We start from the raw sequence: 72,089 nt of genomic DNA on the forward strand, positions 1-72,089 counted from the left end.
TTCATAACAAAAAAATGCCCTGGCCATCCTGATAACAATGCTCTGGAGAGGCCCACAGAGGAGACCTGGAATCTTCTTCAACCTGCAAGTACCTGTGCCCCCAAAGAGACACGAGGAGGCTGTGTCGGGGGAGGAGTGGAAGAGACGGGTTCCCGGCTGCTCCATTTTCTGGGGCACCTATGGAGTCAGGCTCCAGAAGAAAACGACATGGAAGAGTCAGAGGAGCTGCTCTCACAGGACGGGGACTGATGAGGAAACTCACCTCTTGAGAGCTGATACTGATGATGGCTAGTGAACACTGTGAGGAACTGTGCCAGATGGCTTCGTTCCTGAGAGGAGAGACAGGAGGGAAAGGACAGAAAGAAAATGTGTGACCTGCAGACTGAAAATGCTGGAGCTAGACTAAGGTTCAAGACGCTACCGCCTCTCAGCCCACATTCCTCCTCCTCAACAGAATCGTCGTGTGGCTGAGGGACTCTCTGGGTAACATCCAAAGCACACCAGAAAAGCACCGTCTGGGCCCTGCTAAAACATAGAAGAGGAAAACAAACATTCCAGTGTTCATATGACAGACCCTAAACCTAGCCCTCCAGTACTTGTTCCCTCATCTAACTCTCCCTTCAACCCTAGAAATAGTCTGCATCTTTATCTTTTACGTGTGAAGCTTGGAGAGTTGGTCGCTTGACCAAAGTCAAAAAGTTGGGAAATTGGACAGAGCTGAAATTTGAACTCATTGTTTGTCTGGCTCCAGATTCTATAGTCACTGAGATAATTAGCCAGATGGATTTTTAAGGCCCTGAATCATTCGCCTATGTTTACTACCAGAATATGTGTTTCTATGTGTTCTTTTCATTTGAGGCCCAAAAGAAAATAGGTAGCGAAGAGAAGACTGTTTTAGAAGATGAGATGCAAGGCTTTTTAACACAGACGGAACTTCTCGAAAGTGCTCAGATTTTTTAAGTTAGCTCTCTTGGGTGTTCTTTTTAATATGCATGTCACAGTTGATAAGGTGTCAGCAGGAAGGAATCATGTAATACTTACGGCAGACATCTGAAGAACATAATTGCTCCAGCTGACATGTGTGACTGCTCTTTCATTATCATGTCAAGAGGACAGTTCTGCTTATAAATTGTTTGCGGTGAAAATAAAATAGGAAGCCCTTGCTTAAAGTTTATTATAGCCTTTTAGAGAACATAATTATAATTACAAAGTGTTCTTCCTTGGTGTGAATATTTTATTTGTTCTTCAGAGGACTTCTTTTAAGATCAGAAAAGACAATGTTTTTTCAGCAGAAGATGTTAAGGGTAAAAGTTCCATTCATGGAAACTTTACTTGAGTGTTCAACCAGATTTTCTGAAAGGCCTAAGTATACAGGGCTTGCTGTGTACCCTTGCAGAGATTAAGAATATCCTAGCATGTTGCCTTGCTGAAGTTCCCCTGGGATATCAAGGCCTCAAACTAATCTTCAGGACTGGCAACAATCTACAGTAGAAATTAAAGTAGGGCCGGGCACGGTGGCTCACGCCTGTAATCCCAGCACTTTGGGAGGTTGAGGCGGGAGGATCACCAGGTCAGGAGATCAAGACCATCCTGGCTAACACAGTGAGACCCCATCTCTACTAAAAATATAAAAAATTAGCTGGGCGTGGTGGCGGGCGCCTGTAGTCCCAGCTACTCAGGAGGCTGAGGCAGGAGAATGGAGTGAACCCGGGAGGAGGAGCTTGCTGTGAGCCGAGATTGCGCTACTGCACTCCAGCCTGGACGACAGAGCGAGACTCCGTCTTAAAAAAAAAAAAAGAAAGAAAGAAAGAAAGAAAAGAAATTAAAGTTAAAAAAATTATATTTATTATAGTCAGGACAAGGACGGCTCCAACTCCGCAGAAATAAAACAGTCAAGCCAGGGAGAGACTTTCACACCTGTTAGTGATCCCCAGAATAGTTAACCCCAAAGATCAGATGTTGAGTCCTCAGTGTGAATCAATTTCAGATTATACTCAGTATTTATACAATCTTAGGAATTAGAAAGGGCTTGGAGGCTACCTTTTTCAATGCATCATCTTGTAGATGAAGTGACTAAGTTCTAAGAGATCATGTGCCTTGCCTGCAGTTAAACTGCCTACGAGGGACAGAACCAGGAAGCAGACCCAGGGCTCCTAACTCTAGCTCCAATCATCTTTCATCTAAAGATCATGAAGCACTGGATATCTGGGAGAAGACAAAGGGGGAAACAGGAATCAGGAAAAATATGAAATATGTCTCTGAGACCCCTCACCTTTCTATTCTGTTCTCTGTGTTCAATAAAATGAGAAGATGGAAATGCATGTGGAGGATTTCTGTGGAACCAGCATTGTAGTGGTGTATATCATACTGTTTGCATTATGGTAGGAAAGACCAAGTAGAAGCCTCTAAAACTGCCCCTGTCTTAGCCAAAACAGCAAGTCAGAAACAAACAATATTGTATCCCAAGAGGAATTTCAAAGATTCATATTACCCTGAAAGACTTAAATGAAATAGTGGCACTTTCCATCAAATCTCCTCTCAATGTTTTGGCACTAGAGAAAACCAGATGAAATGTAGCAGAGGAGACTACCATAAGCCTAATCAGGTGTGAGCCCCAAGTGCAGATGCTGTTTCCGGGTATGGTGCCTTTATTAGAGCAAAACAATATGGCCTGAGGCGCTTGCTATGTCACTATTATTCTCGTAAATATACTTTTCTCTATCTCCATCAATGGAAAGGATAAAAAGTAACTTGACTTCACATGGTAGGAACAGATTTATACTTTAACTGTCCTGCCCAAGGGCCAACCTAACTCTTCTGCTCTCTGTCAAAACATTATCTACAGGAAACTTGATCATCTTGACATTACACAGAACGTATTAGTGTTCCTCCACATCAATAACAACACACTTAATAGATTAATGTAGCAAATACTTTGGATGCCCTGGAAAGATACATTATGGTGGACAGTGCAAGGAAAACCCTAGGAAGATACCACAGCTTGCCATATTAGTGAGGTTTTAAGGAGTGCAGTGGCCTGGGGTATACCATTACAAGCTGGGGGTAGTATATATCACATTCAAAAATATTATCAGTGTATTTCACAGCTGCCCCATGCATCAGGTGACTTGGAGACTGACAGTTTTGTGTCGGATGCAGACTGTGGTGCAAGTTACCTTACCACTCAGGTTGTATGACTAAGGTGCTAATGTTACTAAAGATAACCACAGCAAGATATCACGGATGTCTAAAGTCTTTGGCAAGCCCAAATTGGAAAGGCAATGTACAAATTCCAAGTATTTCTGAGCTCAGTCATACCTTCTGCAGCAGAAAACTACTTATCATTTGAAAAATAGTTCTTGGTATGCTGCTGGGCCTTGGTAGAGATAGACAAGTCATGATAAAACAAGTTGAACAGAGTGCTTCCAAAATCCAAAGAGACCATCAGCTGTTTAGTATATGAGGTAAGCATTGAACAGAGTGCCTAGACTTGTATCGTTTTACTACAGTTTCTATTCCCTTCAAACTTTATATTCTATAAAAATTGAACTTGTCCATAATGAGAAGATATGTTTCCAGGTGCTCCCGCCCCCTCTTGCACTGCAGGGTAGTGGGAAGACCTCCTAGAAGTGGCAAAAGAAAGTCGCTGGGAACCCTAATGGGTTGGCCAAAATCTTCAAACTATTATATACCTTGCTAATATCCTTCCCTTCAGAACTCATGCACCACTAATTGTCTAAATCAAACAAGATTACTTTTTATTTTATGGTATTCCATGATATTTTACTTATTTATACGGACACAAATATACACACCCCCACAAATATGTTTTGTCTTCCTGTCTAGACTGAAGGACCTACTCAAATGCCCCTTGTAGGGTCCTGATTCAGGCTGAGCAGATACCGGTGTATGATAAAAGTATGTTGCTTGACTGCTGGGCAGGTGAACCTTCTCATTGTTCCTTCTTGCCACACTCAGCTTGTTCATTTCACACAGCGAAGCATGAACTACTTGTCTCCAGTACTTTTTTTTCCCCCACAGTTTCATGGACGCTTCTCTAATCGAATCAGACTTTTCTTAGGTAGAGAAAACTACTGTTTTGTGAGGAAAAATGCAAAAGAGCCCCAGGTTCTCATGACTTCATGAGATACTCTCCTCTGCCCTGCAGCTGTCTTATCCACTCTGGCTAGCCTGGGCACCCTGCCTTCCTCATAGATCTTTGTGTTATACACCTTGGGAGGAATCTGTGGTTGTGTGGGGTCAGGGAGGAAAACTATCAAAGTTGAGAAAAATGGTCAAAAAAAAAACCCATACATATTCAATCCAAATACTCTATGTTCCACACCTAGCAACTGGGGTAAGCGTCGATAGTTTACAAGTAAATGATATGGGGTAGGGGGAAAGTTTCTTCCACATTACTCCACATCTTCCTGTAATCAATATTCCTGGTCTATTTCAGCAGTGTTCATGTCACAGACTTCCTGCCTCCAAGAGTGGCTCTTGCTCTTGCTATATTTGCTCTCACCATTTTCAAAATTAAAGGGCTCTATTTTTATTCTAGACCTGCCTTCCTCCCCCTCTCACCAGATTGCTTGGAATATAATCTGTCAAGAGGGGAAAAAAAAACCTGCTTTCTCCACCCTCAGTATCACTAAGCCTCGCATCATTGTTAACCCAAGTGGACAACAGGCTTGCTTTGCATATATTGAACTCTAGGCAGGATGAGGTCCCTGGGGCTCAGCATGTGTGGTACAGTTCCTTGCCAACTTTCTGGCTAACTTAGGTTTCCCTTTAGTAAAGGATTCACCACCTAAATAGCCTCATCTTTGAGGACCTACAAAAAAACAATCACTCTCATGGGTTTCTTTTAATACCAGGTATTTTTAATCCTTGGAGAAAAAAATTTAAGAACTTCAGCTCTACTACTCTCAAAGCAATGGTAATTCTCAGAAATACTGTTTCAATAATTAGATAATAGGTACAATTAGAGCTGTATTATTAAGTGTTAAAGGCACAATGTACAAAAATGCTCCCTACTCAACTAAAGAAAGTTCTGACTTTTGGCCAAAACCCAATACACCTACCTTTTTGTATGTGAGGACAATCAGCATCCACTGAAAAGGTGCCTTGTTGTGGATGAATGGCAATAAATCTTGGATTCACTGGAACTCCAAATATGCCAGAATTTTGGGAGGCCAGAAACTTTTTCAGAAGAAAAGAAAATCACAGTGAAACATGTCTCAGTTAGACCCTCTACATAAGTCAAACACATTTTTTCTCTAACTGTGGTAGCAGGAAATAGAAACTCCCTCAAATTGCCTCAAGTAATACTGGACTCATGGAAAGAATAAACAAGCACAGGACCCCCAGCTGTGATGTGTTCACAAAACAGTAGACCTCTCCCTCTCTGTGCTCAGGATGCCACTAGATGCAGAGAGATGATTTTGACTTGCTCTATCTCAGAGTTTCTAGACCAATGAAATCCTGGAGTTGAGGGGAAAAAAAAAAAAAACACCTATATTTAACTATATTTTAGAACTGAGACAAGATAGTGCTCAGCAGTTAAGTACTTGGGTTTAGGAGTTATTCAGAACTAGACTCAAGTTTAGCTCTACTACTTACTAGCTGGTGGTTGTGGGCAATTAATTAAAATTCGTATTATTTCAATAGGTTTTTGGGAAACAGGCAGTGTTTGGTTACATGAATAAGTTGTTTAGTGGTGATTTCTGAGATTTTGGTGCACCCATCACCCGAGCAGTGTACACTGTACCCAATGTGTAGTCTTTTATCCCTCACCACCCCCAACCCTTTCACCTGAGTCCTCAAAGTCCAATGTATCATTCTTATGCCTTTGTGTCCTCATAGCTTACTTCCCACATATAAGTGAGAACATACGATGTTTAGTTTTTCCATTCTTCAGTAACTTCACTTAGAACAATAGTCTCCAATTCCATCAAGGGTGCTGCAAATGCCATTATTTAGTTCCTTTTCTTGACTGAGTAGTATTCCATGGTATATATGTACCACGTTGTCTTTATCCACTGATTGATGGGCATTTGGGCTGGTTCTGTATTTTTGTAGTTGCAAATTGTGCTGCTATAAACATGCGTGTGCAAGTATCTTTTTCATACAATGACTTCTTTTCCTCTGGGTAGATACCTAGTAGTGGGATTGATGGATCAAATGGCAGATCTACTTTTTTAGTTCTTTAAGGAATCTCCACACTCTTTTCCATAGTGGTTGTACTAGTTTACATTCCCACCAACAGTGTAAAAGTGTTCCCTTTTCATTATATCCATGCTAACATCTATTATCTTTTAATTTTTTAATTATGGCCATTCTTGCAGGAGTAAGGTGGTATCACATTATGGTTTTGATTTGCATTTTCCTGCTAATTAGCAATGTTGAGCATTTTTCCATACGCTTGTTGGCCATTTATATATCTTCTTTTGAGAATTGCCTATTCATGTCCTTAGCCTACTTTTTGATGGGATTATTTGTTTTTTTTCTTGCTGATTTGTTTGAGTTCTTTGTAGAATCTGGATAAGAGTCCTTTGTCAGATGTATAAATTGTGAAAATTTTTCTCCCACTCTGTGGGTTGTCTGTTAACTCTTTTGATTATTTCTTTTGATATGCAGAAGCTTTTTAGTTTAATTAAGTCCCACCTATTTATCTTCGATTTTGTTGCACATGTTTTTGGGTTCTTGGTCATAAGGCCTTTGCCTAAGCCAGCGTCTAGAAGGGTTTTCCTGATGTTATATTCTAGAATCTTTATGGTTTCAAGTCCTATGTTTAAGTCTTTGATTCACCTTGAGTTGATTTTTGTATAAGGTGAGATATGAGGATTCAGTTTCATTCTCCTACATGTGGCTTGCCAGTTATCCCAGCACCACTTGTTGAATAGGGCGTCCTTTCCCTACTTTATGTTTTTGTTTGCTTTGTTGATGATCAGTTGGCTGTAAGTATTTGGCTTTATCTCTGTGTTCTCTATTTAGTTCCATTGGTCTACATGCCTATTTTTATACCAGTACCACGGTGTTTTGGCGACTATGGCCTTATAGCATAGTTTTAGGTTGGGTAATGTAATGCCTCCAGATTTCTTTTGCTTAGTCTAGATTTGACTACGTGGGCTCTTTTTTCATATGAATGTTAGGATTGCTTTTTCTAGTTCTGTGAAGAATGATGGTGGTATTTTGATGGGAATTGCAATGAATTTGTAGATTGCTTTTGGCAGTATGGTCATTTTCACAACATTCATTCCACCCATCCATGAGCGTGGGATATGTTTCCATTTGTTTGTGTCATCCATCATTTCTCTCAGCAGTGTTTTGTAGTTTCCCTTGTAGAGGTCTTTCATGTCCTTGGTTAGCTATAGTCCTAAGGTTTGGGGTTTTTTGGCAGCTATTTTAAAAGGGGTTGAGTTCTTTATTTGAGTCTCAGCTTGGTCTCTGTTGGTGTATAACAGGACTACTGATTTGTGAACATTAACTTTGTATCCTGAAACTTTGCTGAATTCATTTACCAGTTCTAGGACTTTTTTGGAGGAGTCTTTAGGGTTTTTGAGGTATATGATCATGTCATCAGCAAGTAGTGAGAGTTTAACTTCCTCTTTACTGATTTGGATGCCCTTTCTTTCTTTCTCTTGTCTGGTTGCTCTGGCTAGGACTTCCAGTACTGTATTGAAGTAGTGAAAATGGGCATCTTTGTCTTGTTCTAGTTCTCAGGGGAAAATGCTTTCAACTATTCCCTGTTCAGTATAATGTTGGCTGTGGGTTTGTCATAGATGGTTTTTATTACCTAAACATATGTCCCTTCTATGCCAATTTTGTTGAGGGTTTTCATCATAAAGGGATGCTGAATTTTGTCAAATGCTTTTTCTGCCTCTATTGAGATGATCATGTGATTTTTAACTCTATTTATGTGGTGTATCACATTTATTGACTTGTGGATGTTAAACCATCCCTGCATCCCTCGTATGAAACCCACCTGATCATGGTGGATTGTCCTTTCAATATGCTGTTGGATTTAGTTTGCTAGTATTTCGTTGAGGATTTTTGCATCCATGTTCAGCAGGGATATTGGTCTGTAGTTTTCTTTTCATGTTGTGTCCTTTCCTGGTTTTGGTGTTAGGGTGATACAGGCTTCATAGAATTATTTAGAAAGATTCTCTCTTTATCTTTGGAATAGTGTCAATAGAATTGGTACCAATTCTTCTTTGAACGTTTGATAGTATTCAGCTATGAATTCATGTGGTCCTGGACTTTTTTTTTTTTTTTTTTTTGGTAACTTTTAAATTACCATTTCAATCTTGCTGTTTGTTGTTGGTCTGTTCAGAATTTCTATATCATCCTGGTTTAATCTAAAAGGGTTGTATATTTCCAGGCATTTATCCATCTCCAACTTTTCTAGTTTATGTCCATAAAGGTTTTCATAGTAGTCTTGAATAATCTTTTGTATTTCTGTGGTATTGGTTGTAACATCTCCCATTTTGTTTCTAATTGAGCTTATTTGGATCTTCTATCTTCTTTTCTTGGTTAACCTCACTAATGGTCTATGAATTTTATTTAATTTTTCAAAGAAGCACCTTTTTGTTTTGTTTTATTTATCTTTTGTATTTTTTTGTTTGTTTGATTGTTTCCATTTCATTTAGTTCTGCTCTGATCTTTGTTATTTCTTTTCTTCTGCTGTGTTTGAGTTTGGTTTGTTCTTGTTTCTCTAGCTCCTTAAGGTGTGACTTTAGATTGTCTATTTGTGCTCTTTCAGACTCTTTGATGTAGGCATTTAAGGTATAACTTTTCCTTTTAGCACCATTTTTGCTGTATCATGGAGGTTTTGATAGGTTGTGTCATTCAGCTCAAATAACTTTTTAATTTCCATCTTGATTTCATTGTCGACCCAATGATCATTCAGGAGGTTATTTAATTTCCATGTATTTGCAAGGTTTTGAGGGTTCCTTTTGAAGTTGATTTCCAATTTTATTCCACTGTGGTCTGACAGAGTACTTGATATAATTTTGATTTTCTCAAATTTACTGAGACTTGTTTTGTGGCCTATCACATGGTCTATCTTAGAGAGTGTTTCATGTACTGATGAATATAATGTATATTCTGCATTTGTTGGGGAGAATGTTCTGTAAATTTCTGTTAAGTCCATTTGTTCTAGGGTATTGTTTAAGTCCATTGTTTCTTTGTTGACTTGCTGTCTTGATGACTTGTTAGTGCTGTCAGTGGAGTATTGAAGTCCCCTACTATTATTGTGGTATCGTCTTTCTCATTTCTTAGGTCTAATAGTACATTTGGGAGCTTCAGTGTTAGGTGCATATATATTTAGAATTGTGGATATTTTCCTGTTGGACTAGTCCCTTTATCATTATATAATGTCCCTCTTTGACTTTTTTACCTGCTGTTGCTTTAAAGTTTGTTTTGTCTGATATAAAAATAGCTACTCCTGCTCACTTTTAGTGTCTATTTGCATAGAATACATTTTTCCACCCCTTTCCTTAAGTGTGTGTGAGTCCTATGTGTTAGGTGAGTCTCTTGAAGACAGTAGAAAGTTGGTTGGTGAATTAGTATCCATTCTGCATCTTTTAAGTGGAGCATTTAGGCCATTTACATTCAACATTAGTATTGAGATGTGATGTACTATTCTATTCATCATGCTATTTGTTGCCTGAATACCTTCATTTTCTTTTTCAGTGTGCTGCTGTTTTATAGGTCCTGTGAGATTTATGCTTCAAGGAGGTTCTATTTTGGTGTTCAAGGATTTGTTTCAAGATTTAGAGCTTCTTTTAGCAATTCCTGTACTGATGGCTTGGTAGTGGCGAATTCTCTCAGCATTTGTCTGAAAAAGACTGTCTCTTTCATTCATTTATGAAGCTTAGTTTCACTGGATATAAACTTTTTGGCTGATAATTGTTTTGTTTAACGAGGCTAAAAATAGGACTCCAATCCCTTCTAGCTTGTAGGGTTTCAGCTGAGAAATTTGCTGTTAACCTGATATGTTTTCCTCTATAGGTTACCTGATGCTTTTGCCTCACATATCTCAATATTTTTTCCTTCATCTTGACTTTAGATAACCTGATGACTATGAGCCTAGGTGATAATCTTTTTGCAATGAATTTCCCGGGTGTTTTTTGAACTTCTTGCATTTGGATGTTGTTATGGTTTGCTGTGTCCACACCCAAATCTCATATTGAATTGCAGCCATAATCCCCACATGTAATGGAAGGGACCCAGTGGGAGGTAATTGAAGCATGGGGTAGTTTCCCCCATGCTATTTTTGTGATAGTAAGTTCTCATGAAATCTGTTGGTTTTATAAGGGTCTTCCCCCTTTGTTCAGTTCTCATTCTTCTCCTTCCTGCCACCATGTGAAGAAGGATGTGTTTGCTTCCCCTTCTGTCATAGTTATAAGTTTCCTGAGGCCTCCCCAGCCCTGCAGAACTGTGAGTCAATTAAACCTCTTTTCCTTATAAATTACCCAGTCTCAGACAGTCCTTTATAGCAGTGTGAGAATGGACTAATACAGTAAATTGATATCAGTAGAGTGGGGTGTTGCTTTAAGGATACCTCAAAATGCGCAAGTGACTTTGGAACTGAGTAACAGGCAGAAGTTGGAACAGTTTGGAGTGCTCAGAATAAGATGGGAAAATGTGGGAAAGTTTGGAATGTCCTAGAGACTTGGAGGGTTCAGAAGACAGGTGTGGGAAAGTTTGGAACTTCCTAGAGACTTGTTGAATGGCTTTAACCAAAATGCTTATAGTGATATGGACAATGAAGTCCAGGCTGAGGTCATCTCAGATGGAGATGAGGAACTTCTTGGGAACTGGAGTAAAGGTGACTTGCTATGCAAAGAGACTGGCAGCATTTTGCACTTGCCCTAGAGATCTGTGGAACTTTGAGAGAGATGATTTAGGGTATCTGGCAAGGAATTTTCTAAGTAGCAAAGTGTTCAAGAGGAAGCAGAGCATAAAAGTTTGAAAAATTTGCAGCCTGATGATGCAATAGAAAAGAAAAACACATTTTCTGGGAAGAAATTCAAGCCTGCTGGAGAAATTTGCGTAAGTAATGAGGAAAATGTCTCCAAGACACGTCAGAGACCTTCACAGCAGGTGTTGAGTGCCTGTGGCTTTTTCAGCCACATGGTGCAAGCTGTCAGTGAACCTACCATAATAGGGTCTGGAGGAATGTGGCCCAGAGGCCTCGGAGGGAAAAATAATTTTGTGGGCCAGGCCCAGGGCCCCGTGCTGTGTGCAACCTCAGGACTTGGTGCCCTGCTATCCAGTCGCTCCAGCCATGGCTAAAAGGGGCCAAAGTACAGCTCAGGCCATTGCTTCAGAGGGTACAAGCCCCAAGCCTTGGCAGCTTCCATATGGTGTTGAGCCTGCAGTACACAAAAGTCAAGAATTAGGTATGGGAACCTCCACCTAGATTTCAGAGGATGTATGCAAACACTGGATGTCCAGGCAGAAGTTTGCCGCAGGGGCAGAGTCCTCATAGACAGCCTCTGCTAGGGCAGTGTGGAAGAGAAAAATAGAGTTGGAGACCCCACAGAAAGTCCCCACTGGGGTACTGCCTAGTGGAGCTGTGAGAAGAGGGCCACCATTCTCCAGACCCCAGAATGGTAGATCCACCAACAGCTTGCACTATGCATCTGGAAAAACCACAGGCACTCTAGGCTAGCCTGTGAAAGCAGCTGAAAAGGGGGCTGTATCCTGCAAAGCCACAGAGACAGAGCTGCCCAAGGCTGTGGGAGCCCACCTCTTGCATCAGCATGACCTAGATATGAGGCATGGAGTCAAAGGAGATCACTTTGGGTTTAATGACTGCCCTATTGAATTTTGGACTTGCATGGGGCCTGTAGCCCCTTTAGTTTTGGCCATTTTCTCCCATTTGAAATGGGTATATTTACCCAATGCCTGTGTCCCCATTGTATCAAAGAAGTAACTAATTTGCTTTTGATTTTACAGGCTCATAGGTGGAAGCAACTTGCCTTGTCTCAGATGAGACTTTGAACTTGGACTTCTGGGTTAATGCTGGAATGAGCTAAGATGTTGGGGGACTATTGGAAAGGCATGATTGTGTTTTAAAATGTGAGGACATGAGATTTTGGAGGGGCCAGGGGCAAAATGATATGGTTTGGCTGTGTTCTCACCCATATTTCATTTTGAATTATAGTTCCCATAATCCCCACATGTCATGAGAAGGACCTGGTGGAAGGTAATTGAAGCATGGGGGCAGTTTCCCCCAAGCTATTCTCATGATAGTAAGTTCTCATGAGATCTGATGGTTTTATAAGGGTCTTCCCCCTTCACTTGGCACTCATACTTCTCCTTCCTGCCAGCATGTGAAGAAGGATGTGCTTGTTTCCCCTTCTATCATGATCATAAGTTCCCTGAGGCCTCCCCAGCCCTGTGGAACTATGAGCCAATTAAACTTCTTTTCCTTATAAATTACCCAGTCTCAGGCAGTTCTTTATAGCAGCATGAGAATGGACTAACACAGATTTTATAGATCTCTAGCAAGGCTGGGGAAGTTTTCCTCAATTATTCCCTCAAATATGTTTTCTAAATTTTAGATTTCTCTTCCCCCTCAGGAACACCAATTATTCTTAGGTTTGATTGTCTCACGTAATTCCAAACTTCTTGGAGGCTTTGTTCTTTTTTATTATTATTATTCTTTCTTTTTTGTCTTTGTGGGATTGGTTTAATTCAAAAGCCTCATTTTCAAGCTCTGAAGTTCTTTCTTCTACTTGTTTGATTCTATTGCCAAGACTTTCCAGTGAATTTTGCAATTCTGTAAGTGTGTCCTTCATTTCCAGAAGTTGTGATTGTTTTTTTATTTATGCTATCTGTTTTACTGACAAGTTCTCCATTCATATCCAGTATTTTTTTTTTTATTTCTTTAAGTTAGACTTCACATTTCTCTGATGCCTCCTTGATCAGCTTAATAGCCAACTTTCTGAAGTCTTTCTCTGGCAATTCAGAGATTTTTGTCTTGGTTTGTATCCATTGCTGGTTAGCTAGTATGATCCTTTGGGAGTGTTAAAGAACTTTGTTTTGTCATATTACCAGAATTATTTTTCTTTTTCCTTCTCATTTGGGTAGACTGTGTCAGGATGAAGACCTGAGACTCAAGGGCTGCTGTTTAGATTCTTTTGTCCCACGAGGTGTTCCCTTGATGTGGTGCTCTCCCCTTTCTTCTAGGGATGGGGCTGTCTGAGAGCCAAACTGCAGTGATTGTTATTTATCTTCTGGATCTAGCCACCCAGTGGAGCTACTGGGCTCCAGGCTGGTACTGGGGAATGTCTACAAAGAGTCCTGTGATATGATCTGTCTTCAAGTTCCTCAGCTGTGAATACCAGCACCTGCTCCAGTGGAGGTAGCAGGGGACTGAAGTGGACTCTGTGAGGGTCCGTGGTTCTATTTTTGTTAAGTTATGCTGGTTTTGTGTTTGTTGGCCTCCAGCCAAGAAGTAGTGCTTTCAGGAGCATATCAGCTGCGGTTGTACAGGGAGATACAAGCTTGCCCTAGGGTCAGGCAGTAGGTGGGGCCATATAGCTCCCAGGAGATTATGTCCCTTGTCTTTGGCTACCAGGGCAGGTAGAGAAAGACTAATCAGGTGGGGCAGGGTTAGGTGTGTCTGAGCTCAGACTCTCCTTGGGCAGGGCTTGCTGTGGCTATTGTGAGGGATGGGAGTGTGGTTTTCAGGCCAATGGACTTCTGTTCTCTGGGGATTATGACTGCTTCTGCTGCAACACACAGGTCACCAGGGAAGTGGGAGAAAGCCAGCAGTCACAGGCCTCACCTAGCTCCCACATAGCCCACAGCCTGAAAGGCCAGTCTCACTCCCACCGTGCCCACCCAGTAGCACCAAGTTGATTTTCAGGCAGCCTGTGAGCAGAGCTGAGAACATGCCCGAGGCTACAAGCCTCCAAGCTGAGAAAGCAAGCTGACTCACAGTTCCTCAGCTGTCCCACGGAGCCCGCAGCAGCCATCCACCTCCCTCAAAGGGTCTGTGGATTCTCTTGGTTTTCCTGGTACGTTTCTGTGGTAGTTCTTGGAGCAAAAGTTCATCATGTGAGTCTCCATATGTTGTTCTGTCCATCCAAGTGGGAGCTGCAAGTTAGGCTTGCCTCCTAGCTGCCGTTTTTCCTTGGTCCTCTTGCAACTAAAATTCTTTAAACCAATGCATCCTCTTCTAGAAAAAATGAGAATTGAATAAAATTATTTAACCAAATGGCTCGGTCATAATAAGTATTCAGTAAATGTTAGCTAATTTTGATTATAAAATCTAGTTTCCTAAATTTATGAATGAGAAATATAAGGCCAGAGAGGTAAAGTGAACCAGCTGAGGGTATATTACCTGCATACTTACATAGATAAGTCTTGAACTGTGAACAGTGAAACACAATAATTGAGTAAAGTCTTTCCTTTAAAAGATAAAACTCATTCCTTGTCTATGTTATAGGCAAATAAATAGATGTTCCAAACAAGAAAAAGTAAACCACATCTATTGAGTGTTTTCTGTTTCCCAGACCCTGATCAGAGACAAAGTGACAAGCAAACATATGAATGAACCATAGACCTGTCTTAAAGCACTTAAAATTTACCTGGACAGACAAGGGATAATCTTAATTAACTAATAAAGCATTTTCTAAGCAAATGCCAGATATGTGGAGCAGGTCAAAGGGTTGTCTAAAAATGAGGGAGTGAAACATCTAATTCCCCGGAACAGTCAGAGAAAGCTTCTTGACAAGACTGTTTCTGTTTTGGTTTTTTGTATTTTTTTTCTTTTTTTTAGATGGAGTTTCACTCCTGTTGCCCAGGCTGGAGTGCAATGGCACAATCTCAGCTCACCACAACCTCTGCCTCCCGGGTTCAAGTGATTTTCCTGCCATGGAGTTTCTGAGTGGGCAGCCAAGGAAAGAAGGAAGGAAAAAATATGAGCAAAGGCCTAGAAGCAGGAATGCATTTAGTTACTAGAGAGGAAGTCATCAAAGTCTTCATTTTCCATCTAATTCTAGGATTTCACAGACATGTCATCTTTGTATTGTAAAATCAACTTACAGGAGAAATTTTATTGAGAAATAAAATTTTGTTTCATTCAAGGATATTTTAAGTCCTTTCCCATTACTTTTGGAACATTAAACACTCTCTTAAGTGAATGCAAAATGTAAATTATAAGTAACCCAGGGATAAAAAGTATATATGCAAATGTAGCAGTCTAGTGGTATCAGAAATATATTGTCCTTTATTGTCATTAAACATTCCCTTTTTAATGATTAATTTGTTTAATACACCTCCTCCTTTTGCAATAGATCAATTATAAAAATACATTTTAATCCATCTTCCTAAATTCCAAATCAATAGAAGTTGGCTCCACTGGGAAGATGGTACGGAGACAGAGGTGAAAAATGGGTTATTGGGGAACACCACATGTGAAAAGAAAAGAGTAAAAGTGGAATTGGTCTAGCGGAGGGGCCAGACAATGATATCTGTCAAAGTCTCTGCCAGCCTCATGGGAGCCCTAGCATCATGCATTGGGTAGAAATGGCAAGACCCTTGTGGCACAGTCTTGCTCTGTCACCCCCAGGGCCACATTGAGAAGAGCATGACCTCAGCTCAAAAGCTGAGGTGAACTGGAAATAGTCAAGAGCTGGACACTTCAGAGAATCCATTTCCCCCAGTTGGGATGTACACCCTTACTTGAAGAGAAGTAGAACTGGCTCATTTCTATATCTGCCACTCTTCACCCCTTGTGTTGCATGGTTCCATTTCTCCAAACAAGTTGGAGAGGAAGTTCCTCCTGGGTTCTTGTAGGCCTCTTTACCCGAGGAGAAACGAAAAGGGATGTTAATGGGACAAACCACAACCTTGTTGCTGCAGTCAGACATAGGCCACAGCTGATAATTACTTCCTCCTCCACTGTGCGTTCCAAACTCCCTTCACCCTCAGCGACCAACATTGCTGGTCTTTGTGGCTTACCTGCTGGTGTGACCCAAACCCTCATTCCTATGAGTAGATGTGGCATGGACCCCATGTGACAGTATCTTTCTCAGATCAGGTTTGCTGCACTTGTCTGTTTATAGACTACAATTGGGCAAGGGAGAACCAAGAGGCACCCAAGTGGATCACCTGCCCCTACTGTTTAACAACAGCCCCACCTCCTGTTATTCAGATTCAGTTACCCTGCCAAGACAGTGGCTATTCTCACCTGTTTCTCCCTGAATATGAGGGTCCAATGGTCTCAGCAGTTAGCCATAGCTTACAGTTGAATGGGACGTTGTGTTTCTCCTGGCAAGTATGCCTTTTTTAAAAACAAGAGTTCCTTCTCTAATGTTTCAGAGCCTGGAGTTGCAGGGACAAGAAGCAAAAAGTCCCCTCATGGGTCACTTGGAATGGTGGCAAATGGGGCAAATTTTGCTCCCACCCCTTAGTTTCTGGACCCATGCATTCTTTCTTTTGGTAACACAGCACCATATAGAAGCCCCTAATAATGTGTGTGTACTGCATCCCGGAGAATAGCACCACATCCTCAGAGTATTGCTCCAACACTTCAGCAACTGTTCCAACACTCTACTAGGCCAGATGCTTCTGGATGATGCAATACATTAAATACCATAAGTTTACACTAAGAAAATGCTGCTTTCCTCAGTACAACGATGCTGAGTCTGGGCTATTTGCTCATGAAGGCTTTTTGTGCCCCCTGGTCTTCCTTGTTCTAAATTCTAGATGTACCGCTTCCAGCTTACAACAGGATGCTGCTGGGTACACCTGATTTTATAAGTTGATGGTTCACCAAGACCTTATCCATCATAGGGAATTCTGAACTCATGGTCATTTAGTGCCCCATGACCAAGTATTCTGTCTTTACAAGGAACTATTCAGGTGCCAGGAGTTGTTTTTCAAATGGTATTATGGCCTCGCTGCATAAACTCAAGTATCTGCATTTTTTTCTCATACTAATAGGGTTTGCTGGATCAAATAACCCAGCTTGCATTGCTACCTGGACATATCACAGATACATTTCTTGTTTGGGGCCCAAACTCCATTTCTAGAATGGAAATACTGTACCTTCAAAACCCCACTGCTATCAACAAATTAAGTTGTGTGATAGCCCCTACCATCATCAGACCTGGTCTGCAAAGGACAGCCAACACTGAAATTTTTAATGATGCTGGTATGCCTTTCACCAGTGCCTTCCTGGTGGCTTTGGTAAATGTTATGTGTCTTCTGGCCCTCTCACGGAACATAAACCTCTGGTGGATTTTCTGGCCTCACATAGGCCATTCCAGCATGCCTGCTTCCCTGACACTTCCATTCTCTCCCACAGTATCTACAATGACAATTCTGGTATTACCACTTCACTCAGTATGGATTTTCATTTTTCTCTTGCTTCCTGAAGCCTCACTAGTCAGTTTGCCCTGTGCCCTGGAGTCTTTGCCAAGACATCAAATCCTTCATTCTAAGAGTGCCTCCAAGCCAGTAAACTCATCCTTACCCAGTCTTATGTTCAAGAACCCTCAAACTCTAGTACCTTGGGTGCTGTTGGTACATATTGGTACACGCTGACTAGGTCATGTAACTTTTTTGGAGTATAATACCTTTCTCCCCTTATCAGACCCAGGACATCCCAAACTGGGTCATGCTGTGACTTAACACTAATATAGGCCTGGCAGCCAAGAGAATAGGTGAGGCCTTATCTTGATGGGAATGCAGTAGGGCTATTACCTTGCAGAAGATGGGCTCCATATACATTACCTAGCCTACAATGGCTTCTCACATAACAGAGGAATGTATTACCTCTCTTTTTATTTTATTTTTTTCTTTTTGAGACGGAGTCTCACTCTGTCACCAGGCTGGAGTTCAGTGGCACCATCTCAGTTCACTGCAACCTCTGCCTCCTGGGTTCAAGCAATTCTCTTACCTCAGCCGCCCGAGTAGCTGGAATTAGAGGCACGTGCCACCACACCCAGCTAATTTTTGTATTTTTAGTAGAGATGGGGTTTGACCATGTTGGCCAGGATGGTCTCGATCTCTTGACCTGGTGATCCACCCACCTCGGCCTCCCAAAGTGCTGGAATTACAGGGGTGAGCCACCACACCTGTATTACCTCTTAACAGGGGAAAAGGCAACCTCTGCAAACTCTAAGAGTCCAGAGGAGTCTGGGGAAGCTAACATCTGGGAGGCAGCCAGCAAGCTGTCCCTGTTCCACACATTAGAATCTCAGTTTTCTTACCCAAAGCCACACCCTGGCATAACATCTCTGCCTTGACTCTGTAACCAATGGTCTTTGAAGCTCAGAACTGTATTTAATCCTGAGTCTGGCCTTTTTCTTTTCTCCAAATGCCAAAGATAAAGGCCTCTTTGTAAGCTACCAAATAAGACTTGTGACTTTGTTAGTTTTCAATTTTTAACTGCCTTCAGCTTTTCATTATTCCTCTAACAGGCATTAATACAACTTAGTAACAATCAGCCAATTCTCATTTTTCTTGTATTAATTGTTTCCCCTGTACTTTTCAAATGCCTAAATCATTGCACTGGAACATTCTCTCAATTCACCAGAGAAGGTTTTTGCAATTAGGCCAACACCTCATGCCAGAGACTATCTGTGCCCCCCTCATACCACCTGGGACAGTGATCTCATTGCCAGCCAGGCTGTGAGTGATCCAAGCCCAAAACCTCATCTTACCGCCTATTTTCTTTGCGCATTCCTGGAACCACCATCAGTTAGTCCTCTGGGAACCAGATGCTGAGACAGAGTTAAGAATGCAAACAGTGGATTGAAGAGTAACACCTGTGAAAAGAGAAGGGAGGAAGGGGGACTAGGTAAGGGGAGATAGCAAACCATAATGTATATTAAACCAACTCTCGATCAGCCCACTACAAATCTCTGGAGCAACAACTGTCCATTACGGCAGTCCCAGCTCTGAGACTGAAGTAGACTTGAAGAAGAAAACCACAGAATGTTACCAGGAAACCAGACTCCTTGCAACTAAGCATCAAGTCCTTTCTTGAAGAGGAATCTGAGCAATGCATCTCTATGTCTGCCATTGTGATATCTAAAATAATAAGACTTTACCCCATATGTGGGCCTGAATATATGTTAATCTAATTAAGGCTAGACTGCCCCTAGTGAGTATTGGGACAAACTCCACATGACTTAATGAGGGCCTGAACCCTCACTCATCACCAGAAGCTTCTCAGTTCGCTCAGTTCTTTCCTAGTATGTGCCCAGATATCTTCTTGGTATCTTCATGTCAAAAGAGATTAAGCATAATCTTAGAGAGAGAAGCAAGTAAATACACCCCTACCTTTGAAACTATGTCTTCTGTTTTTAACTAGCCTGCTCTGAAAAATAAGTCAAATGGCCTACAACTGAGTCAACCAAAGAAACTAAGTCATGGCTACAAGTTCTCCAATCAGACTCCAAATGTAGAACAGCTCCCAAGTTGGCATCTTGCAGGTTACACTGCATTGGTTATAGTAGAAACTGCTGAAGATAAAATAGCCTAAACTCTGACTGTATCATGTTTGCAGAATTTCTGAGAGTGGATAGAAAATTCCACAATGCTGATACCAGAGTAGTGAAGACATTCATACTACAAGTTCCTGCTTAAGAGCTGTTGCTTGATGGAGTAGCTCCTTAGGAGCTAAAAACAACATCATTTTTCAAGAACTGCCCCATTTGTTGTCATTTTAGGAAGGCATTGGACAAACATTTCCCCCCGCCCCGCCGCCCACAAAAAAAAAGTGAATTTCTAGCCCATAAGGCTCAAATATCTTCTCCCAAGGAGAACTGTTGCTGATTTAAGAATGTGTTCAACCTGGATAGGAGGAGTACCTAGGTGTAACTGAGTTCAGTGCTGCTATTAGCAAATAATGCTCTGGTCCAGAAGTGTCTGAAGGTATACCCCAGAAAATGAAGAAAGGTGTGGTGATCCCTGGAGGAGATGAAGGTGAAATAACTGACAAAAAAAAAAATAGGAAACAACATGTTCAGGGATGCCGTTTGGCCCCACAAAGGAGCAGAAGTCAAGAAAAAGATGGGGAGAATCAGGAGTTGGCTAAATGCAGTGCCACTTAAGCTCAGAAGAACCACATAGGACACAGACCATGAACATTGCCTGAGTGTCTTCACCTCAGAAGTTGATGTCACCAACTAAGCTGACAATTCAAGGGACCGGGAGGAATCAGTTTTGTCCTAAGGTGTGGTGAAATGAGTAGCCACTTCCCAAATTCCTAAAGACTACAGAAAGTGAGCTCACTAGGGCTCTGGGGATAGAAATAAGTCCAAATATCGAGGAAGGCAGTGACCTCAAGTTTGTGGCAGAAAAAGCAGCTCAGGACTGGCCATATACCCTGTGCACAATGGAAGTACAAAAATGAAAGGGTGAGGCTTCTTGTTCAAACCAGACTCCTTGCAACTGAGCAAGATGCAACAACAGGGCATCAAGCCAAGTGCGGGGTCTTCTCGGCGCCCCTGAAGAAATTGGTTATAGTAGTTATTTATTGCTGAAGAAAGAGAATTAGGCTCTATCTTTGAGGAAAGGAACATCAAAGAATTTGTGGACATATGTTTAAACTTCCACAGCTGCCCTCTGGTTGGAAATTATTTACATTCCTCCCACATGCAGAATGAACTCATCTCCCAAGACCCCTCAGAACTCTCATCCCCTTATGCCATCAACTCAAAATGCAAAACCATGCATCTAAATCAAGTCCAAGAGTGTGTGACCCAAATCTGTTTCATTATCTATTACTACATAACAAATTGACCTAAAATTGGGTGGCTTCAAGCAATAAACAGTTACCAGCTCACAGTTTCTGTGGTCAGGAATCCAGCAGTAACTTAACTGGGTTGTCTAGCTCAGGAACTCTCATGAGGCTGCAGTCAAGATGTCCATGAGGACCCCAGTCTTCAGAAGGCTTGACAGCAGCTGGACAATCTACTTCCAAGATGACTCATACACAGGACTGTTGGCAGGAGGCCTTAGTTCCTAGCCACACAGGTCTTTCCATAGAACTGCTTAAGTGGGGAAACAGGCTTTTCCCAAAGTGGATGATCCAGGAAAGAGAAAAAGAGAAAGTCAAAATGCCTTGTATGTCCTTATCTCAGGCATCACAGTCATTTCTGCCATATTCTACTTGTTAGAAGCAAATCACTAAGTCTGCCCTCACTCAAAGGGAGGTAATTAAGTAAAGAAGGGCTATCAAAAAGTGTGAAGATTTATTTTCAAAACCACCACACAGACCAATTCACTACGTAGAGCATTATTTAATTCAAGAATACTTTCCTATAAGAATATTATTCTGAGTTCATATCCTTTGCAGGGACATGGATGAAGCCGGAAGCCATCATTCTCAGCAAACTAACACAGGGACAGAAAACCAAACACCGCACGTTCTCACTCATAAGTGGGAGTTGAACAATGAGAACACATGGACACAGGGAGGGGAACATCACACACCAGGGCCTCTCAGGGGTCAGGGGAAAGGGGAGGGAGAGCATTAAGACAAATACCTAATGCATCCGGGGCTTAAAACCTAGATGACGGGTTGATGGGTGCAGCAAACCACCATGGCACATGGTGCCTATGTAACAAACCTGCACGTTCAGCACACGTATCCCAGAACGTAAAGTAAAATAATAAAGGATGTAGATGAGGTTTTTAAAAATGATGAGATACAAAAGTGATACAATTTTGAGGCAATATCATCCTCCATATCTGGGTAATCGTGTCTAATAGAGATGACAAAAGTCACAGACAGGCAATGTAGTATAGTGGAAAGAACACTAACCTTAAAATGAAGAACCTTGAGTTATAATTTTGGCTTAGCCATTTTCTACTCATGTAAAAATGGACAAAGAACTTTCCATGTGTAATCTCCTTGTCAAAGAAAGAGACAGAGAGAGGTTGTTATCTGCACTAAATTTCTCACAGGATATTCTAAGGAGCAAATAACATGTACCAAGAACCTAAACTGCATTTCTACAATGAATTCTAGAGATCTAGCAATGTGTTTCTAGGCATGTAGAAAAAGCATACACTTCAGGAGTTAAAAGCTCCCAAGCAATCAGTAAAAAATACCTGCCAATTAACCCCTCAAGCCGTAATTGGATGGGGGAAGGCGAGATTTCCAATCAATCCCATAGCTTCACTACTGGAAAAGAACTTAATCCCCTCTGTCAGTTTTACTTGAAAAATCCTGGGGTGAAAACCAGAATCTTGAGTCTTGGGATTCTTGAGTCTTGGGATTCTTGAATCTTAAGGCTACCCCTGGACCCAGTAACTGTGACCAGGTAGGCACAATTTTGTGATTTAAAATGTAGCTCCTTTAGATCATTTGGAGCCCAGGAGCCTGTGATGTATAAGGAATTGGTAGCCCCTACACACATTAGAACCATAGAAATGGAGAGACAGGTATTTCCAGAAGAAGAGCCTGTATATTAGAGAAGAAGAGGAAAAGAATTCTGGGAAAATAAAACAATAGTTGTACTTTTTAGAAAAAAATATAATGAAAGCTCAGGCAAAGTAAAAAGCTGAGGTCATTGAAAGGAACTGAACATATAAGGTCATTCCATCCCATGACCTAGTTTCAAGGTAAGAAAAATGCAAGAAAAATATGTTCTACCCACTGAAATTTGACCACAGGTAAAGCAAAGCTGCCGCCATCCCAATATGGGTAATGTGGAGCGAAAAGTGTCTAGGGTAAGGAAGAATAACATCAAGCCATGGAAAGGGGGCCTCAGGGGTCAGGAATGCCCTGAGCTAGCCAGGTGACACAAGCATTCAGGGGCTCTCAGGGCAAGTCTCTGGATGAGATTGGACGTATTTAGGAGCAAAAACAGTAGAGACACCGCTGGTCACTGCTGTGAGTCATAACAAAATCCTTTAACATTGATTTATGCCTCAATTACATTGCCTAGGCCGTTGTTGCTTGGGAAACCATTGACTACCGAAATAATAATGCCGCAGAGCTAAACAAATTAAAAGTATCCATTTTAAAAGTGATAGGGAACATCTATTAAAAGGAGGCAGGAGGGAATTCACATTCATAGAGCAACTACCATGTCCCAGCTCTGAACAAGGAGTTTTATGTTATATCTCATTTAATCTTCAGAAGCCATCTATGTGAGTGCAGAAAGTAAGCTCCTTGAGGGCTGAGTTTTTGTCCACTTGGTCACTGCTGTATCCCCAACATCTAGAACAATGCCTGCAACTTAGAAAGCACTCAATAAATATTTGTTGAAAAATATGAATAAATATAATTATCTTTGTTTCTCAGATGGAAAAACTCAGATATAGATAATTAAATTGCTAAAAGTGACACAGCTTGCCAAGACTTTTTTTTTTTTCCTTTTCTTTTTTCTGAGACAGAGTCTCAATCCGTCACCCAGGCTGGAGTGCAGTGGCAAAATCTCAGCTCACTGCAAGCTCCACCTCCCGGTTTTACACCATTCTCTTGCCTCAGCCTCCCAAGTAGCTGGGACTAGGGGCGCCCACTAACACGCCCGGCTGATTTTTTGTATTTTTAGTAGAGACGAGGTTTCACCGTGTTAAGGATGGTCTCGATCTCCTGACCTCGTGATCCGCCTGCCTCGGCCTTTGAAAGTGCTGGGATTTCAGGCCTGAGCCACCGTGCCCGGCCTAGCCAAGATTTTTTAAACCCAATCAATATATATCAAAGCCTACCTCCTTGGAAGTCATTTTCTGCTAAAAGAGAACTTGTGAAAAAATTCTGACTTCACTTATCATTTAAAATCTGCACACTTCCAGAAAGAATTGGAAGGACCTAGTACATGACTTGCCACACTGTTTATTTCATCATTCAGAAAGTTAAGAAAATAGGTACTCCATATTTTGATCAATAAGAAAGTACTAGCTCATGAAACAGTTGTGATACAAATCTTAAGAACCATACTATATGCCATAACAAATGATGAGAAGTTTGGTATAACTGGATGTGTACCCTAGACACTTCCTGAATATAAGCCAAATCCTAGGGTTAGACTATCTAAAGGGGGGAAAAGAAAAAACTCCAAGATTGGCGATTCTCAAAAAACAAAACAAACAAACAATCAAATAAAAACTACCAAGGCAAATTTACCCGGAGAGAGTTAAATGGGTAAGATAATTTGAAAAAAAAAAACACTGAACTCTGCCCCAATCACAAGCAATTGCAGCCTAGCAAGGAGTAACAAGTAATGGCAGTTTGCCTCTGAGAAGGGGCTAGGACATGAAGACAGACCCCAGGTACAGGCATGCAAGATTCAATGGAAGTTGACTGGACAGGAATTCTGAGTTTAATAATGAAGAAATTTGAAGTCCACGGCGTACTGAACATAACCATTGCAACAATCCAAAAAACAGCTGGAATGTTGGCTGGATTAACTCAAGCACCCCACACTAAAAGCCTAACATAAGAAGAGAACTACCCACTTTGAGGCATGAATTTTGTTCTCTTCAGTCTCACTATTTTACACACAATGTCCAGGATTTGATTTTTAAAATATGAGATACACAGAAAAGAAACACACACACACTCATATATTGTCTGGAAATAAAGCAATCAACCCAGCAAGAACCCAGCTGTTGGAACTATCAAATATGAATTTTAGCTGATAATTAATATGTCAAAAATATTTGTGGTAAGTGTGCACACTATGCATGAACAAATGAGGAATTTCAGGAAAAAGATGGCAACTATTTAAAAGAATCAAATGAAAATACAAATAAAAAACACATTAGAGATGAAAACTTTCTTCAATAGTTTTATGAGTAGAATAGACACATTGAAATATGTGAATGAACTTGAGTATAAAGAAAACATATCCAAATGGAAAACAAAGAGGAAAAGAGAGTGAAAAAAAGAACAGAATAGAGCACAGAACCTTTAAGAGCTATGGGGGGGAAAAAATCAAATGACCTAATATATGTAAAATTGCAGTCCCCCCCAAAAAAGGAGCAAGATAAAGAGGAAAAAGAAGTATTTGAAGAGTAATACCTGATAATTTCTCAAAAATAATGAAAGATTAAACCACATATAGTGAAATCTCAGAAAAAGTAAAACAGGATAAATTCTGTTAACAAAATTCTACATACATGATAGTCAACTTAATAAAAACCAAAGACAGAGAGAAGATCTTGAGGAAAATCAGAAAAAAAAAAATTACACAGAGAGGAAAGATAGGAATTATGACAAAGTTTATCAAAAATTATGCAAGCCATAAGACAAAGTGAAACCTTTAAATAAAGGAAAAATGAAAGGAAAATTTGGTCATTCCAAAATTCTGTGTGCAGCAAAATGTTCTTTCAAAAATGAAGGAGAGATAAAGACATTTTCAGACAAACAAAAGATAAAATAATTTAGTTCCAGCAAATCTGCACTACAATAAATGCTAAAGGAAATTCTTCAGACAGAAAGTATATAGTAGCAGATGAAAATTTAGATTTATACAAATAAAGAAAGAGTATTGGATATGGCTTTTAAAAATGAGAGTAAATATAATTTTTCTTATTTTTTAATTTATTTAAAACAACTGTTCAAAGTAAAAAGAAAAGACATCTAAATATATTCTGAGGTTTATAGTATATATAAAAGTAAAACAATAGCAAAAAAGTGAGAGGGAAGAAATGAAAGTGTACTGTTGCAACATCCTTACACTATATTATTTAAAGACAGATTGTAATAAGTTAAAGATAGATGTATATACACATATATAACATATATTTTAGATTCTCAAGCAACAAGTAAAAACTAAAACAAAGTAAAATTATATCTATGTGCATATATATAGTATGTATACACATACATGTGTATAGGAATATACACATGAGATTAATAGATTAGATAGATGATTGATAGATAGATGATTGAAAAACTATATCTCTGTAATGGAGACAAAATGGAATCCTAAAAAAAGCTCAATTAAAACAAAAGTAGGATAGAAAAGAGAAGGCAAAGGAGCAAAGTAAAGATGAAACAAATAGAAAACAACTAGCAAAAGAGCAGACTTAAATCCAACCATCTAAGTAATTTCATTAAATATAAATGCTTTAGGGGCTGGACACGATGGCATGCCTATAATGCTAGCACTTTGGAAGGCCAAGGCAGGAGGATCACTTGAGGCCACAAGTTCAAGACCAGCCTGGGTAACATAGTGAGACCCATCTCTAAAAACATTTGTTTACACTAGCCATGCATGGTGGCATGAACCTGGAGTCCTAGCTGTTCAGAGGCTGAGACCAGAAGATCACTTGAGCCCAACGGCTTGTGGTTAGAGTGAGCTATGATTGTGCCCTGTACTCCAGCCTAAATGACAGAGCAAGACTCTGTCTCTTAAAATATATGTGTGTGTAAGCAAAACCCAACTATATTCTATCTATAATAAACTTGCTTTAAATATATAGATCAGTTAGAAGTAAGCTGATGGACAAAGATATACCATACATACAACAAGCATAAAAGAGCTGGAGTAGTTATATCAATATAAGACAAAAGAAACTTTGGAAAAGGACTATTACAGGGGATGAACAGACACAGTATATAATGATAAAAGGGTCAATTTGGAAATTTCCTCCTTCCCCTTTTTTTGCTATTTTTTTCATACATTTAACTTATATGTATGTTATAAACCTCACGATTCCTTTTTTTTTCATTTATCTAGCTTTTCTTATACATATAATACCATGGAGTAACCAAATAGTATATGATGGGATGCATTTTTTATTTAAATATTTTAACTAATAAGTAAAGAATAAAGAGTAAAATATAACAACCTTGCTACTCCCAATAAACTAATGGATCTGGATACTGAATATCAACCACTGCTAGTATCAAAAAAATATAATCAGACATTATGTGCCTCTTGATGAAAGATCAGACAACCTCCTATAGTCTTGCCAGAGAGGTTGATCATAAATCTGATAAATACTTTGCATCAGCTGCCAACTTGCAGGAAATTCAAAGTAAAGGGGAGCACGACGAACTGCATCCTAAGTATGCAATCAACAGAATCGACACTATGGGTAATACTACAGGTCAAATGCCCCAGGTTTTTCAAATGACAAATGATACAGAAAATACAGTTATGAAGGGTGCACTGTAAATCAAAAGAGACTTAAAAGCAAATAAAAAATTGGCAAGACTAAATTACAGTGTCTAGGAATACAAGAAAAGTCCAGTGGGTGACCATTTTTGAGAGAGGAGGAGGCTGGATGTTGTAACAGGCACATGGAATACTTCTGGGGTCTGGGTGATAGTTACAAGAGAACTTGTCTCATAAATAAGTCATTAAGCCACACATTTGCATTGTGTGGCTTTCATAATCTGTGCTTTCATTTACAATAAAAAGGTTAACAAAAAAAGCAATGTGATTTCAGAGCTAGGAATGAAAAATATTTATATAAATGTTGGAAAATGAGGATTGACAAATGATAGATCCTGAAGAAAGACTTCTTGTTATACATATTTATAGATACACAATAGCAACACATGAAGGTTACTTGTTGAGAGCCAAAGCGTCATAGTCACTTTCGCTAAAACAAGAGAACTAACCATTTTTATCTTTTTCATTGTTGTAGCCACAGTATTTGATTCATTGCATGCTAAATGGTGACATGTATACATACATTGTAATTCTTCAAATATTAAGGATTTAGTCCTTTTAGTTTTCATTTTCTCTATTTGACTTAAGAAACTTGTTGATTCCAAAGGGTTAGCTAACAACAACATTTGTAGCTGTAGTTATGATTATTTTTAAATATTATTTGTATTCTCACAGTGTAGAGTAAGAGAGTAGAAGTCAGAAAACCTGGTTTCAGATTGAACGCTGTCATTAACTCGTTCTTTGACCCTGGTCGAAACACTCTCTAAGAAAGAATTCAGTTTTCCCATTGTAAAACATAGATCCTGGATTATCTGAGGCTCAAAGAGAGTATTTTCACTTCAATAGAGGGCTCTGGGTTTTAACAGCTTCCCAGATTTCCAAGGAAACAAGTTTCTAATGGTGCCATTTTGGGGCTTGTGATTGGTATTTGGCATAGGAGACCACATCTAGTTTTCTTCTCTGCTTCTGAGTTCAGGGCTCCTAACCCATACAAGTCAAACCCAGGCTCCTGACAGCTTGGGTTAGGAATAGATAGATCCACCAAGAGAAAGCTGTAAGGAATCATGGATATGGGAACTCTCCCTTTGAAACTGGTTTATTTAAAGCCCACATGCTCATTTTTCACTTATCAACGTGGCAAAATTACAAAGAAGAACAATGCCAGGGACTGATATAGCAATGGCTGATGATGCACTGTCATATACTGTTGGTGGGAGAGCAAATTGGTAAAATTATTTTGGATGTCAATTTGGCAGTATCTATTGAAAGTTTACATGTCATGTCTTCTGACTCAGCAATTTCGATTATAGGAATTTACCCTATTTTGAAAAGCTATATATGGACATAAAAATATGTATGTGAGAGTAGGTTTTCTGGCCTATATATAATAGTGAAAAGCTGAAAGTAACTCAAATGCAAATCAACTGAGGATGAGTTAAATAAAATTCAGTACAGCTAAAAAATAAAATTCCATTCAATCATTAAAAATAATGAGAAGAATCTACACATACTATATTAGTCTGTCTGTGTTGCTATAAAAGAATACCTGAGGCTGGATAATTTCTAAAGAAAAGAGGTTTATTTGGCTCACAGTTCTGCAGGCTGTACAAAAAGCATGGTGCCAGCATCTGCCTCTGGTCAGGACCTCAAGAATCTTCCAGTCATGGAATAAGGCAAAAAGGGAGCCGATATGTCACATGGCAAGAAAGACAGCAAGAAAGAGACAGCAAGAGAGATACCAGGCTCTTTTAAACAACTAGCTTTCATGTGAATTAATAGAGCAAGAACTCACTCTTCGTTCTAGTCTTGGGACAAAACCAAGTCATTCATGAGGGACCCATCCTCATGACCCAAACATCTCCCACTAGGCCCCACGTCCAACACTGGGATCAATTTTCAGCATGAGATTTGGAGGAGACAAATATCCAAACCATATCATATACTGATATGATGTTCACAAGAAATTATTATTAAATGAAAATCACAAGTTACCAAACAAAATGTAAAGCATGGCTCCATCCATAAAACTGTGTTTATGTAGATTTCTATACATATTCATGCACATATATGTGTGTGTGTGATCTAAAAGATTACATAGACATAGGGAAAATCTGAAAGACTAGGCACTACAGCAGCCGTGACCATGCAAGGTTGATCTCAGCCAATGAATAAATGCAGTAAGGATATGAAAGCAGATCCATTTCTGGGAGAGGCACAACTCCTGACACAAGACTTTGCCTCAAAGTCTGTGTCTTTCTCAGCGAAACTTTCTCAAAACTGCATTACTATCTAAGAGCTTCCTTCCTTCCCTCTCTCTTCATAGGCCTCAGATCTGCATTTCAGTCAGATGACTCTCCTCCTCTCCCCTGACTCACGCTTCATTGTCCTTACCGGTGTTTTTGTTAATAAATCTCTTGCATGTCTAACCAGATTGGCAACTGCTTCTTGGAGAACCCAGACTAAAACCAAGCTGACAGTGTTTGCCTCAGAGAAGTGAAAGAATACGTAAATGTTTGCTGCAAGCATTATTACTTTTGCAAACTATTTTTCTTAAAGATCCAGAAATAACAGGAACAGCGATATAAAACATGTGTGTTTAAGGTGAGTCCCTTTTTGTCATGAGCACACAGGAACATATGCACAGACTCACATACAGGTATTCTGGTACTCTATCAACAGAAGAGGTAATGACTCTATCTAATGTTTGAACAATACTTTATAGTTTTTATTCTCATTAGACCTCTCCCATGACCTTGGCAAATAGGTAGATCTTTGTGTTATGAACCTCTTTCTACAGCAGAGGAACTTTAGCTATCTGAATCTTAGACTTCCTAATCTGACTCACTCTTGGTTCTAGTCTTGGAACAGCACCAAGCCATTCATGAGAGATCCACCCCCATGACCCAAACATCTCCCACTAGGCCAGTGTCCTGTCCTATTCACTATGTTGCCTCTCCGTCCTGAAGAGCCCAGGGAACCTGGACACGAAGCTATACCCCTAATGAACCAGCATGCAGCAGCTACACCCCTAATGAGCCAGCAGGCTGTACACAAAGCTCACTTTGACTTGGCAGCTCTGGCCAAATGTCCTGCATCAGGCCCAGCCTTCTTGTCTGCTTGGGTCTGTTTGTGTTAGAGGATGTACTAACCACGGGGACCATCACAGCTCTGCAGAGTTTTGCAAAATGTAATTATTAGACAAGATGAATTTTTAGCAAGTGGGTTCTCATAGCTCTGTTGAAAAGTACTGGTACTTTATACCTTTTCTTAAACTATTCCTCTCCAGATGGTTAGCACCAAGCTGAAAGAAAGCCAGGCTGGAATTCCTTTCTTGAGCACACAGTAAACAGACATCACACCATCCTCTATGTACCAGGGCAGGGATTGCCAACTGACTGTGGCCTGGAAACCTCATCTGCTTTGTCCCCTTCCCATTGCCCCAGCATTTGCAGAAGAAGAATTAACTTCTAGGTTCCTGGACTTGCCTGAGAACCAGGCCTGTAAACATGCACCTCCAGCTCCAGATTACTCTAGGCATTGATTTGTGAATATTGTTATCATTGTTATGGTCATTTTAACATTGGCAAATTTGGTCCAAAAACATATGGCTTTTTAAAAATTAATGTTTGTTGAGTAGTTACTATGTGTCAAGCACTATTCTCAACACTTGAAACTTGAATTCTCACAACCTCCCAAAAATTGGATATTATTGTCCTTATTGTACAGATTAAAAACCCGAGGCCAGAGAGGTTAAGTGACTTGTCCAAAGTCACACAGCAATAAGTAGTAGAGCCAAAGTTTGACCCAAGGTCATGTGATTTCAAGTAAACTCGTTTCATAAAACTATTTATTGTCCAAGAAAACCAGCTCTTAAAAAAGTAGTTTTCTCCCATGTATGTTTTCTGATTTCTCTCTCTTCTCCACCCCAAGAGAGGCATCTGTTCATCTTCTTTTCCCATTATCTCTTTCCCAAATGATTTTTTTTTACTCTATGGGAATCTTGTTCTCAAGGCATACTTGAGTTAAGACATAATCTACAGTCTGACTGTACCCTGAGAAAGGGAGACAGGTGTTGACTTGCCACTGAGGGCAGACCTGATTCAGACAAGTCAAAAGGAGAGACCTAATGACTCAGGAGGAAACAGAAAGCATTCCACAATGGCACAGAGCCCAGGACAAGCTGAACCAGCTTATGACAAGGTAAGTACCTGTAAGTTCTCCTAGTGCTGTTTTAAACTAATAACTCAAGATTTTAAAACTGTTTTGAGATCTATGTGCTATCATCTCTAGAAGTGGTCTAGGAAAATGGACATAAGAAGTTGGAGAGTGGGCTGGGCGTGGTGGCTCACGCCTATAATCCCAGCACTTTGGGAGGCTGAGATGGGTGGATCACCTGAGGTTAGGAGTTCAAGACCAGCCTGGCCAACATGATGAAACCCTGTCTCTACTAAAAATACAAAAAATTAGCCAAGCAAGGTGGCAGGCACCTATAATCTCAGCTACTCAGGAGGCTGAGGCAGGAGAATTGCTTGAACCCAGAAGGTGGAGGTTGCAGTGAGCTGAAATCACGCCACTGCACTCCAGCCTAGGCAACAAGAACAAAACTCTGTCTCAAAACATAAAGAAAGAAAGAAAGAAGCTGGGGAGTGGAACATGGGGAGATGGAAAACTATAGCATCATAAATGAGAAGTAGAAGATAATTTCCATGTGGGAAATGGAAGTTTTCTTTACTGGAAGGTAGAAGATTTTTCAAAAATTACAGGCATTATAAGTAGAATCAAGAGCTAGTACCACCAAATCAATCACACACCTATTCAGAAGGCTGCGCTAATTTTCCCCAGCCACCCTTCTTGGAGAAGACCAAACATCTGATGTCTCCTGCTAAGGAGACATAGAAAAGGAAATACTCCCTGCACCAATACGTGCCACCCACAACCTAAGAAATTCTTTAAGTCAGAATCCCAAGGGGTGAATAATCATCAGGTTTTGATGTTAGTTCTCCATTCTTTCCAGAGCAAGGAACCATCTGAGAGAGGAGGTGTCATTCCTCTGATCAGGAGGACAAGAAGTCAAGCCGAAGCTGAAGAATGTTCTCTAAGAACTCTGAGACCAGCGGATGGCCCAGCTAGCACGATCCTGACTCCCTGTGCACTTACTCACGTAGCATCGGCTATGAGCATGGCGTCAGAATGTTGGGACAAGCTAAGCACTTGGGGCAAATAGTTTCAGCTGCTGGCCTGAGCACCCATAGGAAAAGAGCAAGAAGAATGCCAGGTAACATTGCACCCAGGCTTTGATGGGTCACTAGGGTCAGTAGCCCAGGAGGAAGCAGTTAAAGAAGGGAGACATGAAAGTCAGTGCTAACATGGAGATAGCCGCTTTATTTCTTCTCCTCCCAAAGCCACAAACCTGGGAGGAGGTTTGTGATAGCTCCTGGGGACTGCTTTTGATATTTAGTGTGCTAACCTTCTTGGCTCTGCTCTGCACTAAAATGGCACCCCTGGGTGACTAGAAAAAAAGAAGTGTGTACGAGGGAAATTCAGCAATAGCCTAGGGAAGCCAAGGACCAGGGTTGAGTGGTTCAAAATTTTGCAAGTTCCTAAATGACCCAAGAAATTAATAAGAAGAAAATCATTTCAAATGACCACTCCTGCCCCTCCAGCTTTGGTTTGTTTTGGTTTGTTTTTCTCAGATGGGGTTAACAGTATTATCTCTAATTTGGTTATCCATAATAAAATCATTTGTGTTCTTTTAAAGGCCAGGGTCTCTCTGGAGGAGACAACTCCCTTCACAGCCTGAAGAGTGGAAATTTTGCCTACATGGGGACAGAAGCCAACTTGTGAACAGTTTTAGGGGCTACAGTGGGATATGTGTCAACATAAGCATTTCATATAACAACTGATTCACCTGCCCATGCCTGCACTTCCCAGACAATGTCACATCTAAAAGGCTCCTTCCTTCCCTCCCTTTCACCATCCTTGCCTCAGAATGTCCACTCCCTTACTGCTGCGGGCCCAGCTAAGCCAGCATACTTTCTTAACCATGAAATTTTTCAGGGCAGTCTTCATTTTAAATGTTCAATTGTTCCTATAAATCATAAAATTATGCTGGAAATTGCATTATGTCCATATCTAAATTTTGTCTCTTGTATTCCCTCTTAGACCCAGAAACAACAAAAAAATCTTGCCAGACTTTTTGTCCCAATTTTTATTTAAAAATAAACCATTCATCCATCACCAAAATATCTAGGTCTTGTGCACCAAAAATTCACCTGAATGCCATACTTTCTTCTCTCCAAACCCATGACAGATACTCTTAGTGGAAGACAGAACTCAGAATCCTCAAAGCAATATAATCTTCAAGGCTAAAAGTCATTGCCCATCAATTATTCATTTGTTCTAACTTTTGAAAATTTATTTATACTAAGATTTTATTGTCTGACAGATTAATGTCTCTTACCTTGCAGGTGTCTCTTACCTAGATATCTGTATGTCAAGATATCTGTATTTTAAATCTCATCCTGCACAGTAAATGCATTTTAAAAAGAAGACACCTGTGTGGATGTGGATAGTCTATCCAAATACTGCACCTCTAACTATAAAATTTCAGAAGTTCAAGTAGATAGGCAAAACAGAGCTGAGGGCTCTCCTGGGTCTTCAAATGGAATCAAGGTGGGGAACCCCAATTCCACATGTGCCCAAGACAATCTCAGTGTGTAAGTAAAAAAAGTTCCTCAAATTGGGACATTGTATGTCTCAGAGAAATAAAGTTACTAATTCACGAATCCACCTCTTATCTATTATAGAATACCAAAGATGTAAGGTACTCGACATTCACCAGGACTACCTAGTTCTCTCTGGTGGCCAGAAATGTTCAGAAAGAATGGAAATGTACTCCTACTCCGTACATCTTATCACACTGTCAAAAATGTGTGCACACATGAATCATACCCATAAAAGATGATTTGCAGATGTATTTATTATAACTGAGCTATTTCAGAAAATGTTTGGTGTCTGGGGGATTATTTTAAGGATGATAATTAGCATGCATGTACCACCTTCAGAAGTACTTCTGTATTAGCAATGCTGTTTAATTTCTGAATTTATAATGTCACATTTTATGACTTCAAATAAAGATTGAGACAAGACTCAAAGTTGGCTGCCACTTCTAAAAAGCATCACTGAACTGTCTGAGGACAGTTTAAAGGGATAATAATAGTAACATGAAACTTTTTTATCAATTGCTGTAATTTTCCATTACAGCCCCAATTTCAAATATTGAATTTCAGGCTACAGAGGGTAGCCTGATTCCTTAGTAAACTTATAGAGTGGGTGATTTTTGGAATTTAAATAAAAAGTGTAGTAGACTATTTTCCTTTGAACATAGACAAAAAGTCAGGTTGCCAATTCCAGACTGTATTAAATGACTGTAACCCATCAAGATGATATATTCATAAGTTTTTTTCATTTTCATCATAATAATGAGAAGCCAGCTGGACTTCCTGGGTCGAGTGGGGACTTGGAGAACTTTTCTTACAAGAGGTTTGTAAAATGCACCAATCAGTGCTCTGTAAAAATGCACCAATCAGCACTCTGTAGCTAGCTAGAGGTTTGTAAAATGGACCAATCAGCACACTGTAAAATGGACTAATCAGCAATCTATAAAATGGACCAATCAGTACTCTGTAAAATGGAACTATCAGCAGGACATGGATGGGGACAAATGAGGAAATAAAAGCTGGCCACCCCAGCCAGCAGTGGCAACCCACTCGGAAGGGGTTCCATGGTGTGGCATCTTTGTTCTTTTGCTCCTCATAATAAATCTTGCTGCTGCTCACTCTTTGGGTCCATGCCACCTTTAAGAGCTGTAACACTCACCATGAAGGTACACGGCTTCATTCTTGAAGTCAGCAAGACCACGAACCCACCGGAAGGAACAAACTCCGGACACAATAAGGGTACAAAAATGTAAAGCAAACTTTTTTTTGTCCTTTGACTCCCAACTTGGAAGTATAGAGGTAACTGCAGAATCTAGGTCCTATTGCTCAGCACACAGAAAGCCAATCACTGAGACAATGAGTATTGCCATGGAAGAAGGATTTATCTGGCTGCTACAGCTGAGAAGAATAGGGTATCAGTCTCAAATCCATCTTCCTGACTGACTAAAACTGGGTGTTTATATAGCAGGGAAGAACTGTAACCACACGCAGGTAAACAGGAATTAGGGAGGAGTAAGGAAATCATGAGGAATGAGGGCTTCGGCTTCTGGTTATCTGGATGTGGTCATCTGGTGCATTTCAGTTCCCTGATACTATCTGGGAGGACTGATGATTGGTTTCCTGAGAAAAGAACTCAGACAAGACAAATGCAACTTTCTCAAGTTTTAAGACTGGGTGGAGGGGGTCAATTTCTATGTTTATTCAAAAGAAACCATAAACATCAGTTCTGTGGGACAACTGAGCTGGTTTCAATTTTATTTTTTTTAAAGTGTTTGAGTTAAATGAATCCTTGATGAAGGAACTGGACCTCCAAGGAAAATCAATGGTTTGCTAAAGTTCACCCAGCTAGCTAGAGTAGAACTTGGACTTCAATTCAGGCTTGTGAATCTTTCTTTTTTTTTTTTTTTGAGACGGAGTCTCGCTCTGTCGCCCAGGCTGGAGTGCAGTGGCCGGATCTCAGTTCACTGCAAGCTCCGCCTCCCGGGTTTATGCCATTCTCCTGCCTCAGCCTCCCGAGTAGCCAGGACTACAGGCGCCCGCCGCCTCGACCAGCTAGTTTTTTGTATTTTTTAGTAGAGACGGGGTTTCACCGGATTAGTCAGGATGGTCTCAATCTCCTGACCTCGTGATCCGCCCGTCTCGGCCTCCCAAAGTGCTGGGATTACAGGCTTGAGCCACCGCGCCCGGCCAGGCTTGTGAATCTTAAAAAAGATTGCCAAGGAGTTGCAAATGTTAATATTCTAGCAACACAAGAAAGGCATTTTTTTCTATGTTCTAAGCCATCTTCACACATTGAGTCCCAGAACTAATGGCCTCCCTAAGTCAAGAATAATTTCATAGGCTAGGTACAAAGATCTTTTTTGCTGTTTTTAAAGAGAGGTTTTTGGGTTTGTTTTTGGCTCATTGCTTCTTTTTATGCCTTCTCAAGGACTAGGTTGAAGAACTCCTCCACAGGATCTAGGAGCCAGGGCACCTTTGTTTAAAACATTGCTGTGGAGGAAATAAAACTAGGGGTGCTACCAGATGCTCTCAAGTTATGCCTCTCAAAATACATGATCTGTTTCCACAGAGCTCAGCTCACCGGTTTGCAGAACAATTTGGTACTTTCATTGGGAAGAGTGATTACTACATTAGTAGTTGCTGGAAACAGCTTCTATTGTCCTGATTAGTCATTGTCAAGAATTCCTTGTAATCAGATCTGTGAAACATTGTTATCCTAGAGCAGTCCCCTCAGGGTCACTCACCCTGTTATCTGTGAGCTCGTGCAGAGGCAGGTTTAGCCTATACTGTTTGAACACAGAAACACAAGTCATCCAAATTGCTTCAGCTGTTCCTGCTGAAAATGACATCCTTGTACCCATTTCCTCCACCTATTGAACCCAACTATCAGCTGAACAATATTGAAGTGCGAAGTCGGTGGACCATGTAGTCGGGTTAATATGTACATGTTCGGTTAGATAAGCAAGCAGCATGCCCAGGAAACCTAAAAATACCTTTCATTCACAAACAGCAATGGTAACAAAGAGGATGGTTAGAGGAGAAAAAAGTTATTAAGTTATCAGAGGTTGTTGTTCAGAAAGGCTGTGCTTCCTCAGTAGCCAAAGATTACCCATGTGACTCAAATGAAACAAAGAGAAGCAGCATTTCAGAACACTTTTAAAACTTCCTGGAAAGCCGAATAAGGACAAAAGGCCAAGGATAGGCTAGGTCATCAGAACTGAGATTTGGGTCCTAAATTCCACACTTTGATACTGTGTTTGCCTAATGCATACTTGTATCTGTGCACTACTTGTCTTTCAGCACGCCATGAGAGATGTCCACCTTGTTCCATTCATGACATCCTCAAGACCACAGTTTAGCAGGGTTTTTTGTACTCTAAAAGCCTGCATGGGGAATATGCTGTTTTGTTAAGGCTTGACTTTGGAGGGTGGAGGAGGTCAAAGGAAAGTGAGTTCAGTTTCCAGGCCAAGGCCAGAGGGAAGAGCTTCTCACTTAGAAACAGCAAAGGAAGAACCCCTGGCTGGGCCACCAGAGCCTTACCCAGTGAATTAATGTCAAGGCCTGAGGAGGCCAAGGCCAGTGAACCAGCCTCTCTCACATGTTGGTGATCCAGTTAGTTCCATCCATCACACTATTTGTTTGCTCCAGAGAAATGTTCGGCAACTCTTTGTTGTATAGTTGGGCATCCTCCTGCCAAAAAAGAACATGAACTTGACTCTGTAATCCAAATCATTCAAATTGCAGAGGCACTGGCTTTACCCATCAGATGTGCGTGAGCAGATTAACCACGACTGGCTTGGATCCCTGAAAAATGCCAACAATGATAATAGTAAGAATACTAGTAGCAAACACTTATTTGGCATTTATTAGATGTCAGGCAGTGTTCTAAGCACTTCATATATTAACCTCTCTGGGCCTCACTGATCCCATATGTAAAATGAGACTGATAATAGTACCTGTGCCCTTGAGTTATTATAAGGAGTAAATGGGTTATAATATGTGCCCTGCTTAATACCTTTCTCAGGCCCATCATATGGTGGGTGGGGGTGTTATTACTTTTTTTTTTTTTTTTTTTGAAGACGGAGTCTTACTCTGCTGCCCAGGCTGGAGTGCAGTGGTATGATCTTGGCTCACTGCAATCTCCTCCTCCCAAGTTCAAGCAGTTCTCCTCCCTCAGCCTCCCGAGTAGCTGGGACTACAGGTGCACACCACCACGCCTGGCTAATTTTTTGTATTTTAGTAGAGACGGGGTTTCACCACATTGCCCAGAGCTGGTCTTGAACTCCTGAGCTCAGGCAATCTGCCTGCCTCAACCTCCCAAAGTACTGGGATTTCAGACATGAGCCACCACACCAGGCCATTATTACATATTAAGAAATCAAGCAGTTTGATTCTAGAATGTTGGCTTTTAGCCACTTGTATTAACCACATGCCTAACTTCTGTAAACTTGATATTTTCGTATCTGTCCTACATGCATATGTCAAACACACCTCATTCTAGACAACCCAATAACATGTCTGAGTGACGTTGCCTCGTCCTCCTGCCTCCCTTGTCAACTGACACCCCCACTCCCTTTATCTGGAGAAGTCCCCCTCCCAGGTTATGCTTTTCAAATAAAAAACAACCCAGAGCTCACAGCCCCAAACCACCTCTCTTACTGGTCTCTCACACTCCAAGCTACTACACCCCCGCCCTAATTACCCTATGGTCAAATACCAAACAGGTAGGGATAGTCTCTCACCCTCAGAGTCCATTGAAATTATTAAACTAGCCAATCCTAAGTCAGTTCACCTTGCCTCATCCAAGCTTTTCCCAAGGAAAATACAACAAAGGCTCTCGGCCACTGTTCTCTCCTCTTCCTCTGCCTCCTGACTCATCCCAGGGCTTCCCCATGAGGCCCCCATGGTGTGGCATGTCCCCTCTTCTTGGGAACTGTGAGTGATAAACTATCTTTTCTTTTTTTTTTTTTTTTTTTTTTTTGAGATGGTGTCTCACTCTTGTTGCCCTAGCTGGAGTGCAATGGCGTGATCTCAGCTCACTGCAACCTTTGCCTCCCGAGTTCAAGCGATTCTCCTGCCTCAGCCTTCCGGGTAGCTGGAATTACAGGCACCCACCACCATGCCCTGCTAATTTTTTGTATTTTCAGTAGAGACGGGTTTTCGCCATGTTGGCCAGGCTGGTCTTGAACTCCTGACCTCAGGTGATCCCCTTACCTCGACCTCCCACAGTGCTGGGGTTACAGGCGTGAGCCACCATGCCCAGTCATGAACTATCTTTTCAATGGCAAATGCCTCTTGATCTGTTGGCCTTACTATACCTCAAATTTTCTATTGATACACGTGTTGAAAAACACCACTGTACCCAGCAAATAAGTCCCTATGAATCAGACCAGGAATGCCTGCTAAGTACTCAGTTCATCTCTGAAGCCTTTCTTGCTTCCCGTGATTACTGGGTGGAATGCCAAAGAATCTATTTTTGTATGAGAAGATCCTGAAGGTACTTCCCTAAACAGAGGTCTACATCCTTGGCCTCATCTTATAATGGTGTTTCCTTCTGACAGAGCAGGTAGGACCCCTGCTTTTAAGTACAGTACTACTAAGGTTGCTGTACATCTTCAAAATACACAAAGATATAAAACAGGCAAACATGCCTGTTCTAGGAGATGAAACTATTAAAATTTTGAGATTTCCCACTGGATGTATTTGGGTTAGAAATTCTTCTTGCTTGACACTTACCTGGATGGGTAGAAATGAATCCACGAACTAGAGGGAAAAAACCTATTCCTTGGTATCCTACATAAGGCAAAGGAAAGTTATGATTGAATAGATGAAAAGCCTAAGGAGGGTATGAAACAGGGTCAGAATATTACTCCGCTTTCTGCTAGCATAACCATCGGACAGCCCCCACAAAGGCTGGGTCTCCACAATGGGCTACAGACAAAATCCCCGGAGTAGATGCCAATATGCAAGCCAGCTCCAAATCCCAGAAGTGCTAGAGCCACGTTCTGAATTCTGAGAACCTAGCTGTATACGGAATTATCTGACAAAACAGATAACATCTGAAGATAATGTGACACAGTATTTGATAGGAAACAAAACCTGAATAAAATCCTTTGGCTACTCTCTGACTCTAGATATCTTAAAATGTACATCTCCTTGTAATCAGAAGAACCAAAGTACAGTCACACCTAAGGAGGGAGGTCCTCCTTGTATTGACAGTCATTGAGACAGCCTGCCCATGGACACCTGGTGCAGAATGACACACTAGCAAATTTTAAAATCATAGTATCACTTCAAGGCAATTTGCTAAAATGAAACATTGAGACCCCACCACATCTAACTCACTTCCTCATTTAAGTAAATTGTATACACGAGAAAATGCTTTATTTGCATCAACGGCATATGCATTGGATGCCAGGTTTATCTCAATTCAAATATGCATTTTCACGTTGTAAACATATGGTTACAATTTCTGTGGAGCTGTTTAGGAACTTTTTATGGATCAAATCCTTAGTCCTGACATCCCAACCAGGTTCAGAGACTTTTTTTAACTGCTGCAAAGGTCTTTACTTCCTAAAGGCTCATTTATAACAGGAATTGGCTTTGGAAGTGTTTATATGCTCTTTGGTGTTGTCTATAATTACTTTCTCAGCTGCAGTGGTGGTAAGGAGGGAGATCTAGATGGAGAAGGGAGATGAGAAGAGGCTGCATAAATAAATAAAAGTGTCTTACGGGGAATCTCTTTCATCTCTCTGGTCTTGTAATTTTCTTTTTTCTTTCCCCAACTATAATTGAAAAAATGAAGGCCCAAGTTCTACCACAGATATTAAAAGGAACGTGGCTGGGTTTTGTTACGTGGGTGTCCTAGGCTTGAGGTTCGAGTAACCACTATGTAAAGGGCAGTGTCCAAAGAGGAGATTGGAAACAGTGATAACTGAGTTCTGTCTCCATGGTCATTTAGACACACTTGAGAAAACCATTTCACTTTATCCCAGAGATTATGAAAAACAGCTTTTTTAGCCTTCCATTATGTGTATGTTGTATGAGTGAGTTCAAGATAGGGTACCTGAACGCCTGTAATCCCAGCACTTTGGGAGACCGAGGCGGGCGGATCACGAGGTCAGGAGATCAAGACCATCCTCGCTAACACGGTGAAATCCCATCTCTACTAAAAATACAAAACATTAGCCGGGCATGGTGGCGGGCACCTGTAGTCCCAGCTACTCGGGAGGCTGAGGCAGGAGAATGACATGAACCCAGGAGGCGGAGCCAAGATCGCTCCACTGCACTCCAGCCTGGGTAACAGAGTGAGACTCTGTCTCAAAAAAAAAAAAAAGATAGGGTACTCAAAAGTAAAATTGCTATTCTAACGGTTACTGAGGTAATACTCAAAACTTGTACTATATGATGTACCTTCATGAGGAAAAGCTTCGTGTAATCCAGACAAACTCTGAGCTCACACTTAAGTAATATTTGGCCAAAAATTCACCAAACTTGAAATCAGTGAAGACTTCTGGGACAGTGGTCTGCCTGTCTTTCTTTTCTTTTTTTTTTTCTTTCTTTTCTTTCTCTGTCTTTCTCTGTCTTTCTTTCCTTCTTTCCTCCTTCCTTCCTTCTTTCTTTTCTTTTCTTTCTCTTCTTTCTTTTCTCAGAACATTCCATTCTGCCTGACAGAGCTCAGATTGCTTACTCCTCTCACTAAATCTTCCTACCCACTGGACTGCATCTACCTACAAGGAGCAGACACACAGTGACACACTTGCCCAGAACAGCAAATGGGCAGACAGGAACCACTAGGCAGCAATCTCTAGAGGACACGCTGCATTAAAATGTGGCTACCGCTTACAATAACCACACAGCACTTCTTCATTCACTCATCCGTGATGCTTATCAAGGTATGATTAACATTTTTAATGATGCAAATTTTTATATATTATATATAAACTATATATTACTATAGAGGATTTTCAGGTTTGTTTTTAAATTTTAAAAGCAAGCTTCTGAACCATGGATATAATACCCTACCCTTTTTTTTTTAAGGCTAGGAGTTACTTATACATACGTTTTCATTGTATCCACTATTACTGGAAGCGTACACAAGAAACTGATAACATGGTTGCATCAGGGAAAGAGAACTGGGCAACTCATGGTCAGAGATGGGAGGGAGGCTTACTTTTCAGGGCATACCATTTTGTCCTGTTTATCATCTACACATATATTCATAAACCAGAAATTAATAGAATACGAATACAAATAAAACAATAATTCATATAGTCTAGTCTCAGAACAGGATCATCTCCAAAAACCGCAGCAGACAAAAAAAGTAATTTTGGAAACACTCACGTGTTTTATTTGTATTTCTTGGATACATAGAGGAGGCTTGTTTCTCTGTTCCACTTCCCTTCACACACTAGTTGCCTTTATCCCCCCCCTTTTTTTTTTTAATTCTCTGCAAAACTCTACTCCCAAGCCTAGAGCCGTGCACCTCTTATCCTTTCCCTCCTTCTCTTTTCTCCAGATTTTACATGATAAATCCACAATAAGCTGGACTGTGCACTCAGAATCCCACTCACAGGGCAGGGAGGGGAGAAAACTGGACAAACCCGGAAACCTATTCAATGGGGCAGGGAATGGAACAGCAGAGGCACAGCTGACTGGTTAACTTTTAATCTCATTTCACAATGTTTATTGACCAGTCAGGAGAATTTGAGTACTGCAGCACTGGAAAGCTGGAGTCAGGATACCTGGGCACAACCTGCATGGTCTTCCCTTGAGGAATGGCCTTGCCAGTAGTGTGTGTAGGTGAAGGACCAGGAGAGCCTTGTGTTCATAAATATGTCCTTAAATGCTATACACAAAAAATGGTGAGACATAAACATACATACTTATGTTTATATATTATGACACTGTGATGCATTGTAAGAAATGTGTATTTTGGCTTTCATCCCCAATTCCCAAAATGGAGCTCCTAAACCTTTGTAATTTGCTGAGTGAGAGGGGTACGCATCTTTCGTTCTAACGTTTGGTCTTTGTCCCAGGTTCCTGACATAATGTCCTCGGAATTTCCTGGGAGACAGGAGCATCTTTTGTTCTAACGAGGTGACTCTCGGTGGAGTCCTGGATGGGGGCTGATCACCAGAAGAACCAAGCCATGTTTAGAAGCTTGGAGCTTTCAGCCCCACCCCCAGTCCTCTAGAAAGGGGAGAGAAGCTAAAGAATGAATTAATAATCAATCATGCCTACATGATGAAGCCTCCAAATGAGATGGGAGAGTTCCCTTGACCCCTTCATGAGACTTGTGACAGGGACATAGCTCACTGACTCGGCTGCCGCCCTGCTCAAACCCCTTGTCGGAGTGGGAGCAGGCAGGTGAGCGGGTGCCTAGGCTGGACAAACATTTTCGGGCTCCGGCCCCAAAGCAGCATCTAGGGCTGTGTTACAATTAATGCTCTTTTAGCAGGTGCCATCTGCAGATGGCTGAGTGTGAGCCAGCTTAGTGGAGAGTGCGTGTGACAGTCTTTCACATCCTGCCCTCTTGGTACTCAGGCTCTTGTTCGGCATCCAGGAAGAATCAGGTCACACGAACAATTTGAAAGGTGATGAATGTGGAGGATTGTATTAAGTGGTGGAAGTGGCTCTCAGCAGAAGGTGAGCTGCGAAGGGGATTGTGTGGGAAGAAAGCGGTCTTTTGCTGAAGCCCAGCCATGTCCGGCCAGGCTCCTCTCTGAAGTCATGCCATCTGAGCTTAAGTCGCGTCTCTCCCGAGTCTCGAATGCTCAGTTGCTGCTTCTCCTCTCAACGTTCAGCTGCTTGTCTCTTTGCCAGCTGAGGTCTAGGGTTTATATGAACACAGGATAGGGGGGCAGGGAGGGCCAAAAAAGGCAACATTTGGGCAAGAAAACAGGGATAACTGTTCTCACCTAGGGCTGCAGTTTCCAGACTTGAGGGTGGGGTCTTTCCCAGGGAACCACCTCTTCTACCCAATATTTCCCTGCCTTCTGTCCATATCACAGAGAAATCCTGAAGTATGTATGGGGTTCAGAGAGCCTCTGGGCTCGTAAATAAGAAGCATCCCTGTGCTGGGAGGGTGGCGCATCCCAACGCCACAGGGAGGAAATGTGCTGTGCTCAGGACCCTTCCAAACCTCATCCCGTGTGCCCCTTACCTATCCCTTATCATATCCTTGATTAAGTAACAAACCAGTAAATGTACGTGTTTCCCAGAGTTCTGTGAACCATTGCGGCAAATGATCAATCCCAAAGAGAGGCTTGTAAGATCCCTCCCCGAGTTTATAGCCAATTGGTCAGAATTACCAAAGATCTGGGCTTGTGACTGGCATCTGAAATGGGGGACAGTCTTGTGGGACTGAGCCCTTAACCTGTGGGATCTGACTTTTAACTCCAGGTAGACAGTGTCAGGATTGAATTGAATTGAATTACAGGACATCCAGCTGGTGTCTGCTGGAGAACTGGTCAGGATATAGGGAAAACAATACAATACCGCTAGCTACGCATAAGCTTGGTTACAAGGTTATTGCCATTACACGATATACTTATGCGTTGCCACGAGCACAGCCACATGTTAATACATACACACACGCCGTGCCATACCGCGGCACATACAATCGCTACGCCACATACAGCACACACGACGCATTACCGTTACCATCACGCACGCATACAATACATACATACACACACACGCCACGTACACGCATTACCACACGACGCACAATGCCGCGTACAATACAGCCAGCCACACGCGCCAGCCATGGCCATGCGCGGCCACACATACACACACATAGCACATTACACATACACACACATACACATACGCCATATTTTGGGTGACCAGAGGTTCTGGCAAGCAGCTTGAGATGGAGTGCTGTAGGAGAAAACAGACAGTTTGCTTCATTTGTTTTTTTTCCCCATTATACACACACACATATGATATATATAAGCCCTATGTAAAGAGTAATGCTGTAAATCTGAAATTGAATTTCAGATCTCGGAAGACCCACTTTAGGTGGACAACATCACTGTCAGCCACACATCCTCCCACGGGGGGCTGCAAGGTCTGAGGAAGTTGAGTTGAGAAACAGAATGTATGCTCTGATTCTGTGTGGCCTGACCCTCCCTCTAGCTAATTTTCGTATCCTTTATTAAATAAATTGATAATATGATTCACTGTAGAATGTGTACAGGTCTGTGTCTGCCAATATGAACCCTACCTGAAACACTGCACATGAAGAAAGGTGATCATCACAAAGTCAATGAAAGTTTAAAAAATATATATCAAGGCAAACTTTGGCAATACCACTTCAATCTCAGTCCAGATAGTGAGACTCTACTTATCTGGGCCTGGTGGCATGTCTGTTCCTACTATGGACCAAACTGCCTCATGCAATTAAAACTTGATGCAATAAAACATTAAAGTCTTATAATTAACACTCTTAGTTCTGATTCCCTACTTACAGGACAATATTGTTTATGATATAGTTTTCCACACAATAAGCTACAGAGAAAAAATAATTTAGCCTGAGAACACAAGTGTTTGGTTCTTTCTACAGTTCTATTTCTTATTGCAAATTAATTCACTGGGGTTCTGGTTTTATACATCAGTCTTTATAAGCTTAGTTAAATGTGAGTCTGCCTCCCTGATAAATTTTTCTGCATTTAGTGAGCTGGGAAAAGAAATGGGATTCTCAGTCTGAAAGGCTGGGCCCTGGATAATAACAAATTCTCACTTTGGGAGGATTCTCAGAAGACAGCCTATAAGTCATTTTAAAACTTATTGTTTGCAAAGAGTGCATCTTTTAAACTTTTTTTTTTTTTTTTGAGACGAAGTCTTACTCTTGTCCTCCAGGCTGGAGTGCAATGGCGCAATCTCAGCTCACTGCAACCTCTGTCTCCCGGATTCAAGAGATTCTCCTGTCTCAGCCTCCAGAGTAGCTGACATTACAGGCGCTTGCGACCACGCCCGGCTAATTTTTGTATTTTTAGTAGAGATGGGGTTTCACCATGTTGACCAGGCTGGTCTCAAACTCCAGATGCCAGGTGATCCACCCGCCTCAGCCTCCCAAAGTGCTGGGATTACAGGCGTGAGCCACCGTACCGGGCCCAAACTTTTTAAAACACATATTTATAGGCCGGGTGTGGTGGCTCACACCTGTAATCTCAGCACTCCAGGAGGACAAGGCAGGAGTTTTGACACCAGCCTGGCCAACATAGTGAAACCCTGTCTCTACTAAAAAATACAAAAATTAGCTAGGTGTGGTGGCACGCACCTGTTATTCCAGTTATTCGGGAGGCTGAGGCTGGAGAATCACTTGACGTGGGAGGCGGAGGTTGCAGTGAGCTGAGATGGCACCATTATACTCCGGCCTGGGAGACAGAGTGAGACTCAGTCCCCAAAAAAAAAGAAAGAAAGAAAGAAAGAAAATTTAACAAAAATTTAATAAAATATATATTTATAAATAATGGACTCTTATAGAAAGTTTAGAGAAAACATAAAAGTTAAAGGAAGATAAAATCAGTCATACAACCAACTTTAGATAACCACTATTAAATACTTGATATATTCTTCCTACTTTTAATTTTGTATGTGTATCTCTGTAAATACATGCAAAATTTAAATCATACTAGAAATAGCTTTGTAACCTGTTAATTTCACTAAACTCAATATTCTGAACCTTTCCTATGTCATAAACATGTTTTAAAAATACCTTTAATCAATCCCCTTTTGGATATTTAAGTTAATTCCAATATTTTGTTAGAATAAAACATCCATTGATGAATATTTCATCTTCATATATAATTCTTTACTCACATCTCAGAATATTTATTTAGAGTAAATGTCTAGAGGGAATTATTGACTCAAAAGGTATGAACATTTTTGGTGCTTTCATCTCTATTGCCAGATTACACCCAAAAACTTGCTGACCTGATTTTTAATAACATCAGCAGTTTTCCTTTCGGTACCAGCATGAGAATTTTGCTAGTCTTTCACTAAGAATGAATGAACAATTGCTATTTTTTAATTTTTCTCCAATGTGAAAGGCGAAATTTTATATTTGCTTTGTAATAATTTGCACTTCTTTTATACTTCGCGCGTCTGAGTATTTATTCCAATATCTGTGGCCACTGCAGTTCTTGTTGTGTGGCTTTGCTCCTTCCTGCCCTTGGCACACTGTCTTCTTGAGATATTCACCATTTTATACACTGATTTATAAAATCACTTGTATATTAATCCCACGCTGCATGTCAAATCCTCTACCCAGTTTATTTCATTCAGATTAGTCATGCTTGTGGGAATTGCTTCTGGATAGATGGAACTTTTAGATTTTTTTCTTTGGTTTAGAGATCTCAGTCAGCACCTACCTATCCCCACTTTCTTCTGAGTGAATCTGCAGTCCATGGCTCCTGCTGCCAAGCACTGGTGGTTCACACCAATGACACCCCTTCCCTACGGGTCACAACTGGTGGAGGAGGGGCATGCACTTGGCCCGCGGACAGCTTCTCCATAGGGTGACCTGCAGCCTATGCCTATCACACAGCCCAACATAATAGCAGAGATGTGATTATACATGGAGATAAATTTCTGTCTCTCACAGCTAGCAGCAGGGCAAGATCTGAAAGTAACAGATTCCATGAAGAAGGGTTGGCAAGCCAAAGGACCGTGCAAGCAGAGGGAGGCATGATCAGAAACAAACAGAGGAAACAAGCAACCACAGAGAGGATAAAGGATAAATGTGAGGGTAGAGGCAGTGCTGCCCTGTGAGAAACCCCACAAACCCTACCAGGGAGACACAGAAACCAAAGTGGGCCCTTTGTCTGCTTTGTTTCTTTGGAATTTTAGCTTTCCAGAATGAGGCCCTGTGTAAGTGTATGATTCAAGCCCACGACTTGAATGTGAGGTGGCTGTTTATTTCCCCCTTGCATACAAAACAATCATTCTAGAACAGTGGCTCCCAGCCAGCGGTGATATTGCCCCCTAGGGAAACTTTGACAACACCTGAACATTTTTGATTGTCATGACTGGAGGGCTGCTATTAATATCTAAGAAGCAGACAGTGGGAATGGTACTAAACATTCTGCAATGCTCAGGCCCCCACAATAAAGAAAGATTTAGCCCAAAATAGGAATAGTTGACAAACTCTGTTTTAGAGCAAGTGTTCAGATTTTTTTATGGTTTTCCTCTTTGCGTTTGTGCTTAGAAAGTCCTTTCCTACTCTGTGATAAGACAAATACAGTAAGTCCTCACTGAACATCCCTTGATAGATCAGTTCTTGGAAACTGTGACTTTAAGTGGCACAATGTATGTCAAAGCCAAATTTACCATAGGCTAATTGATATAAACAAAAGTTCAGTTCCTGTGGTGTATTTCTGGTTACGAAAACATCACCAAACTTCTAAGACCCAAAACACTTCTAATGTTAAACACTGAAATAAATGTGAGCTATACATATATTTAAGAAAGACTAATAAAAAAAAAAAAAAAGTAAGGTAATTATTTACCCACTTACCAGGGTTTTGAGTGGCTGGAACCTAGGCTGGATGCAAGGCAGGAATCTATCCTGAACAGGATACCATTCCATTGCAGGGCGCACTCACACACAGTCACGCTCGCTCAGACTGGGACAACGTAGACATGCCAATGAACCTAATATTCACATCTTTGGGATGTGGGAGGAAACTGGAGTATCTGGAGAAAACCCAGCAGACATAGGGAGAATGTACAAACTCCACACAGATAATGGCTCCAGCCAGGAATCGATTTTTTTATCTCATCAGCATTATAAGAAAATGACTATTCAAGGACATGCTGTATCGACCTATATTATCTTCCATTTTTATGATTTAATTTTTCATGTTTCTTTTTCTTCAAAATTTCTAGTAACAAGAAAGCCTTGTTAATGGCCGGGAGATGAGAAAACTAACTAAACTTACAAAACAGGTCACAGTGTCTTCATGCCTATGATTAGCATATATCACCAGAAGACAGTGTGGCAGAGAGTCTCACCACTTTTTTTTATTATTATTAAATCTACTCTTCTGAGAAGGTGAACTGGAGAATGTGAAACTCTATATTCCCCCCAAGTAGAGAGGCAAATGCTAATAAGTTCCTTAGCATCGTACTGAAAATATAGAGCCTACTTACTACAAAGTTGGTGACACACAGGATGCTGTATTCACTCTGCCAACTAGAGGTTCAAAGCTGAAACAGTGGGATAGGCTTAAGATGGTGGTACTTACGGAATTGGTGTCAGTACACTAGTCATCAGGCTTGCTGGGCAGAAGTCTGTTACTCCATGGGATTTTTAGAGAGGACACAAAGGCATCAAACTAGGAGGATGCTCTGAAATAATGCCATGAAGAGGGGGGTGGAATGTGCGTAAGCCTTGGTAAAAGTTTACTCTTTTGAGCTGGTCTTCAGATGTCACATCCTCTGCTCCTTTCTTGTTGCCAACATTATGGGGTCCATAAAGTTTCCCAAGATTCTGCAGGGCACATGGCTCCCATCCTCACATCACCATAACGATCCATATTCCACAGTAAGTAACAAGCATGATTGAGAAAACAGATGCAATGAGCCTGCCAATGCAATATATGCCCCTCAACCTAGAATTCTTTGTCCTGGGAGGAGTTCTCATCTGGAAATTTAGTTGGTAGCTTGCAACAGACTACACGCACATGTTAGCCTTGCTCTTCCAGAACTCAGATTCTCTTCTCTGCATCTACCCTCAATCAAAGATTAAATCGTTTTATCTTTCATTGATCTGGAAAGTGGGAAAAAATAAGGCAATTTCTGCTCAGTTACTTCAGCTTCCATCCCCATTGCAATGTAAACTGCAACCTAAGCAGTTCTCTGAAATCTCAAATAGCAGCATTTTTCTGATCTGCACTTGCCAACAAATTATCATTGTAACTCTATTAGGACTTCTGTCTCCTTTCCCCAGCCCCTTAGAACTCTGCATTCTTGTGTTCAATCTTTCTTTTGAGCATTCCTTCCTTGAACACCAATACCTTTAAGCCTAAGCACACTCACTTTCCTAGTGCCTAAGAGCTATGTTAATACACATAAACTTGGGTATGTGCAAAACATCCACAAGAAGAAAAATGAATAACTGGGATGTGGAATACAACATTTTTCACACAAATAGTAACTACCAATGCCATGATTGGAAAATGTGTCTCTAAACAAAAAATAAGTGGAAGGAAAGAAGATTAAGGCCTACCCTGGATCTATCTATAAGACAAAATATGCTGATTCCGAAATACTTGCCCTGAGAAAATTATTAGAAGAAGTGAATAGGTGTTCACTAGCAAGCAGTCATAATTCAATAAGATTATTTATTAAGAGCAGAGGTTCCTTTTTTTTTTTTTTTTTTTTGAGATGGAGTCTCAATCTGTCACCCAGGCTGCAGTGCGGTGGTGCAATATCAACCTCTACCTCCCGGGTTCAAATGATTCCCCTGCCTCAGCCTCCCAAGTAGCTGGGACTACAGGCATGCACCATCACGCCTGGCTCATTTTTGTATTTTTAGTAGAGATGGGGTTTTGCCATGTTGGCCAGGCTGGTCTCCTGACCTCAGGTGATTCATCCACCTCAGCTTCCCAAAGTGCTAGGATTACAGGTATATGCCCAGCCGAGAACAGAGGTTCTTAACTTTTTCCTTGTGCAACACTATCATATAGACCGAGGGTTGGCTAACCGGTTCTATAAAGGGCCAGAGGGTAAACATTTTAACCTTTGTGGCTTATTAGGTTTCTTTTTTAACTACTCACTTCTACCGTTATAACACAAAACAGCCACAGACAATATGGAAATGAAAGAGTGTGTCTATGTTCTAATAAAACTTTTTATGGACATTGAAATTTGGATTTTGCATAATTTTCACATCGCATGAAATATTATTCTTCTTTTGATTTTTTTCAATGATTTAAAAATCTAAACATCATTCTTAGCCCAGGGGACATATAAAACTGGCAGGAAGATAGATTCAGAACATATGCCATGGTTTGCTGTAGTTTGATGTAGACTAACATCTATTGTTCACAAAGTGATTCTCCAAATGCCTCATTGAGAAACACAGCTTAATAATGTCCAATTTTCCTTGCTCGGTTTACTGAGCAACCTTCTGATCTGTTTACATGTGATGCTTCCTTCTGGTAAATTGGTTCAATCAGAAAACCAAAGAATTAATTCTAGGGGCAGAGTTCTCTCTAGTCTTAATAGTTTATCCCTTGTTTCCATGAGTTCATATAGCCATTCAAAGGTCTGGAATCTCATAGCTGAAGGAACAAAGGGTGCCATGTGGAGGTAATAGCAATTATTAAATCCCCAGACAAAGCAGAATCACTCAACATCATTACTGTAAATTCTAGCACATCACTGTCAACTCAAAGTCTAAATTAAGACACTGAGCATTGAATCAATTGCTATTCTGATTAGTAATGATTATGGAGACATAAATTATAACCATGAAACTTATGGACCCCAAACAGCTAAACAGATGCACAGAGTCAACATGTGCTGAGAAGGTACCTCTAGGAGAAAGGGAGAATTCCAGCACCCACATTGCCACAGTAGAGACAAAATGGAAAATAAACTTCTAATAAGCAAATAGCTAATGATACAAACATACAAGGATAAGTCTCACAAAATTAATGGAAGCACAGTTATCCCCCAAGTAATTGTATACTAAATAAGAACCTAGTTTAATCTGTGCCACCTTGTCCCTACTGCATAGTTGATGAATCATGGAATAATATGAAGACCATCATGCCCCTGACCTCACCTTCTGGATGGTAAAAATGGGTTCCATTACTAGTTTTTTCTCATTTTTGTCCTCCTGTTCAGTCCAACCAAACTTATATGAGTCTCACTTAATAAGATAAAATATTTTTATGAGGCTTCTGGGAGCCTCGTTCAAATGAATGTACAGTGTGTCCCATCAGCCCTTCAGACACGGCATGCTGGAATCCTGACACGGTGGGAAAAAGTAAATAAAACGAGCAAAATTCTGAAAGTGATGGCAAAGCTGAGGTTCAAACTTAAGCCACTGATTCTAATTAGTTCTATACATTTGGGACAAATTATTTTACCTCCCTGTGCCAGGCAGCAATAGAAAGACCTACAGCTTACCCAGTTCAGCAATTTTTAAGCTCCTCTAAAGCAAAAGAATGTGTGTTGAAAATGTGGTTTACAATGAGATACCATCTTACACCAGTCAGAATGGCTTTTGTTAAAAAGTCAAAACATGACATGTTGACAAGACTTTGGAGAAAAGAGAACACATAGAGTATTGATATGAATGAAGATTAGTTCAGCCTCTGTGGAGAGCAATTTGGAAATTTCTCAAAGAACTGAGAGTTGAACTACCATTCAACCCAGCAACCCGTCTATTGGGGTGATATGGTTTGGATATTTGTCCCACCCAAATCTCATGTTGAAATGTGATCCCCAATATTGGAGGTGGGGCCGGATGGGAGGTAACTGGGTCATGGGGGCGGATCCCTCATGGATGCCTTAGCACCATCCGCTTGGTGATTCACTGTGAATTCACATGAGCTCTGGATGTTTAAACGTATATGGCACTTCCTCCTCTCCCTCTCACTCCTGCTCTTACCATGTGATGTGTCTGCTCCCACTTCACCTTCTGCTATGAGGAAAAACTCTCTGAGGCCCTCACAGAAGCTGAGAAGATGCTGGCATCATGTCAGTATTTCTTCATAGCAATGCAACAATGTCCTTCTACCTGGGTATATACCCCAAGGGAAATAAATAGTTCTAAAAAAAAAAAATGTGCCCATATGTTCATTGCAGCACTATTCACAATGGCAAAGACACGAAATCAACCTAAATGCCCGTCAATGGTGGTGGATTGAATAAAGAAAATGTGGTACATATATACCATGGAATACTACACAGCAATGAAAAAGGATGAAGTCATGTCCTTCGCCCCAACATGGATGCAGCTGGAAACCATTATCCTAACCAAACTAACACAGAAAGAGAAAACCAAATACCACATGTTCTCACTTATAAGTGGGTACACATGGACATAAAAGTGGGAACAATAGACATTGGGGAATACAAGAGAGGGGAAGAAAGGAGGGGAGGATGGGCTGGAAACAGCCTACCTATCGAGTGCTATGCTCTCTATCTGGGTGTCAGTTTCATTGGTATTCCAAACCTCAGCATCACACGATATACCCATGTAACAAACCTGCACATGTACCCCCAATTCTAAAATAAAGGTTTAAAAGATAAACAAAATTTAGTTTAACACAGAACCCCAAAAGGTAAAACTGGAAAAGCATACCTGCTCTGTTGAGAGGGGAGCAAGAGGGCCAACAGCCCTGCCCACTCTGCCTCCCCATGGCATCTACAGTGGCCCCCAAAGCTCCTAGACCTTTGGGGAGCAGCTTGAAATCACTGTTCTTACACAGTCCTCTCATTTTACAAATGAGGAAGCTTCTAAGGAGATTAAAAATGGCCCCACCAGCAGCCAGACAATGATGTTCCCAACTGAACATAAACAGTGAATCTGAACAATGCTCAGACATGGCCGCTGCTGCTGTGTTTGGAAAAAGACAGAGACATGGCCACTCCACAACCTCAACAATCACAAAACATCCCCTCCTCTGACTAACACAAGTGACTTCTCCTAGCCCAGCGTTCATCCATCAGCCTCTTTGATAAAATGTATTAAGACACCTGGTCACCACATTGACCCTCCCTCTTGACACAACCCAACCCGAAACCAGCCTCTGCTCTCCTAACCCCTCGTGAAAATCATCCTGCGTCAGCCTGAATCCTGTAAGGAGGCCCCCACAGTTCATCTCCAATGTGTTCTTCCTTGCTACCCCATAAACCCACCTTTTTGTTTTCACTCCAGGTGTGTTTCTGATGGTCCTTGGCTTTAATACTACCCAGTTAGCATTCTAAGCTACGTCCTCAAGAAAAGAAGAATAGCATCAAGATTTGGCTGAGAGAAAAACAAATAGGTGAGCTCCTAGAGTGGTAAATAAACATGATAGAAACAAATAGAAGCAAATTCTGACCCTTAACAGACAAACTGTTACTGATCTCTGCACATTTAGCCACGGGCAACTGCTTGACAGTGACCCTTGGTGGAAGGAGACCCACCCAGCAACTCTGTCTGAATGTTTTTTGCCACTCACAAGAGCCAGCACATTACCCAGTGTAGACAGAATCCCCTCAGGAGTGCAAAAACACAGAGATGAGCCAGGCACCTGGAAAAGGCTGCCATTATTTAACCCACATTAGCTTCACAGAAATTCAAAGATATGTCAATCATACGCCTCCACAAACAAAGCATATTGTGATAAGCATCATTCTGGGTTGGATATCAGCACACAGCACATGCAGAATTGTCAAGGCTGCCCCAACACAAACACAAAGTTGTAGCAGTTTCCATGCTGGTCCTGAAATGAAGGCTGCGATTTTCTTTGGGCCTCACACATAGTGTAGATTCAATAAACATTTCTTGACTTGGATTTCATTCAGCAGAATCCTCCTTAAAGTAACTGCAGTTGAGCTGGAATCAATCTTGGGTTCAATATGCGGTGTCCATGGACTAAAAGGGCAGGTTTTGCCCCATACTACTTTGCCAGTGGTATTGATGGTAGTGGCTGCTGTCATCACACCAGTGACAGCAGGGAGGCACAGCTGGGGCCGCACACTCCCTGGAGCCAGTGGGAGCCCCATCCCTTCTGAGTTGAGACAGGAGCTCCCCATGCCACTGCAGCTGCTCAAACCTCAGCTGCAGACCCAGGCCTCCTGCTCTAGGGAGCAGGCAGGAGCTGCCCAACCTGCAGTTGTGGATCCCAGCCTCCCTGTGCTCTTGGGGGCACTGGGAACAGGCAAGATCTGCACTTCCAGGTGCAGCTGCAGCCGCAGCACCTGCAGCCTACAGACCTGGGCCTCCAGCTCCAGGAAGCTGGCAGGAACTGAGGACAAGCAGGAGCCCTGCCCCTTCCGAGTTGGCCAGGTGAGAGCTCCAGGGTGTAGCTGCACCCACCCTCCCGGGCACAGGACTGGGGCGTCTCTGCAGCCTGCACCCTCTGGTGCCCCGGGAAGGATCCCCCACCTCCCAGTCCCTGCAGGTTCGGGGGTGTCTGCTCCCACTGCCTGGCCTCTCTCTGCTCCTAGCACCTGCTCCAATCTCAGAGCGGGGTTGGGGCCAAGCCCCAGAGCCGTGAATAGGAGTCAGAGGCAGATAGAGCCCTGGGTGGAAGGGGGCAGGGTCCCCAGTAAGGCCCCACTTTCAGGCCAGGGAGGGCCTGAAAGCTGAAGACTAGACTACCAGTCCTGCTAACTGGAGTGGGAACTCCTGGTGCCTCTTCCAACCCACCCATGGCCACCTATGGACCAATCCGCATGCACTTCCTTCCCTCTGAGGTTCATAAAAGCCCTGGGCTTAGCCAGAGGGCAGCCAGAGGATGAAGAGACAGAGAGACTACGAGACAGGACGACCAGCTGTAGACTGGAGTATCCTCACTGCTGACAGCTGGAGACGATGGGACGGCCTCTCTGCTGAGAGCTTCAGAGACTTGCAGAGACTCTGACTTGCTTGTGGAGAAGAGCCACCCTCCCCAGGGCCTCCTCCCTGCTAAGAGCTGAATGCTGAACAGACAACCTGCCTACAGAGAGGAGCTACCCACTCCTCTGAGCTATTCTAACACTAAATAAAACTCTTCTTCTTCACCCCTCACTTGTCTGTGCACCTCATACCTCATTCTTCCTGGATGCGGGACAAGAACTCAGGCAAAGGCCTCATGGCCACAGAGGTTTCTGGCCAGAAAAATTGATACCCCAGAGATCCTGTAACAGTATTGGTAGTCCATGAATATTGGAATTTGTTTAAATGTTTACATTCTTCATGAGTGAGTAATGATTAAGGTTAAAGATGTGGCAGAGAAACTGAAGGCAGCAACTATACTAGGGAAAGCACTGGAAGTGAAGAACTGCTTCAAATCCCAAAACAGGCCCAAGACCTTGCAGTGAGTTTGTGGCTGCCACCTCTCTGACCCTCAACTAGTTTCCTTACTTGTTCACTGACAGGTTGAAATGCATGACCCCAAGTGAGGTCTCTTCTAGTCCAATAGTTCAAGTTTATGCCTCCAAATATTGAATGTATTTCTTAGGACTAAATTCCCCAAACAGAGCTGCCTACGTCAGTCCTATTTGGGCATCATCAGTTTTTAATTGAGATGGAGTCTCGCTGTGTCACCCAGGCTGGAGCGCAGTGGCACAATCTCGTCTCACTGCAACCTCCGCCTCCTGGGTTGACTCCATTCTCCTGCCTCAGCCTCCCGAGTAGCTGGGACTACAGGAATCCGCCACCAAGCCTGGCTAATTTTTTTGTATTTTTAGTACAGATGGGGTTTCACCGTGTTAGCGAGGATGGTCTTGATCTCCTGACCTTGTGAGCCGCCTGTGTCGGCTTCCCAAAGTGCTGGGATTACAGGTGTGAGCCACCACACCTGGCCGCATCATCAGTTTTCAGTCCCTCTGTTACTGTGCTTCTTTCCAGCGCTGCCACCTGCCGCGAGTCTCTGCTCATCCTTCAAGGCCAGCACTGATGCAGCCTCCTCTGTACCCCCTCTGACTACCTCCTCCCCAAATACAGTCCACAGAGGCAGCAACTGCTCTCTTAGGTTTCCGAAAACTCACTGGTGCTGGGTGCGGTGGCTCATAACTGTAATCCTAGCACTTTAGAAGGCTGAGGTGGGTGGATTGCCTGAACTCAGGAGTTCCAGACCAGCCTGGGCAACATAGTGAAACCCTGTCTCTACTAAAAATACAAAAAGTCAGCCAGAAGTACTGGCACACAATTGTAATCCCAGCTACTTGGGAGGCTGACGCACGAGAATTGCTTGAACCCAAGAGGCAGAGGTTGCAATGAGCCGAGATTGCACCACTGCACTCCAGCCTGGGTGACAGAGTGAAACTCTGTCTCCAAAAGAAAAAAACAACAACAACGACAACCACAAAAAATACCTTATGTACTCATTGGACTAGACTTACTTCTTTTCCATATCATCTCCATGACCCGGCTATGTTTTCCTTGAGAGTAGAGTATTATATGCCTCTTTGATCTCCAGATATATGGAAATAAATTTCGTAAACATTCTATGTGTTAGATCAAATCGCCTTCCAAATTTGTGCTTTGGCATACATTGAATGACTTCCCCTTCAAAGAAACAGAGTGATTGTGTATAAAGATACTCATATGCTGCTATTTCAACCCTAAGATGTAGTGTTTTTGTACATGGCAGAGACGACTATCGGCTTCATAGCCAGCCATCCCATCTTAGCATAAAGGGCCCAGGAACAACCTCCAAACTTGCCAAAGAGCAAGTGTGGCTTCCCAGGCCAGTTACAGGCTGTTCAGTCTGAAACATTTAGAGTGACTTTCACACAGTAGGATTCTCCTCCAGATGCCCCCTAAGAGAAAAACACTTGTAAATCTAAACCTCGTGCAAACAGCCAAAGCTGTTCAGTGAGATTCTGCACCCCCTCTGCCACTTCACACCAACACCTGCTTCCTAGAACTTGGAGTCTGCACACTTTGCCTACCAGTTAGGTCCTGACAAAGTCTATCTCCTCCAGCTTCACTTTAAGCAAAGTGAAGTCTGTTTCCCAAAGAAGCAGTTAACTTTGAAATGTAGCAGTGAGGCAATGGAAACTTACCAGCTGCATTTGGACTTGATACTGCACAATGCCACCTATCCTCCGTAACCACCCTCAACCCATCTCACTCTGTAAAGTGTTTTTTTCTAAAACTCACAGGATATTAAAGGAATGTACTCCCACGCCCTAACTAGACAGCAGCCATGAGAAGTCAGTCTATTCCCACATGGTTATCCCCTATATCCCAATAGCCTATACTCACAAGCTGGAGCTGATTCCCTAAAACAGAAGCACAATATATAAGTCACACTGTTACTTTGTGTTGGTATATACTGGAAGCTCAATGAATGTTCCCCATATGACATTCTCCATAGTCTCACATGACAAGAGAAGTTCTCAAAACTTCTATTAGGGTACTTAAAATTTGGTAGTACAGTTTAATTATTTGTCTCAACTAACAGACAGAATACTCTAGAAGATCAGAGAATCAGTTCATACGATCAACATGTATTTGCATCCCAAGTGCCTGCATGTGTGCACCTGTTCTTGGCCAGTCCTGAGGACAGTTCAGAAGACAGAAGAGTACATTCCTGCCCTGGAAAAGCTTATTGAGAAGCAGTAAATTCCTTAAGGCCAGAGTTCTATACTTTGGAGCCCCAGTGCCTAGGGCAGACTAGGCATTCAAGAAATATTTACTGAAATAAAACATTATTTGTTTGAATGCAAATTAAGGATCAAGTAAGAATCTCTCTCTGGAACAGTAACGAAGCTACTTTACCTAATATAAGCAACAGTCGTCAAGTCACTTGTCTTGACATTTGTTTAATGTCAAGTCCAGGAGACATTTTCATTCCATATCCTTCTTGACCCCTGAGCACCATCCTTTGATGCTCTTGTCCCTTTGGCCTCTGTCGCACTCCCTCTTCTCATTTTCTACTTTCCTTCCTGACTACTTCTTCAGTTTGAAAATGGCACTCCTCTCTTCATCTCATCTTAAAATGATTTATTTCACACGCTAACCTTGCTACTTTTCTGATTATTTACCCTCTCTCTGGAAGTGTTCCTGTTAGTTCCAATCTCTGTCTTTGATTATGTTTTTATTTAATAATTCTAAAATCTATATTTCTAGCTCAGATCATTCTTCTGAGTTTGATATCCAACTTCATCCTGGATCCACACTTGTTCATCCTACAAGCAACTTAAACTCATCATATAAAAGATGTGGCCCATCTTATCCCCTTTCCTCCTTTTTTTACTCCCACCCCAAGACAGTTCTTTCTTCTATGTTTACACATTGTCTTAGTCTATTTGTGCTGCTATAACAATGTACCATAGACTGGGTAATTTATAAAGAATAGAAATTTATTGGCTCAGAGTTCTGGAGGCTGGGAAATCCAATATCAAGGCACTGGCATGTTTAAAGGGTCTTGCTGTATCATCTCATGGTAGAAGGCAGAAGTGTAAAGAAAAAAAGAGTGCCAAATTCAAACTTTATAATGACATTAATCCCAATAATAAGGGTACAGCCCTCAAGGCTCCCACCTCTTAATACTATTACAATGTCAAATAAATTTCAACGGGAAATTTTTTGTCCTTTTTTGATGTAGGCACTTATAGCTATAAAGTTACCTCTTAGTACTGCTTTTGCTGCATCCCATAGGCTTTGGTATGTTGTGTTTCCATTATCATTTGTTTCAAGAAATTTTTCAATTTCCTTCTTAATTTCTTCATTGACCCACTGGTCATTCAGGAGTATATTGTTTAATGTATATGTATTTGCATAGTTTCCAAAATTCCTCTTATTTCTTTCTAGTTTTATTCCATTGTGGTCAGAGAAGATGCTTGATATTATTCCAGTTTTTTAATGTTTTAGGATTTGTTTTGTGACCTAACATATGATCACAAAACAAATGATCCATGAAAATGATCCATCTGCTGAGGAATGATCCATGTGCTGAGGAAAAGAATTTGTATTCTGCAGCCATCAGATGGAATATTCTATAAATATCTGTTAGATTCATTGGGTCTGTAGTGCAGATTAAGTCCAATGTTTCCTTGTTGATTTTCTGTTTGGAAGATCTGTTCACAGAAAGTGGGGTGTTGAAGTCTTCAGCTATTATTGTGTTGGGGCCTTTATCTCTCTTTAGCTCTAATAGTGTTTGCTTTATGGATCTGGGTGGTCCAGTGTTGGGTGCATATATATTTAAAATTTCTATATCCTCTGGCTGAATTGACTCCCTTATCATTATATAGGTACCTTCTGATATGGTTTGGCTGTGTCCCCACCCAAATCTCATTTTGAATTTCCACGTGTTGTGGGAAGAACCCAGTGGGAAGTAATTGAATCATGGGGGGCAAGTCTTTCCCATGCTGTTCTCGTGATAGTGAATCCATGAGATCTGATGGTTTTAAAAAGAGGAGTTCCCCTGCTCAGGCCCTCTCTCTTTGCCTGCTGCCATCCATGTAAGACATGATTTGCTCCCCCTTGCCTTCTACCATGATTGTGAGGCTTCCCCAGCCACATGGAACTGTAAATCCATTAAACTTCTTTCTTTTGTAAATTGCCCAGTCTTAGGTATGTCTTTCCTTTCTTGAGACAGAGTCTTGCTCTGTCACCCAAGCTAGAGTACAGTGGCATGATCTCAGCTCACTGCAAACTCTGCCTCCTGGGTTCACACCATTCCTCTGCCTCAGCCTCCTGAGTAGCTGGGGCTACAGGCGCCTGCCACCACGCCCAGCTAATTTTTTGTATTTTTCTTTTTTTTTTAGCTGAGATGGAATTTCACCGTGTTAGCCAGGATGGTCTTGATCTCCTGACCTCATGATCTGCCAGTCTCGGCCTCCCAAAGTGCTGGGATTACAGGTGCAAACCACCATGCCTGGCCGGGTATGTCTTTATTAGCAGTGTGAAAACAGGCTAATACAGTAAATTGGTACCAGTAGAGTGGGGTGTGGCTGAAAATATACCCAAAAATGTGGAAGTGACTTTGGAACTGGGTAACAGGCAGAGGTTGGAACAGTTTGGAGGGCTCAAAAGAAGACAGGAAAATGTGGGATCGTTTGGAACTTCCTAGAGACTTGCTGAATGGCTCTGACAAAAATGCTGATAATGATAAGAACAATAAGGTCCAGACTGAGGTGGTATCAGATGGAGATGAGGAACTTGTTAGGAACTGAAGCAAAGGTGACTCTTGTTATGTTTTAGCAAAGAGACTGGTGGCATTTTGCCCCTGCCCTAAAGATCTGTGAAACTTTGATCTTGAGAGAGATGATTTAGGGTATGTGGTGGAAGAAATTTCTAAGCAGCCAAGCATTCAATAGGTGACTTGGATGGTGTTAAAGGCATTCCATTGTAAAAGGGAAGCAGAACATAAAAGTTTGGAAAATTTTCAGCCTGACAATGCAATAGGAAAGAAACCTCCATTTTCTGAGGAGAAATTCAAGCTGCCTGCAGAAATTTATATAAGTAACAAGGAGCTGAATTTTAATAACCAAGACAATGGGGAAAATGTCGCCAGGGCATGTCAGAGACCTTTGTAGCAGCCACCCTTATCACAGGCCTGAAGATTTAGGAGGAAAAAATGGTTTAATGGGCCAGGCCCAGGGTCCCTCTGCTGTGTGCAGCCTAAAAAGTTGGTGCCCTTCATCCCAGTCACTCCAGCCATGACTAAAATAAGCCAAGGTACAGCTCAGGCTGTTGCTTCAGACAGTGGAAGCCCCAAGTCTTGACAGCTTCCACATGGTACTGAGTCTGTGAGTGCACAGAAGTCAAGAATTGAGGTTTGGGAACCTCCGCCTAGATTTCAGAAGATGTATGGAAATGCCTGGATGCCCAGGCAAGAGTTTGCTACAGGGGTAGGAGCCTCATGGAGAACCTCTGCTAGGGCAGTGCAGAAGGGAAATGTGAGGTAGGAGCCCCCACACAGAGTCCCTACTGGGGCACCACCTAGTGGAGCTGTGAGAAGAGGGCCACCATCCTTCAGATCCCAGAATAGTAGATCCACTGTACTAATAGTAGTACATAGTAGTTGTACCCAGTGCCTGGAAAAGCCATAGACACTCAACATCAGCTTATGATAGCAGCCAGAAAGGGGCCTATACCCTGCAAAGCCACAGGAGTGGAGCTGTCCAAAGCTGTGGGAGCCCATCTCTTGCATCAGCATGACCTGGATATGAGGCATGGAGTCAAAGGAGATGATTTTGGAGCTTTAAGATTTGACTGCCCCACTGGATTTTGGACTTGCATGGGGCCTGTAGCCCCTTTGTTCTGGCCAATTTCTCCCATTTGGAATGGCTGTATTTATCCAATGCCTGTACCCCCACTATATCTAGGAAGTAACTAATCTGCTTTTGATTTTACAGGCTCATAGATGGAAGGGACTTGCCTTGTCTCAAATGAGACTTTGGACTGTGGACTTTTGAGTTAATGCTGAAATGAGTTAAGACTTTGGGGGACTGTTGAGAGGCATGATCGGTTTTGAAATGTGAGAATGTGAGATTTGGGAGGGGGCAGGAGTAGAATGATATGATTTGGCTGTGTCCCTACCCAAATCTCATCTTGAATTCCCATGTGCTACAGGAAGGGCCCAGTGGGAGGTGATTGAATCATGGAGACAAGTCTTTCCTGTGCTGTTCTCATGATAGTGAATAAGTCTCACAAGATAGGATGGCTTTAAAAAGAGGAGTTCCCCTACACAAGCTTTCTCTCTTTGCCTGCTGCCATCCACGTAAGACGTGACTTGATCCTCCTTGCCTTCTGCCATGATTGTGATACTTCCCCAGCCACGTGGACCTGTAAGTACATTAAACCTTTTGTAAATTGCCCAGTCTTGGGTATGTCTTTATTAGCAGCATGAAAACAGACTAATATACTTTTTTATCCCTTCTTAGAGTTTTTGTCTTGAAATCCATTTTGTCTGATATAAGTATAGTTACTTCTGTTCTTGTTTGGTTTCCCTTGGCATAGAAAATCTTTTCCCATCCCTTTATTTTCAGTCTATGTGTATCTTTATAGGGGAAGTGTGTTTATTGTAAGCAAATGATCATTGGGTCTTGTTTCTTTATCCATTCAGCCACTCTACATCTTCTGATGGGAGAGTTTAGTCCATTTAGAGTCAATGTAATTATTGATAAGTAAGGACTTATTCTTGCCATTTTGTTATTTGTTTTCTGGTTGTTTTGTAGTCTTTCTTTCTTAATCTTTCTTTAGTGCAGTTGATTTTCTCTGATTATATAATTTAGTTTCTTGCTTTTTATTTTTTGTGTATCTGTTGTATCTTTTTTGGTTTCAGATTACAATGAGGCTTACAAATACTATCTTATAACCCATTATTTTAACCTGGTAACTAACTACTTAACACTGTTTGCATGAACAAACAAGCATGTGATGAAGATGGCAGATAGGAGGCAGGACTAACTTGAAGCTCCCATTCAAATGGACAGAATAGCAAGTGGAGACTCAAATCATAAACTTTTGCTCCAAGAACTACCACAGGAACATACCAGGAAAGCCAAGAGAATCCACAGACTCTTCGAAGGAACTGGATCACTGCTGCAGGCTCCCTGAGATGCCAAAAACCTATGAGTCTGCTTGCTTTCTCAGCAGGGAGGCTCATGGTCTGAGGCAAGTTTTCAGCCCTGGTCAAAGGCTGCCTGGAAATAGACTTGGTGCTGTGGTGGGGAGGCATGGTGGGAATGAGACCAGCCTGCAGGCTCTATGGAAGTGGGACTGCAGGCTTCATGGAAGTGGGGTGAGGCCTGTAACTTCCTGTTTTCCCCCACTTCCCTGGCAACCTGTATGACTCGGTAGAGACAGCCATAATTCCTCTGGAATATAGCTTCACTGGACTGGGAACCACACTCCCATTCCCCACAGCAGCCACGGCAAGCCCTGCCCAAGGAGAGGCTGAGCTCAGACATGTCTATCTCTGCCCCTACCTGGTGGTCTTTCTCTACCCAGCCTGGTAGCTGAAGACAAAGATCATAATCTCTTGGGAGCTCTATAACCCTGCCCACCACTTAAGAAACCTGAATACTTCACCCAGTGTCCCTAAGGCAAATTTGCATCCTCCCTATAGGACCACAATTGATGCACTCTTGAAAGCACCACCTCCTGGCTAGAGGCCAACCAACACAAAACCAGCACACTAAACAAAACACAACCAAGGACCCTCACAGGGCCCACTTGACTCCACTGCTACTTCCACCAGAGCAGGCGCTAGTACCCATGGCTGCAAGACCTGAAGATAGAACATATCACAGGACTCTCTGCAGACACGACCCAGTACCAGCCTGGAGCCTGGTAATCGAGCCCTAGCTCGACTGGCTGGCTACACCCAGAAAAGCAAAAACAATTACTACAGTTCAGCTTTCAGGAAGCCCCATTCCTAGGAGAAGCGGGAGAACACCACATCAAGGGAGCACCACGTGGGACAAACAGCCGCCAGGTACAGTGGCTCATGCGTGTAATCCCAGCACTTTGGAAGGCCAAGGTGGGTGGATCACCTGAGGTCAGGATATGAGACCAGCCTGGCCAACATGGTGAAACCCCGTCTCTACTAAAAATACAAAAATTAGCTGGGTGTGGTGGCGTGAGCCTGTAATCCCAACTACTCAGGAAGCTGAGGCAGGAGAATAGCTGGAACCTGGGAGGCGGAACCTGGGAGGTGGAGGCTGCAGTGAGCCAAGATCACACCACTGACTGCACTCCAGCCTGGGCAACAGAGCAAGTCTCAGTCTCAGAAGGAGAAGGAACCAGAAAAACAATTCTGGTAATACGACAAAACAAGGTTCTTCACCTCCAAAAGATCATCCTAGCTCACCAGCAATGGATCCATACCAAGATGAAATCTCTGAATTGCAAGAAAAAGAATTAAGAAGGTCAATTACTAGGCTAATCAAGGAGGCACTAAAGAAAGATGAAGGCCAATGTAAAGAAATCAAAAACATGGAGCAGATATGAAAGGAAAATTCTTTAGTGAAATAGGTAACATAAATAAAAAACAATTACAACTTCTCAAAACCAAGGACACACTTAGAAAAATGTAAAATGCACTAGAAAGCCTCAGCAATAGAATCGAACAAACAGAGGAAAGAACTTCAGAGCTTGAAGACAGGCTTTCAAATTAACTCACTCCATCAAAGACAAAGAAAAAAGAATTTTAAAAACTGAACAAAGCCTCGGGGAAGTTTGGGATTATGCTAAACATCTAAACCCAACAATAACTGGTGTTCCTGAGAAAGAAGAGAAACCTAAAAGTTTGGAAAACATATTTGAGGGAATAATCAAGGAAAACTTCCCCAGCCTTGCTAGAGATCTAGACATCCAAACACAAGAAGCTCAAAGAAAATCTGGGAAATTCATCACAAAAAGATCGTTGTCTAGGAACATAGTCATCAGGATATCTAAAGTCAAGATAAAGAGCCATGAGGCAAAAGCATCAGGTAACCTATTAAAGGAAAACCTTATCAGATTAACAGCAGATTTTTCAGGAGAAACCCTACAAGCTAGAAGGGATTGGGGTCCTATTTTTAGCCTCCTTAAACAAAACAATTGTCAGCCAATAATTTTGTATCCGGTGAAACTAAGCTTCATAAATGGAAGAAAGAGACAGTCTTTTTCAGACAAACAAATGCTGAGAGAATTTGCCACTACCAAGACAGCACTATAAGAACTACTAAAAGGACCTCTAAATCTTGAAACAAGTTCTCAAAATACATCAAAATAGAACCTCCTTAAAGCATAAATCTCACAGGACCTATTTAACAGCAACACACACACACACACACACACACACACACACAAACCTCAGGTGTGGTGGCTCACACCTGTATCCCAGCACTTTGGGAGGCTGAGGCGGGTGGATCATGAGGTCAGGAGTCCAAGACCAACCTGTCCAAGATGGTGAAACCCTGTCTACTAAAAATACAAAAAAACTAGCTGGGCATGGTGACAGGCACCTGTAATCTCAGCTACTCAGAAGGCTGAGGCAAGAGAATCGCTTGAACCTGGGAGGCAGAGGTTGCAGTGAGCCGAGATTATGCCACTGCACTCCAACCTGGGCAACAGAGCAAGACTCCATCTCAAAAAAAAAAAACACACACACACACACACACACACACGGTATTCAGGCAACAAACAGAGCAATGAATACAATAGCACCTCACATCTCAATACTAATATTAAATGTAAATGGCCTAAATGCTCCACTTGAAAGATACAGAATGGCAAAGTGGATAAGAATTCACTAACCAATTTTCACATGAAAAAATGCTCATCATCACTGGTCATCAGAGAAATGCAAATCAAAACCACAATGAGGCACCATCTCATACCAGTTAGAATGGCAATCATTAAAAAGTCAGGAAACAACAGATGCTGGAGAGAATGTGGAGAAACAGGAACACTTTTACACTGTTGGTGTGAGTGTAAATTAATTCAACCATTGTGAAAGACAGTGTGGCAATTTCTCAAGGATCTAGAACTACAAATACCATTTGACCCAGTGATCCCATGACTGGGTATATACCCATTACTGGGTATATACTGGGTATATAAATCATGCTACTATAAAGACACATGCACATGTATGTTTATTGTGGCAGTATTCATAATAGCAAAGACTTGGAACCAACCCAAATATCAATCAATGATAGACTGGATTCAGAAAATATGGCACATATACACCATGGAATACTATGTAGCCATAAAAAAGGATGAGTTCATGTCCTTTGTAGTGACATGGATGAAGCTGGAAACCATCATTCTGAGCCAACTATTGCAAGGACAGAAAACCAAACACTACATGTTCTCACTCATAGGTGGTAACTGAACAATGAGAACACTTGGACACAGGGCGGGGAACATCACACACCAGGGCCTGTTGTGGGGTAGGGGGATGGCGGAGGGATAGCATTAGGAGAAATACCTAATGTAAATGATGAGTTAATGGGTGCAGCAAACCAACACGGCACATGTATGCATATGTAGCAAACCTGACTGCTGTGCACATGTACCCTAGAACTTGAAGTATAATTTTAAAAAAGAAAAAACATTACAAAAAAAATAATAAAGAATTCACAAACCAACTTTCTGCTGTCTTCAGGAGACCTAACACAAGGACTCACGTACACTTAAGGCAAAGGGGCAGAAAAAGATGTTCCATGCAAATGGACACCAAAAGTGAGCAGGAGTAATTAACTATTCTTATATCAAACAAAAGAAACTTTAAAAACCAACAGCAGTTAAAAAAGATAAAGATGGACATTATATAACGATAAAAGGACTAATCCAAGGAAAATATCACTATTCTAAATGTATATGCACCTAACACTGGAGCTCTTAAATGTATAAAACAATTACTACTAAATCTAAAACATGAGATAACAGCAACACAATAGTGAGGGACTTTAATACTCCACTGACAGCACTAACAGATCATCAAGACAGAAAGTCAACAAAGAAACAATGGACTTAAACTACACCCTACAACAAATGGATTGAACAGATATTTACAGAACATTCCACCCAACAACTGCAGAATATACATTCTATTCATCAGCACATGAAACATTCTCCAAGATAGACCATATTATAGACCACAAAACAAGTCACAGTAAATTTTTAAAAATCAAAATTATATCCAGTACTCTCTTAGACCACAACAGAATAAAATTGGAAATCAATTCCAAAAGAAACCCTCAAAACCATGCAAACACATGGAAATTAAATAACCTGCTCCTGAATGATTGCTGAGTCAACAATAAAATCAAAATGAAAATTTAAAAATTCTTTGAACTGAATGATAATAGTGACACAACCTATCAAAACTTCTGGGATACAGCAAAAGCAGTGCTAAGAGAAAAGTTTATAGCATTAAATGCATACATGAAAAAGTCTGAAAGAGCACAAATAGACAATCTAAGGTCACACCTCACAGAACTAGAGAAACAAGAACAATCCAAACCCAAACCCAGCAAAAGACAAGAAAGAAAGATCGGAAGAAAACTAAATGAAATGAAAACAGACAAACAAAAATACAAAAGATAAATGACACAAATATCTGATTCTTTGAAAGATAAATAAAATTGATAGACCATTAGTGACATTAACCAAGAAAAGGAGAAGATCCACATAAGCTCAATTAGAAACAAAATGGGAGATGTTATAACCGATACCACAGAAATACAAAAGATTATTCAAGACTACTATGAACACCTTTATGGGCATAACTAGAAAACCTAGAGGAGCTGGATAAATTCATGGAAATATACAACCCTCCTACATTAAACCAGGAAGTTATAAAATCTCTGAACAGACCAATAACAAACAGCTAGATTGAAATGGTATTTTTTTAAATTGCCAACAAAAGGAAGTCCAGGACCAGACAGATTGACTGCTGACATCTATCACACATTCAAAGAAAAATTGGTACCAATCCTATTGACACCATTCCAAAAGATAAAGAAAGAGGGAATTCTCCCTAAATCATTCTATGAAGCCAGTAACACCCTAATACCAAAACCAGGGGAGGACATAACAAAAACTGAAAACTACAGATCAATATCCCTGATGACCATAGATGCAAAAATCCTCAACAAAATACTAGTTAACCGAATCCAACAGCATATCAAAGAGATAATTCAACATGATCAAGTGGGTTTCATACCAGGGATGCAGGGATGGTTTAACACATGTAAGTCAAAAAATGTGATACACTACATAAGCAGAATTATAAACAAAAATCCACATGATCATCTCAGTAGATGCAAACAAAGCATTTGACAAAATCCAGGATCCCTTTATAATTAAAACCTTCAGCAAAACTGGCTTAGAAGAGACATACCTTCAGGTAATAAAAGCCACATATGACAAACCCACAGCCAACATTATACCGAACAGGGAAAACTTGAAAGCATTCCCCCTGAGAACTGGAACAAGTCAAAGACGGCCACTTTCACCACTTCTATTAAACATAGTACTGGAAGACCTAGCCAGAGCAATCAGACAAAAGAAAGAAATAAAGGGCATCCAAATAGGTAAAAACTGTCACTATATGTTGAGAATATGATCATATACCTAGAAAACCCTAAAGACTCATCTAAAAAGTTTCTAATACTAGTGAAGGGATTCAGCAAAGTTTCAGGATACAAAATTAATGTACACAAATCAGTAGCTCTGCTATATACCAACAGCAACCAAGCTGAGAATCAAATCAAGAACTAAACCCCTTTCACAATAGCTGCAAAAAAATTTTTTTAATATTTTAAAAACTTAGAAATATACCTAACCAAGGACGTGAAACACCTCTACAGGGAAAACTACAAAACACTCCTGAATGAAATCATAGACAATGGAAACACATCCCATGCTCGTGGATGGGTAGAATCAATATTGTGAAAATGACCATACTGCCAAAAGCAATCTACAAATTCAATGGAATTCCCATTAAAATACCACATCATTCTTCACAGAACTAGAAAAGAAAATCCTAAAATTCATACGGAACCAAAAAAGAGCTCACATAGCCAAAGCAAGACTAAGCAAAAAGAACGAAGCAAGACTAAGCAAGAAGGAATCACATTACCCAACTTCAAACTATTTTATAAGGCCATAGTCACCAAAACAGCAGGGTACTAGCATAAAAATAGGCACATAGACCAATGGGACAAAATAGAGAACCCAGAAATAAACCCAAATACTTGCAGTCAACTGATCTTTGACAAAGCAAACAAAAACATAAAGTGGTGAAAAACACCCTATTCAATAAATGGTGCTGGGATAACTGGGAAGCCACATGTAGTAGAATGAACTGGATCCTCATCTCTCACCTTATACAAAAATCAACTCAAGGTGAATCAAAGACTTAAACCTAAGCCCTGAAACCATAAAGATTCTAGAAGATAACATCAGAAAAAACCCTTCTAGACATTGACTTAGGCAAAGGCTTCATGACCAAGAACCCAAAAACAGATGCAACAAAAAAAAGATAAATAGATGGGACTTAATTAAACTAGAAAGCTTCTGTATAGCAAAAGAAATAAGCTGCAGAGTTAACAGACAAACTACAGAGTGGGAGAAAATCGTCACAATATACACGTTCGACAAAGGACTAATATCCAGAATCTACAAATAATTCTGTCATGGCCCCAATCCCTGTTGGGCTGAACAAAGGGGGATGAACGTGGGAATAAAGATAAAGACAAAAGAGCATATTTGGAAGAAGGGGTCAGGGGGCTTCTTGCTTCTAGTGAACAAGGGCCCTGAGCTTTTAGAGCCCTTCATATTTATTGAGAAAAGGAGATAGGGAGAAGCGGGATGGTTGTCAGTCAGCTGCTTGACTCGGTGTAGGCTTGCATGACTGCATTCTCTGAACAGCAGTCTCCAGATGTTCCAGTAGATAACTTCAAGGAGCATGGCGCCAGGGAGTGATTGCACTCTGCACACCTTCTGGCAGCAGGTGCAGATGTGAGTTTGCCCACATCCTGCATTCATGATAAAAAGTTTGCTGTCTGATCATATAGCCTTCAGTGGAATGCTGAGTTGGTCACAATCTGACTTAATTAAACTAGAAAGCTTCTGCACAGCACAAGAAATAATCAGCAGAGTTAACAGACAAACCACAGAGTGAGAGAAAATCATCACAATATATACATCTGACAAAGGACTAATGTCCAGAATCTACAAATAACTCAAACAAATCAGCAAGAAAAAAAATCCCATTAAAAAGTGGGCTAAGGATATTAATAGAAAATTCTCCAAAGAAGATATGCAAATGGCCCACAAGCATATGGAAAAATGCTCAACATCACTAAGTATCAGGGAAATGTAAATCAAAACCACAATGCAATACCACCTTACTCCTGCAAGGATGGCTATAATAAGGAAAAAATAAATAAAAAATAAGAGATGTTGGTTGGGCTGTGGTGAAAAGGGAACACTTTTAGACTGTTGATGGGAATGTAAACTAGTACAACCACTATGGAAAAGAGTGTGGCAGTTCCTTAAAGAACTAAAAGTAGATCTACCATTTGACCCCCCCCACTCCTGGGTATCTACCCAGAGGAAAATAAGTCCTTATACAGAAAAGATACCTGCACATGCATGTTTATAGCAGCACAATTTGCAATTGCAAAAATATGGCACCAGCCCAAATGCCCATCAATCAAAGAGCAGATAAAGAAAATATGGTGTATATGATACCATGGAATACTACTCAGCCATAACAAGGGATAAAATAATGGTATTCACAGCAATCTGGATGGAACTGGAGACTTATTCTAAGTACAGTCACTTAGGAATGGAAAACCAAACATCATATGGTGTCACTCATAAGTGGGAGCTAAGCTATGAGGACACAAAGGCATAAAAATGATACATTGGACTTTGGGGATTCGGGGGAAAGGGTTGGGGTTAGTGAGGGATAAAAGACTACACACTGGGTACACGGTACACTGCTCGAATGATGGGTGCAGCAAAATCTCAGAAATCACCACCAAAGGACTTACTCATGTAGCCAAATATCACTTGTTCACCAAAAAACTATTGAAATAAAAAAAATTTTTCAAAAAAAAGAAAACAAGCAAAAAGAAAACTAATAAAAGCTTTGTACCCCCACTTTTTAACTTTTTGGTGTTTCTATATATCTTATATAAACACTTTTTGGTGTTTCTATATATATATCTTACTGTACTATCTATGTCTTGAAAAGTTTTTTGTTATTATTTTTGATTGGTTTATCATTTAGTCTTTCTACTTAGGATAAGAGTAGTTTCTACACCACAGTTACGGTGTTATAATATTCTGTGTTTTTCTGTGTACTTACTATTACCAGTGAGTTTTGTACCATCAAGTGATTATTTATTGCTTGTTAACATCATTTTCTTTCGGATTGAAGTACTCCCTTTAGTATTTCTTGCAGGACATGTCTGGTGTTGGTGAAACCCCTCAGCTTTTGTTTATCTGGGAAAGTCTTTATTTCTCCTTCATGTTTGAAGGATATTTTTGCCAGCTATACTATTCTAGGGTAAAAGTTTTTTTCCTTCAGCACTTTAAACATGTCATGCCACTCTCTCCTGGTCTGTAAGGTTTCCAATGAAAAGTCTGCTGCCAGACATACTGGAGATTCGTTACATGTTATTTGACTCTTTTTTCCTGCTGCTTTTAGGATCCTTTTTATATCCTTGATCTTTGGGAGTTACACTATTAATGCCTTGAGGTAGTTTTCTTTGGTTTAAATTTGCTTGGTCTTCTGTAACCTTCTTGTACTTGGATATTGATATCTTTCTATTGGTCTGGGAAGTTCTTCATTAATATCCCTTTGAATAAATTTTCTACCCCTATCTCTTTCTCTACTTCCTCTTTAAGGTAAATACCTCTTAGATTTGCCCTTTTGAGGCAATTTTCTAGATCCTGTAGGCATGCTTCATTCTCTTTTCTTGTTTTTTTTCTTTTGTCTCTTCTGACTGTGTATTTTCAAATAGCCTATCTTCAAGCTCACTAATTCCTTCTTCTGCTTGATCAGTTCTGCTACTAGAAGTATCTGTTGCATGCTTCAGTAAACCAATTGCATCTTTCAGCTCCAGAATTTCTGCT

General features: G+C 41.2%; 1 long non-coding RNA gene across 2 annotated transcripts; it reads right to left on the reverse strand.

Annotated features, from left to right (window-relative positions):
- Positions 1 to 2,859: 2,859 nt before the first annotated feature.
- Positions 2,860 to 37,897, reverse strand: LOC110743681. 2 transcript variants are annotated; one of them, XR_002523049.2, is made up of 4 exons: positions 37,373 to 37,897; positions 18,693 to 18,797; positions 13,958 to 14,197; positions 2,860 to 5,202 (listed from the first exon to the last, which is right to left on the reverse strand). It is a non-coding gene; the product is annotated as an uncharacterized LOC110743681 (long non-coding RNA). The 2 variants fall into 2 exon arrangements; XR_004185175.1 differs by lacking the exon at positions 37,373 to 37,897 and adding an exon at positions 20,823 to 21,386.
- Positions 37,898 to 72,089: the final 34,192 nt, after the last annotated feature.

The sequence above is a fragment of the Papio anubis genome, chromosome 7, assembly GCF_008728515.1.
Source record: "Papio anubis isolate 15944 chromosome 7, Panubis1.0, whole genome shotgun sequence".
NCBI lineage: Eukaryota > Metazoa > Chordata > Mammalia > Primates > Cercopithecidae > Papio > Papio anubis.